This window comes from Cervus canadensis, chromosome 1 (genome assembly GCF_019320065.1).
Source record: "Cervus canadensis isolate Bull #8, Minnesota chromosome 1, ASM1932006v1, whole genome shotgun sequence".
Lineage (NCBI taxonomy): Eukaryota > Metazoa > Chordata > Mammalia > Artiodactyla > Cervidae > Cervus > Cervus canadensis.
In genome coordinates, this window is record NC_057386.1 from 32833867 (window position 1) to 32902595 (window position 68729).

The 68729-nt window shown below is 52.1% G+C and overlaps 3 protein-coding genes and 1 pseudogene across 3 annotated transcripts in view; 1 reads left to right on the forward strand and 3 right to left on the reverse strand.

Annotated features, from left to right (window-relative positions):
- The first annotated feature begins 6860 nt into the window (after positions 1–6860).
- Positions 6861–18174, forward strand: ALOX12B (arachidonate 12-lipoxygenase, 12R type). Its single transcript, XM_043475851.1, has 15 exons — positions 6861–7226; positions 8359–8563; positions 11177–11258; positions 11360–11446; positions 11555–11677; positions 11981–12084; positions 12428–12600; positions 12834–12977; positions 14136–14339; positions 14562–14648; positions 14880–15049; positions 15495–15616; positions 17256–17356; positions 17565–17735; positions 17927–18174. Exons 1-15 carry the CDS (start codon positions 7080–7082, stop codon positions 18104–18106), a joined length of 2100 nt encoding a protein of 699 aa, XP_043331786.1. The 5' UTR covers positions 6861–7079; the 3' UTR covers positions 18107–18174.
- A 7375-nt stretch (positions 18175–25549) lies between these two features.
- On the reverse strand, positions 25550–27308 carry LOC122446114 (annotated as a pseudogene).
- A 3503-nt stretch (positions 27309–30811) lies between these two features.
- LOC122446170 (polyunsaturated fatty acid lipoxygenase ALOX15B-like) lies at positions 30812–40749 on the reverse strand. Its single transcript, XM_043476096.1, has 14 exons — positions 40473–40749; positions 40161–40386; positions 39788–39869; positions 37065–37187; positions 36679–36782; positions 35261–35433; positions 34881–35027; positions 34582–34785; positions 33475–33561; positions 33153–33322; positions 32855–32976; positions 32657–32757; positions 32408–32578; positions 30812–32006 (listed from the first exon to the last, which is right to left on the reverse strand). Exons 1-14 carry the CDS (start codon positions 40617–40619, stop codon positions 31827–31829), a joined length of 2037 nt encoding a protein of 678 aa, XP_043332031.1. The 5' UTR covers positions 40620–40749; the 3' UTR covers positions 30812–31826.
- Positions 40750–58032: 17283 nt separating this feature from the next.
- Positions 58033–68729, reverse strand: part of GUCY2D (guanylate cyclase 2D, retinal) — a 15458-nt gene continuing 4761 nt past the window's right edge. The window contains exons 7-19 of the mRNA XM_043474878.1: positions 67780–67860; positions 66088–66294; positions 65836–65992; positions 65134–65283; positions 64322–64470; positions 63649–63812; positions 63361–63553; positions 62928–63102; positions 62533–62631; positions 62334–62428; positions 62111–62196; positions 61864–61975; positions 58033–61333 (exon numbers count right to left, since the gene is read on the reverse strand). Coding sequence (XP_043330813.1) covers positions 61882–61975; positions 62111–62196; positions 62334–62428; positions 62533–62631; positions 62928–63102; positions 63361–63553; positions 63649–63812; positions 64322–64470; positions 65134–65283; positions 65836–65992; positions 66088–66294; positions 67780–67860 — 1650 coding nt within the window. The 3' untranslated portion in view covers positions 58033–61333; positions 61864–61881. The remainder of the gene's footprint in view (positions 61334–61863; positions 61976–62110; positions 62197–62333; positions 62429–62532; positions 62632–62927; positions 63103–63360; positions 63554–63648; positions 63813–64321; positions 64471–65133; positions 65284–65835; positions 65993–66087; positions 66295–67779; positions 67861–68729) is intronic.

Here is a 68729-nt window from a genome sequence, read left to right on the forward strand (position 1 = left end):
TTTGGGATTGGAATGAAAACTGACCTTTTCCAGTCCTGTGGCCACTGCTGAGTTTTCCAAATTTGCTGGCATATTGAGTGCAGCACTTTCACAGCATCATCTTTCAGGATTTGAAATAGCTCAACTGGAATTCCATCACTTCCACTAGCTTTGTTCGTAGTGATGCTTCCTAAGGCCCACTTGACTTCACATTCCAGGATGTCTGGCTCTAGGTGAGTGATCATACCATCATGATTATCTGGGTCTTGAAGATCTTTTTTGTACAGTTCTTCTATGTATTCTTGCCACCTCTTCTTAATATCTTCTGCTTCTGTTAGGTCCCTACCATTTCTGTCCTTTATCGAACCCATCTTTGCATGAAATGTTCCCTTGGTATCTCTAATTTTCTTGAAGAGATTTCTAGTCTTTCCCATTCTATTGTTTTCCTCTATTTCTTTGCATTGATAGCTGGGGAAGGCTTTCTTCTCTCTCCTTGCTATTCTTTGGAACTCTGCATTCAAATGGAATATCTTTCCTTTTCTCCTTTGCTTTTTGCTTCCCTTCTTTTCACAGCTATTTGTAAGGCCTCCTCAGACAACTATTTTGCTTTTTTGCATTTCTTTTTCTTGGGGATGGCCTCTGTTCTAGAAGCCAGTAATGTGATGGTCCTTCCATCAGCTTCTGTCTCTGAGGAACTAGAGCAGAGCCCCTTGCTGACCTGAGCTGGGGATGGAGCTGAGTGAGAAACTTTTGCTGAGTTAGGCCATTGAGATTTGGGGACTGTTGTTGCAGCATAGTCTAGCCCACCCTGACTGAAACTGATAGTAATCTGGGGAGGCTAATATTCTCCCTTCCAGCCCTGTAGCCCTTAAAAATAGAGATTTGTGCAGCCCTTAAGTCAGTCATCCAGATCTTTCTTCACAGCCATCCAACTTTCCCATATTCTTGCTTCCCTAGACTTCACGTCTAGCCCCCCTCACCTCTTCTGCCTCCTGAGTCAAATTCTGTACCTGACCAAATCCTGGTCACAGTCTCTCTCTGGCCAGAGTCACAGTGTCTTTGGGGAGTGCATGTGGGGCAGCATTTGGCTCTGCCAAAGACTGAATTTTTACTTCCTGTACCTGTGATGCTGGGAGAAGAAGATCCCCATGGCCTTGTTCGTGAAGAGGTGTGTTTGGGGATGTCTCACCAGATTTTATTCACCTTTGAATAAAATCAAAGAATGAGAAATACCCAATGTCGCCACCTTGTGGCCAGAAGGACTGTGGCAAAGACTGGGTGTGCCCACCTCTTAAAACTGGGCTTTGACTTAGAACAGTAGGATCTATCAGGGCACAGTCAGATAATTTTTTTTTTTTTTTTATGTGGCTGTGCCAGGTCTTAGTTGCAGCATGGGGAATCGTAGATCTACGTGGCAGCTTGTGGGATCTAGTTCCCTAACCAGGGATCGAATCCAAGCCCCACATTAGGAACACAGAGTCTTAGTCCCTGGACCACCATGAAAGTCACAGGCAGCTTGTCTTTCCACGAGGACGGATGCTACTTGACCTACACCAAAATTAGCATTAGAAGACATGCCTCATCTGAAAAATGCCCTGAGCTGGAGAGGGTGGGACCAGGGAGGGTCATTGGAATCTGGTTCCCCAGAAAGCCAGCTTGGAGTGAGATTTATTGCGGAGACACACCTGACTACATGTAGGATTTTGTGTGGGCTTTGAACACCTCTGAGGACAGGATGTAGGGAGGGGGCCCATGTAAAGCTCCTGTTTCGTCAGACAGGCGGCGGCCCCCCAGCTTGCACTCTGGACCCTTTGTGCTTTTCCATGAGTCTGAAGGGCAGCTGGTATGTTATTAGGGGAAGCATCCAGCCCTCTTTCACCAGCTGGGTTTGAGCAAGTCCCTCAGCCTCAGTGGCCCAGATGTGTCAGATAAATGGGAGGGATGGGAAGACCAGGAAAGTCCCTTCCAGCATGAATGTTCTAGGATTTGCTTTCCTCATGGCTCCTGTCTCCCTAGACACTCTGTGGGGGATGTGGCTGTGAATTCCCCTGGCATGACCCCTATTTCAACTGGCTTATGGGGCAGACAAATAGCACATAAACAAATAAATCCTTTTAGATGGTTGCGAAAGCAGTCAGGAGATGAAACCAGGTGGTGGGTTAGCATGCCTGCGTCAAGGGGCATTAGGTGTGGTGGTCAGGGAACTGCAAGGGTCCTGAAGGGTGTGCGTTCAAGGCCAGGGTGGCTGGAATAGGTGACGCCAGGGAGGGGACAGAAGCTGGGTCATGCATGATCCTACAGTCTGCAGTTAAGTCTTTGGATTTGATTCTAAGGGCAAAACGGTTTTAAGTTCTGGCTTAAAGTAGGGATGTGACCTGACTTGATTTTTTCCCCTCTGTCTTGGGGGGGTGGGGCTCCCAGGGTTGCTCCTCTGCCTTGCAGGGCTCAGGGTGGGGTAAGGCGGTAGGGGGTGCCCCAGCAGAGAGGGCTCGGCTTCCTGTGTGGGTGGCTCATTGTGAGCCAACTCAGTGAGCTTGCATCCTTCCCAGGGGCCTCTTCTGCTCCCTGGGTCCAGCCCTGGTCAAGGAGAACCAGTTCTTCAGCCCAATGAGCACCTACCCAGAGTCATGCATCCTCATTTTGGTTGTAACTAGGGAGTGCCCCATCTATCTCCTTATGCCTAATCCCTTCCATGTCCCTGGCCATGTCTGTATCCCCACCATCCCCATCTTCATCTCTCTTTCCCTTAAGAACTGAATTCCCACTCTAGACTTGAGCCCTGATCAAACCCAGAGCCACCACTCCTGCTTTTTTGGGGACTGAGGAATTGGCTGGGGGAGACCTATTGGTAGTGGATTGTGATTTGGAGAATGGTGGTAGGTCCCTCAGGTTTGTGTGACGCCCAAACTCTTCTACACCATCAGTTCCCTCCCCGTTCCCCCCATGTCCCTTCCCAGGCTACCCTCCTGGCTGCCTGGGTGCCCCTGCCTCCTTCCATGCCCCACAGAGTGATATTACTGTACTGCTGGATTAGAAAGTTAAGGCTGGGCTGCTTACCCCTGCTCCTTTAGGACTTGGCATCCCAAGCCCCTGAACCTCAATTCCCTGTCCTTGGCCCTACCCCTCAAGGAGCCTTAGCAGCCCCCTGGGGGCACAGTCTCAAGGGAAGAGGAGTAGCTAGAAGGCAGGTGACTGGGAAAATTTGCTTAGAGTTCCCATCTTAAGATGCATATTTGAACCATCAGGTTCCTAGCATCATCTAAGAGTCATCATGGTGGGTGAGTAGAGCCCAGGAGGGCGGGCCTGACAGGTACTGTGCCCAGGCAAATGAGATAGCCCTGCCAGTCACAGAGCACCGGCACATGACCTTCATCCCCAGCCTCTTCCTCGTCCTGCCTCCATCCCCTTAACCCATCCCCCTGCCTCACATCACTTTCTACCCCTCACCTCATCTTTTCTGAATCTTCACACTAATTCCAACCCCATTCTTGATTCAGTTCCCACACCTGATCTTGTCCTTATCACTAACCCATAGTTTGAGTGTCTCCCAGATACTAGCTATTGTGCCTGGAGGTTGGGAGAAAACCAAATTATAGACATTCTACTCTAGTGGGAAAGACAGATATTCATCTAAGATGTTAACTACAGTGCTCTAGGAGCCATTAAGAGTTAAATTTGGTCTTTCTTTTTAATTTATTTATTTTTAATTGGAGGATAATTGCTTTACAGTGTTGTGTTGGTTTCTGCCACACATCAATATAAATCAGCAATAGGTATATACATGTCCCCTCCCTCTTGAACCTCCCTAAACTTGGCCTTTCTTGATGAAGCAATTATCAAGCTACAATCTAAAGGAAGAGGAAGCATTAACCAGGCCTAAGAGGGAACAGTGTGTGCAAAGTCCCTGTGGTTGGGAAGAGCTGCTTTCACATTATATCTTTACTCAAAAGCCCCCTTCTCAAAGATCTCTTGCTTAGCTGTTGTTGTTTAATGTGCTGGAGATGGGAATACCAGACCACCTGACCTGTCTCTTGAGAAATCTGTATGCAGGTCAGGAAGCAACAGTTAGAACTGGACATGGAACAACAGACTGGCCCCAAATAGGAAAAGGAGTACGTAAAGGCTGTATATTGTCATCCTGCTTATTTAACTTACATGCAGAGTACATCATGAGAAACGCTGGGCTGGATGAAGCACAAACTGGGATCAAGATTTCTGGGAGAAATATCAATAACCTCAGATATGCATATGACACCACCCTTATGGCAGAAAGTGAAGAAGAACTAAAGAGCTTTTTGATGAAAGTGAAAGAGAAGAGTGAAAAAGTTGGCTTAAAGCTCAACATTCAGAATACTAAGATCATGGCATCTGGTCCCATCACTTCATGGCAAATAGATGGGGAAACAGTGGAAACAGTGGCAGACTTTATTTTTCTGGGCTCCAAAATCACTGCAGATGGTGAGTGCAGCCATGAAATTAAAAAATGCTTACTCCTTGGAAGGAAAGTTATGACCAACCTAGATAGCATATTAAAAAGCAGAGACATTACTTTGCCAACAAAGGTCCGTCTAGTCAAGGCTATGGTTTTTCCAGTGGTCATGTATGGATGTGAGAGTTGGACTATAAAGAAAGCTGAGCACTGAAGAATTGATGCTTTTGAATTGTGATGTTGGAGAAGACTCTTGAGAGTCCCTTGGAATGCAAGGAGATCCAACCAGTCCATCCTAAAGGAGATCAGTCCTGGGTGTTTATTGGAAGGACTGATGTTGAAGCTGAAACTCCAGTACTTTGGCTACCTGATGGGAAGAACTGACTCATTGGAAAAGACCCTGATGCTGGGGAAGATTGAAGGCAGGAGGAGAAGGGGGCGACAGAGGATAAGATGGTTGGATGGCATCACCAACTCGATGGACATGAGTTTGAGTAAACTCTGGGAGTTGGTGACAGACAAGGAGGCCTGGTGTGCTGCAGTCCATGGGGTGGCAAAGAGTCGGACATGACCAAGCGATTGAACTGATTGTGCTGGAGTGGGTTGCCATTTCCTTCTCCAGGGGATCTTCCCAACAAGGGATTGAACCTACATCTCCTGCATTGGCAGGTGGATTCTTTACCGCTGAGCCACCAGGGAAGCCCCTGACGTCTGGCTACTCTATATCTAAAGTGTAGTCTTTTACACTTTATTATCCTTCCCTACTTTATAGTTTCTCTTCAGCTCTTATCACTCTTTAGCATAGTACTTGATTCACCTGGCTATTAGGTAAAATTGTCTGTTTCCTTTACTAGAATGTAAGCTCCAGGAAGGAAAGCAGGGATTTGTTTTGTGAAGCCCTAAAACTATATTGGAGGGGACTTTCCTGGTGGTTCAGTGGTTGAGAATCAGGGGACATAGTTTCAAAAGATTCCTGGTGTGAGGAGATCCCCACATGCCACAGGGCAAGTAAGCCTGAGTGCCACAGCTCCTGAGCCTGTGTGCTGCAAGTACTGAAGCCCAGAGTCCTAGAGCCCATGCTCTGCAACAAGAGAAGTCACTGAAATGAGAAGCCTGTGTACTGAAACAAAGAGTAACAGCCACTCACTGAACTAGAGAAAGCAACAAAGACCCAGAACAGCCAAAAATAAATATATAAATGCATTGTAGGGAACACAGGAGGGGGCTCCATAGTGTCTGCTGGTGAGTGAATGAGAGGCACCTGGTCCCAGACAGAAGAGAGAAAAGGGGAATGTGGTGGGGGATGAGACCCATGAAGGGGGCCCCGGGGGCCACGTGAAAGGATGATGTCACTGTCCCAAAGGTGAGAAGTTGCCATCACCAGGCTTGATCTGCTTGATCTGGAGTAGGAGGCAGTGTGAGGGGTTGATGTTGAGTCTGTACTCTTACCCCAGAGCTACTCACTGGTCTGACTTTTAAAAGAATTGCTAGGTTTTTTTTTTTTTAAACTTTTTATTTTTTTCCTCATGATGCAATAGTTGTTTTTAAATTAATTATTTAGTTTATTTTGTTTGCTGTGGGTTTTGTTGCATCAAGCAGGCTTTCTCTAGTTGCAGAGAGTGAGGGCTACTCTCTAGCTCTCATTAGGACGGCTTCTCTTCTTGTGGATCATGTGCTCTAGACTCGGGCTTCAGTAGTAGCAAATTGTGGGTCCGATTGTGGTGTAAGGGTTAGCTGCCCTGTGGCATATAAGATCTTCCTGGATCAGAGGCGGATTGGATTGCATTGGCGGGTGGATTCTTAACCAACAGACCACAAGGGAAGTCTCTAGCTTAATTCTCATGCCCCAAATTTCACTCCAACAGTCTTCTATATTTGTTTTCAATCCCAATCCCTCTTTGGCTGATTGTGGCCCCATAGAAAGCCACAGATAACCCCCCTCTGATCCCTGACCCCTTCCTGGAGACTGTGTCCCCAAGCTCTAGTTTCAACACCCATCACCCTGTGTATTGTGGGTTCTGGGCCCTGGGACAGAAGGATAGGCCAGCCTTCCTACTGTGGGCACTAACTGCCCCATTTCCCAGAGTGGACAGTGGGTTTATGCTGTGTCCCCCCTCCCCTGACCTCCACCCACCGGGGGCCCCCAGAACCAGTGCTAGTAATCCGCTATCCACGGCCCTGCTCAGCAGGGTGCCCAGTGTTGTAGCCAATAGGGGTGGGCAGAAGGAAGGCTGATAAAGATCTGGGGGCCCCTCCCCTAACTTTCCTGGGGCCCTGGCTCAGGCTGGACTGGCTCCCCCACCCTGAAGTCTCCTCCATCCAAGGCCTCTTCTACCCGCCCTCTCAGGGGCAGGCCCAGCACCCTGCCTATTGTCCCTCCCTGCCAGCTCCCAGAGGGTTCGCAGCCCAGACGCCTGCTCACTGGCCCCGGAGCACAGCCCCACCCCAGCCTGCCAGACTCCTGTCCTGCACCCGATCTGGTGCCACCCGCAACCCCGTCCGGGGCAGCAGCTTTGCCAGCCTCTGGGTCCCTGCTTCACCTCTCCACCTCGGAAGGCTGATCCTTCCACTCCTGTCTGTGTCTGACTTTTCCTGCCGGGCTTGGGCCCCCCTGTGGCCCCCCTCACCGTGTCTGCGATTGAGCCCCCTTCCTGCCTCCTGAAGAGCAACCATGGCCACCTACAAAGTCAGGGTGGCCACGGGCACCGACTTCTTGTCAGGAACCATGGACTCCATCTCTCTGATCATCGTGGGGACTCAGGGAGAGAGCCATAAGCAGCTGCTGAACCACTTTGGGAGAGATTTTGCAACTGGTGCGGTGAGTGTGTGTGTGTGTGTGAGCGTGTGCCTGGGGAGAAAGGGGAGGGATGAAGGGGTACAGGGCTCTGAAAGCGGTGGGGCTCCAAGGTGGCTCAGAGGCCCCTACCCAAGACCTGGCTCCCAGCCTTCCTCCACCCCCTTCCCACCACCCGTCACCTCTCATTCCTTTGCCATCATCTCTCATTCCTCCCCCTGCTCTTTTCTCACTTCTTTTTCTCTCTCCTTCATCTCTCTCTCTGTCATCACTCACCCCACATCCCTCAACTCTCAACCCTCTCCCACTAGTTTCATCTCTCCTGCTTTCTAGTCTCTTTCCACCCCCTCTTCCCTCATCCCTTTCCTGTTTCCTCTCTCACACTCTTCCTCATGCCTCCCTCTCCCATTCTTACTCATCCTTCCTAAATTAACACATTATTGACCAGCGGATTTTTTTGCAAAATAAGATCCATGGCCAGTGATTCGTTATGTAAGTGAGTGCTGAACCATCTCTGGTAAATAATGTTCGGGTAACAAAAGACCTATTAATGTGTCTTTGGTCAATAAGTTGTTAAGCTTCAGCATCATTGGCTTAAATTTCCACTGAATTCTCTGTGTCATACAAGGCATCAGACCAGCCTGTCCAGCGGGGACTCTCCAGCTCTGTGATAAAAGGCCCCCTCTGCTGGGCCCTCAGCCTAATTTTGAGTCAGGTCCAGCCACCTGCTGCTATGTGACCTTAGCAGATCACTCTATCTTTGTAGATATTTCTGAATCTCCACATCTTCACTGCTAAGTGGGAGGAAATGGAGGGCTGGTTGGACCACCTCTGCCCACTCTTAAGGATGTAGGAGGCTTGGGGGGCTCTATTTAGACCCCTTGTACACCAGTCCCTGGGGGTCTGCATGGCTCCTGCAGCCTCAGGTGGCTGGGGAGGAGGAGGTGGGGGGAGGGGATTTCAGGAGCCAAGGATGGAGAGAGGGAGAGCCTGGAGTCCTGCCCAGGTGGGGTCAGGCAGGTGGGAGGGGTCAGAGACCCCAACAATCAGGTCATCCCGGTCTAGAGAGGTGAGCATCGCCCAGCATGAGTGGGGCCTGGGTGAGAGGGCAGGCAGGTGGAGGCTGGCCTGCTCAGCTGGCCCTGTGCCCGCCCAGGTGGACGACTACACTGTCCAGTGTCAGCAGGACCTGGGGGACCTCATCATCGTCCGCCTGTACAAGGAGCGCTACTCCTTCTTCCCCAAGAACCCTTGGTACTGCAACTACGTGCAGGTCTGTGCGCCCAATGGCCGCATCTACCACTTCCCCGCCTACCAGTGGATGGACGGCTACGAGACCCTGGCGCTCCGGGAGGCTACAGGTAAGACCTCACTGTCTCCATCCCATACGATGAAGCCCCTCGCTCTGGCCTGGCCACCCCAGCATGGCCACCCCAGGCTCCCAGCCAGCCAGCCAAGTGCCAGCCTGACTGGGGCACCCAGGAACACCTGTCACTCTCCCACACCAGCCATGGTCCATGCTGCTCTGCTGGGCCCGGCTCAAGGCTGCAGCCTGGAGGAATGAGGCAGGGGGTGCTACTCTCTGGACCCCAGGGTCTGACTGCAGACAGCATTCTCAGAGCGGACTCTCCATTATCTCTACAGTCCTCCCCTCAATGCCCACAGGAAGCCTGGCAACTCTCAGACCCAGGACTCTGATCGGATGCCCTATGTATGCCAAGCAGCAGGAGCTGCTGCTCTGAAGACTCCCTGTTACCCCCTCAGGGTGCTGTTACTGTAACAGGATGCCTTGTTACTCTGATAGGATCTCCCATGATTCTACCAGCTGCCTTGTTATTTTCTGAAGAAGCCCTGATGGTTCAGCAGCCCTCCAAGGCCGTACAACAGGAGGTCTTGTACCTTCTCAAGATGCCCTGGATTTCTAATTGAGCATTTCTTAGACTGATGGGATGTTCTGTGGCTCCAACGGGCTTCCAATCACCCCAAAAGGACACCTCATTTCTCTCAAAGGACTCACTGCCCACTCCACCCCCTATTCAGTGAGGCTCCATCACAGTCCAATCCAAGGCCCTGTTACTCATATTGACTGTCAGAGTTCTTTGAGGTGGCCAGTCAAGGCTGCCCCAGCTGTTTTCCCAGCCACTTGATTGCTGCCATGAAAAAGGGAAAGGACCTGAGGGCCCAAGTCGCTAGCATCCACCCCTGCATCTACCCTTGTGTGGCTGCTCCAAGGAGACTTCAATCTTGTCCTCTTTTGTTCCCTTCTTTCAACCAGCCATGCTCCTCTGGGCTCCTCCGGCCTCCTCCGAGGTAGATGAGAGGGGAGGCAGGGCTGAGGGAACCTCAGGGCGGGGAGCTCCTCCTCTCAGAGGTTGACCACCCCTCTCCCTTCTCTCATTTCCCCATGGCCAATTCCTTGCCCTGGGAGCAAGCGGTCAGGGCCTGAGCTGGGGAAAGGAGAGTCAGGGGCAGAGGGAGGCAGGCCTGGTTAGGTGGGGGCATAGGAGAGGGCCTCGCAGAGACGTGGAGCATCTTCCCACAGTGATAGGTCTGAGCAGCATGGAAACGCTGGGAGGCAGGCAGGAATGGGGTTGGGTGGGGCAGCTGCCATGAAATACCAGGGCAGGGAGACTTGAATGACCGGCTGGGACCTTCAAGGACGAAGGCTCCAGGGATGAAACTGAACTGGGTCTGTGGGTTACACGACTTCAGATGGCATTGTTCACCCTGAGTGCAATGTGAGCTGAGGCAGACAGAAGGAGAAGGAAGGTGGCCTGCGAAGGAAAATGATGGGGAGGCAGCGATAGGCACCTGCCAGCCTGGGACTACCAGGATGTGAGTGTCAGCTTCACCACTTGCTGGGCATCTGGACTCATTTCCAAATTCTTCTAAGTCTCAGTGTCCTCATTTGTCAACTGGGCTGACAGCAGAACCTACTTCATGGGGTTGATGTGAGAAGCCAATGTTATTTCTGAAATTTTCCTTTTAACATGTTTGGACTGAGGTTGACTGCAGGCAACTGAAACTAGGGAAAGTGAAACTACAGTTAAGGGGACTCCCTGTATGTATTTACACAAATGTATCTTCATATATGTATATATTCTTTATATACTCACACATACCGTATGTTACATGATACATCCACCAGGGTAACTGCAAATATGTCAAATGTTTCTGCAAGCCAAAACTGTGTAGTTTCAGAGTGGTTTAAATCAAGACCATACGCAGCCTCAGGTAAATTTAGATCAGGTTTTGTTGGCCAAGAAGTGTGTGCCTATTTGTGGAAAAAAATAATAATAAAAAACAAAAACTTGACTTCTGGACCTTTTGGAATTGTGGAGATCAGACTGTGGGCCTATAATAGTTATCTGCCTCATAATTTAAACTATTCTTATGCAAATTAAATTATTGACATAAGTATTTAGAAGGGCTTCCCAGGTGGTTCAGACGGTAAAGAATCCACAGGCAATGCAAAAGACCCGGGAGACTTGAGTTCGATCCCTGGGTCGGGAAGATGCCCCAGAGAAGGAAATGGCAATCCACTCCAGTATACTTGCCTGGGAAATCCCATGGAGAGAGGAGCCCGGCGGGCCCCAGTCCTTTGCAGAGTTGGATGTGACTGAGCAACTAACACAATATTTAGAAAGTGCCTGGTACCCAGTAAGTTCTAAACAACTGTTAGGTATTCATGTTCCAGGAGTTCTAGAAGAGGGACTTCCCTGCAGCAGAGCCCCCTGGAAAGGTAGAGCAAGGACAGGGAAGGGTGGTCCGTAATCCTTTTGATCCTTTCATCTGACTTTCTGGGAGAAGACACACCCTCTCTCTCCCAGGGTAAGCCTTCCCCATCCTTGGCTGTGTCCCACCTCCCCACAGCGCTGACTTTGAGGACAGTAGCTGAATTCTGATCCCCGAAGTGGGCAGGGGCATGCCGGGGCAGGGGCAGACCTTGAGACTCCTCCTTGGTCTCCCTGCAGGAAAGACAGCAGCAGATGACACACTCCCGATCCTTCTGGAACACCGAAAGGAGGAGCTCAGAGCCAAGCAGGACTTCTACCAGTGAGGGGGGTGGGGGGCAAGGGCTGCGGGAGGTCAGGGGGCCAGTGGTGGCTGTGGCCAGCGTGGCCATCAGGACCAACCGGCTCGGCTTCTGTTCGCAGCTGGAGAGTCTTTGTTCCTGGCCTGCCCAACTACGTACACATCCCCAGCTACCGCCCTCCTGCCCGGAGAAACCCCAACCGGCCGGAGTAAGGACCTGGGGCTGCCCAAGGGCCCCTCCCACGACTGACACCCGCCCCCCGCCCCCTCCCTGTGCCCTGGACCCCAGATGCCCAGCCCTGCTCTCCTCCCTACAGGTGGAATGGCTATATCCCCGGGTTCCCGATTCTCATCAACTTTAAGGCCACCAAGTTTCTGGACTTAAATCTGCGCTACTCCTTCACCAAGACGGCCGCCTTCTTTTTCCGCCTGAGCCCCATGTGAGTGTGTGTGAGGGGCGGGTGTGAGGGCTCTTGTCAAGACTGTCGCTCCACGCCCGCCTCCACCACAGCATGGACGGGAGGGCAGCGGGAGCCGGAAAGAGAGGGTTAGGGAACCTTAGAGGTGACCCTCGGAGACCTAGACATAGGAAGGCCTTGAGCTGTGCCACGGGGCGACCCTGAGACCCGCCCAGACTCAGGGACCCAAGAGACCCTGGGGGTGGGGGTGGGGCAGCCCTACCGCCGTCCCAGGGGCACTGGACCCCGTTTCTGACGGCTTCCCCCTCGAATCCCCTGTCATAGGGCACTGGGGTTCAAACTCCGCGGCCTGGTGGACAGCAAACGGTCCTGGAAGAAACTGAAGGACATTAAGAAAATTTTCCCTGGCAATAAATCTGTCGTCTTCGGTATGGGGTGGAAACGAGAACGGGGGAGCGGGACGAGATCGGGCCCCAGGTGCTCGAGCCGCGGGCGGGAGGCAGGACCCCCGCGTGGGATGTGGGGTGGGAGCCGCACAGAGAACGCGAGGCTGGAATTCGCACAGGCGAGCGCGCCCTCTGGCGGCTCCTCGGAAAACGCCGCCCTGCTCCCCTCCGGCGGCTCAACCCTAGGCCGGGAGCTTGGTTTTCCTCCCGAAATCTCCTCTGTGGTCCATGGCCTTCCTCCCTCCCTCCCGGTCCTCAGTTCTCGTCCTCTCTGACCCTGAGGGGCAGTGGGTGGCGTCGTGACGTCCCCGCGCTGTCCCCTCAGAGTACGTGGCTGAGCACTGGGCAGAGGACAGCTTCTTTGGGTACCAGTACCTCAATGGCATCAACCCAGGCCTGCTCTGCCGCTGCACGCGGATCCCAGACAAGTTCCCAGTCACAGACGATATGGTGGCCCCCTTCCTGGGCGAGGGAACGTGCCTACAAGCGGAACTGGAGGTGAAGCCCGCTCTGGAGTTGAGCCCCCCACAGCCTCCCTTCCTCCCTCTCTCCTGGCATCCCTGTCTCTCCCCACCTACTCCTCGGCAGACCCCCACCCCCCACCCCACTCCCCACCTCCAGTCCTGGCCAACCCCACGCCTGGGGAGCCAGAGCACCCTGCACTCAAGGCGTGGGTCATGGGTACCACGTGCTGGGTGCCTACCTGTCCACTCATCACGGCTCCCCTCCAGAAGGGGAACATTTACCTGGCCGACTACCGCATCTTGGAGGGCATTCCTGCTGTTGAACTTAACGGCCAGAAGCAGTACCACTGCGCCCCACTCTGCCTGCTGCACTTTGGCCGGGAAGGGAACCTCCTGCCTATTGCCATCCAGGTGCCTGGGGTGCAGGCCTGGGGGTGGGTGCTGTGTGAGTGTTGCCGCGGGTGAGCCTCTGTGTGTGCATGAAGAGATGTGTGATTGCATGGGCCGGTGTGTGTACTTGTATACTTCATCTGTGTGAGTTTATGGTCAGTCGGTCAGCCTGTGTATGTGTGTGTGTATGTGAACTTTATGTCCCTGTGTGTGTATCTATTTGTGAAGGATTGTGCCTGTGTGAACATGCACTATCCCTGTGTGGGCCTGTGTGCCTGTGTGAGTCTATGTTCCTGTGTGTGCATCTAAGAATACACCTATGTTTATATATGTCCCTGTCTGTGTGTGTGGCTAGTGGTGAGCCTGGTGTAGTGTAAGCACCAGACTGAGTCTCTGAAGGTCCCTTCCTGGGTACATCTTTGTGCTGCCACTTGTATGCCCATGCTGCATAAAGTTGGGTCCCTGTGGGTGCACTCGTGTGTAAGCCCCAGTGTGTAGAGTGTGGCTACTGTGTCTATATGCACAGAAGTGACCAGGGAGGAGTAAGCCTGTCTCTTTGACTCCATTCATCCACCTGCTTGACAAGTCAATGCCTGCTGTGGCTTATCTGTTAGAAAAACTGTGCTGATCATACGTAGCCACTGCCTTGAGAGTGTGGCCTGGCTGGAAGGGAAACTGGGATGCTTTCTTCCCAGAGGTTTCTGCCAAGATCATATCTGAATTAGTCACCCCTTGGGGTAGGAGTGGGGATCAGCCACGTTCTGATGCTCCTGGCTTGTTAGTGGAACGATGCAGGCTAGATTTCAATGAACCACTAACCCCTAGGGAGCTGGGTACCCTTGTGCACTGCACAACCTGCACAGCTGAATGTGGCGACTATGGGATTGAGGTAAGGATGGGTTTTCAGAGGAGGCAGATTTTTGAGCTGGTTCTTGTGGAATGAGTGGGAGCTTTCTGGTAGAGGAAGGGATGGGGGAAGGTACCACAGGCAGAGGGAAGAGCAGGAGCAGATGTGAGAGGGAGGGAAGGCCCTGGTATGCTCAGAGGACCAGAGGGACTGGAGTGTAGGGGTTGGAGTTTTCACCCCCTGGTCTCCCTTCTGCCTCCGTCACGTAGTGGGGGCCCTTGTGTATGTGGGTCTATGCTCTCACCTAACACTTTCTCCTTCCTCACCCCCAGCTCAGCCAGACCCCCGGGCCCGACTGCCCCATCTTCCTGCCCAGTGACTCCGAGTGGGACTGGCTGCTGGCCAAGACGTGGGTGCGCTATGCCGAGTTCTACTGCCACGAGGGCATCTCCCACTTGCTGGAGACCCACCTCATCGCTGAGGCCTTCTGCCTGGCCTTGCTGAGGCAGCTACCCATGTGCCATCCCCTCTACAAGGTATGGGTTTGGGCCAAGGGGCCTCTGTGAAACATCGCCGGCCTCAGTTAGCCCCAGAAAGCTGCCTGGTTTGCTAAGAAGTCAGAAGGATTCCAGCTAGACTTGGGGAGGCAGCTTGGGGGGCTGTTTGGGGGGTCTGATGTTGCAGAAACAGGGAGTGCTGACATTCTACAGGGGATGACTTCAGCCCTCTCTCATCATCTTCCTTGCTCCCTCCAACAGCTCCTCATCCCCCACACCCGGTACACCATCCAGATCAACAGCATCGGGCGGGCTGTCCTCCTTAATGAAGGGGGGCTCTCCGCCAGGGTAAGACTTCTTTCTCCAACCCCACAAGACATGTGTTTCCCTTCTGGCCTTTGCAGTTGGACTGAAGCTGAACTTCCCAGCTGCCTTTAGATCATGAGTGGGCACGGAGGGAGGGGACCAGTTAAGACGGGTGCTGTGCCTGCCAGGCTGCAGAGGCCGAGCTGGGTGTGCTGGTCCGGAGTGCGAGGATCCCCAGACAGTGTGCTCCAGGGTCTGCCTGGTCCCTTACAGAGCATGTCCCTGGGCCTGTCCGGCTTTGCCGAGGCGATGGTGCGGGCTCTGTCGGAGATCAACTACGACAACCTCTACCTCCCCGACGACTTCGTGAGACGCGGGGTTCAGGACCTGCCGGGGTATTATTACCGTGAGGACAGCCTGGCAGTGTGGGATGCACTGGAGAGGTGAGGTCAGGGCAGCAGTGGGTGGTACTTGAGGTGGACACACCCTGGGATGTTACAGGGGGTCTGGGGAGCTTTTAAGGACCAGGGGTGCCCTCCTGGGGCTTGGGGATAAGGTCTGGAATGTGTGTGGGGATCACACATGTGCTCACACTCTGGGTGGGGCCTCTGAGGCCTGATGGTCCCCTTCTTTGCTTTGGCCCCCATCTGGCTCTGCTTGCCAGACCCTGTCTGGGCTCTGAGCTGCCTGTGGGCCTCATCTGATCCTTACTGGGAGCACTCTGAGTGTTTCCTGACCTTGCCCAGCCGTTCCTCTTGCTACCTCTGCTCACCCACAGGCCTGGGGCTGCTCTGGGTCAGCCGATGCTGGGGCATCCTGAGGGAGGTGGGAGAACCATGGTAAGGGAAGGCACCGGGGGTTCAAACTGAGGTCCTGTCCCCCGGTCAGGTATGTGACAGAGATCATCACCTACTATTACCCGTGTGACTCTGCCGTGGAAGGTGACCTGGAATTGCAGTCCTGGGTGCAGGAGATATTCAAGGAGTGTCTACTAGGGCGTGAGAGCTCAGGTATGGGCCTGACCCCCAGCAGGGACCCAGGGCTGTGGCATGGGGTGGGCCTCCCAGGCTGAGCTGAAGCTAGTCTCACTTTGGGCTGAAGGAGGCCAAAGAGAGCCCTGGGATTCGACAGAGCTCTTCGCTGGCCGCTGGAGCAGTGGCATCTCAGAGAGGTTGGGGAAGAAAGCCTGACTAGCTGGGGGTCCCTGTCTGAGCTCAGCGGGCTGTGGGTCATCTTGGTAGATACCAGAAGAGGTCCCAGTCTCTTGCTTCAGGAAAAAAAAAAAAACACCTTTGTGGGCTGAGAAATGGGGCATGAGTTCCAACAGGACAGGCCAGTGTGTACTGGAGACGGGGGAGCTGGCGAGAAGCAGGCAGGTTTCAGGAGACGGAGGGGGTGGGGAGCGAATCCTGAAGATGTGCCACTTGGGCACCCACTCAACAAGTATTTAGTGAGCACCTACAATGTGGTGAACACTGTACTGGTTACTGGGGAGGCCAAAGGGAATGAGACGCTGAAGGCGCTGACCTTGAGTTGATCAGTCTCCAGGGGTAGCCACTCACTGTAAACGGGCAGGTGCACTATAGTAAGACTGGTGCAGTTTGTGGGGAAGCCAGGGAGGGGCTGTAGGAACCCAGCGTGGGGCGGGGGAACCTACCCCAGCTTGGGGAGGGCTGGCAGGTAGAGAGTGAGGGGTGTGTAGCAGCAAGCTAAGATCTAGCTAAGATTTGCATGATGGGAGGTCAGCCAGGTGATGACAGAGGTGGGGTTGGAGGGTCCTGACTTGGGAGCTGCATGTGGAAAGGCCTGAAAGCCAGACTGAGCAGAGTTAGTTCTGGGACTGCTGATAAGTCCCTGCAGCTGGGGTTCTGGGGCTGGGGGGTGGGGGTGGGGCAGCCTCCTGTGAGATGAGGCTGAAGCCAGGAGCAGGGGCTGGGTGCTGCAGCCTGGTTAAGGGGTCTGGAATTCCTCTGAGTTCAGAGGGAGCTATCGAGGGGTGTCTGGGGAGATGAAATGTGCACAGTAGGATGTCAGACTGCACTGGTGGTCAGGGAACAGTTTGGGAAGCTGGTGTGGTGTCCAGGAGGGAGATGACAGGGACCTGCCCTGGGAACGGGCTCTGGGGATGAAGAGGATGCCAGAGCTAGCTGGGAGACAGAAATGACAGGACTTGCTGACTGGTTTGGGTTTGTCAGTGGGGGCTGAGTGGTGGGAAGGAGGAGCCAGGGGTGACTCCTGGGTTTTGGGCTTTTGAAACTGGGTGGATGGTGTGTATCATTCTTTGAGCTGGGGTCCTGGAAGGAGGAGCAATTGAGGGAGGAAGATGACAGGTCTGGTTTGAATGTGTTGGGCTTTTGGAACCTGGGGTCACCATGGCAACCAGAGCTAGGTGCTCATGTGGGGCACAGGAAAGAGAAGCAAGCTTGGAGGAGCCCCCAAGGACATTTGGCCAAGGCCCAGTTGAACCCCACCTTGGGGGTGGGGGTGGTTTGTGGCCAAACAACGGCCAAAGAGGCAGGTTGGGGGCAGCCTGGAGTGCTGGAAGAACAAGGTGAGCTGGGCTTGGCCATACCCTCTGTGGGCCAGCCAGGACCTGGGCAGCACTGATGTGGCCTGGGCCTTACCTGCCTGCACCTGCCCTCCCACCAGGCTTCCCCACATGCTTACGAACTGTGCCTGAGCTGATCCGATATGTCACCATTGTCATCTACACCTGCTCTGCCAAGCACGCAGCTGTCAACACAGGGCAGGTACCTGGACTCACCAGCCCCTGCCCCAGGCCCAGACTTGACCTTAATCCCAGCCCCAACGTCCGAACTCTGCCTCAGCCATAATCCCCAGTCTGGCCCAGATCTGTCTCAACCAGAGTCCCCAGTTCAATCCCTGCCTCCATCGACACCCGAGGGTCTCTGACCCAGAGACCTCTGACCCAGAAGCCCCTCTCTACTCCACCTCCAGTTGGAATTCACCGCCTGGATGCCCAACTTCCCCTCATCCATGCGGAACCCACCAATACAGGCCAAGGGGCTGACCACGCTGGAGACCTTTCTTGACACGTTGCCGGATATTAAGACCACATGCATCACCCTACTGGTGCTTTGGACACTCAGTCGGGAGCCCGACGACAAGGTGTCCTGGGCCTGGGGGTGCAGGTGGGGGTCGGGAACCTCTGAGCAGAGGCAGGCGGCTGGGAAGCTGGGAGCCCAACGAGAGGGGGGTGTCAAGGGCAAGAGGCAGGGAGGGAGGCTGCTGAAGGGGAAGGGCTGAAGGGGTGGGGATGGGTGGGGCTCCGTTCCAGCCGCCTGGTTCTGTGCCCGCAGCGGCCCCTGGGCCACTTCCCGGACATCCACTTCGTGGAGGAGGCCCCGCGGAGGAGCATAGGGACCCTCCGCCAGCGCCTGGCCCAGATCTCACACAACATCCGCCAACGCAACAAGTGTCTCCCCATCCCCTACTATTACCTGGACCCCGTGTTGATTGAGAACAGCATTTCTATATAGCACGGCCCCTCTCCACTTGCCTTTCCTGCCTTGCATCCGCCTGTTTTCCAATAAAATCACTTCAAACACAAGCCCGGGGTCTGTGTCTGTGTTTATTGTGGGTGCACGCCTGGGCTGGGGTGCACTGCACTCACAAGGTGATGCTTTTCCACTAAAGCCTGGTCCAGGTACTCATATGGCAGCGCCAGGCCTGGGTTTTGCTCCCGGGTGTCCCGTGAGATCTGGGTCAGGTGGCTGTGGAAGACAGAAGTCTTCATCCTCGGGGCCTCCTCGGTGAAGTGCTCATCAGGGTAGGTGCCCAGGCACCGCTGGGGACGGCAGGAGAGAAGGCTGGAGCTCCTGACCCGCAAGCCTCGGCCCCATCTTTCAACCAAAAGCTATTCTGATCCACCTGGAGTCCCCTGGGCCCCAGACCACCAGAAAATTCACCCAAGGGCATAGACCACCACCCAAGTCCTACTCACCTACCTAAGAACCCAGACCACCCAAGACCCATTCAACTTGAAACATAACCCCCCCATCCAGTCTAGGCAAAAGAACACCCTCCATCCAGCCTACCCAGACCTCCCAAGCCATGAGCCCTTTGAAACCCAGACCACTCTAAGTTCCCCCTACTCAGAGCCCCGGCCACCCTAAACCACACCCCCCAGCAACTACATCACTCCAGGCCCCGCCCCCCAAGAAGCCCAGTCTGCTCATGCACCCTCCAAGTAATGCAGTGTCCCCAGCAGCCTTTCTTCACGCTACTCACTCTCCGGGAACCTGAGACCCCACCCCACCCCACCCCACCCTGGACCTTACAGTGTTCTTCGTTTCATCGCTGACACTCCAGAAGAGCTCAAGGGAGTGGCACTTGACGTTGACCTCAGGAGTGAGGCCACCAGGCTTGTCGGGCTCTGGCCTTTGGAAGTAGGTGGGGGGAGGCGGATGATGCTGGGAGAATTGGGCACCCAGCCACTGAAATCAAATTGATCCCCCAGACTCAGTAAGCACAGGGCTGCTAGGACTCCTGCTAGGCCCACATCCCCCATGACCTGGCTTGTCCACCCCAAAGTCCCCCCTCACCTAACCAGTATTGACAGCAATGTGTTGGGCTGAGCAGCTGAAGATGGTCATGGTGAGAAACTCGATCAGGTCAGCACAGCTGTCCAGGCTGGAAGACGCCCCTGGATGGAGACAGGCCTGAGGCAGCAGCTGAAACCCAAGGTCTGCTGTCCTGGGAAAGTGGGGTCTTAAGGGTGGTTGGCAGGTGTGAACTCTTCATCCGAGTTCATGCGGCTAAGAAATTCCTTCTGGAAGATCTTCCTGACCCAGGCCTGCAGCTCCGACTCCTTGCTCACAGCGTGGTAGTCGGGGTAGTAGATGCCAACGATGGGAGGGGGGCAGAAGTATGTGGTGACACAGCTGGGGGCCTGTGCTGCCCCGGGGTCGGGGTTGGAAGAGGCCACTGAAACCAGCTGCTCTAACAGGAGGAAACTGAGGCCAGAGAAGGAAAATGGGCAACTGCACATTTTAGGAAGCGTCCAGCCGAGCTTCAAGCCTGGAGGCTTTGGTCTCTACTAGGGCCCTGAGAGCCATAGTTGGTCTGCAGTTGTGTTTTGACTGACTACCAAGGTTTTTGGTTTCTTTTTCAAGTTGAATCTGTGGCCAACATTTAAATATTAGAAAATGACTGGTTTCTCTCAAAAAAAAAAAATCTAAAGCTCTCGTTTTAGTTATAGTTGAGTCACCACTGTCCTCATCTGAGAAACATGAGTGGCCAGCTAGCCAGTCTCTGTCCACCCTCTTTCCTGCTCACGGGACCTGTAGGCTTCGACATTTCAGTCATCTAGGCCACATCAAACCACGAAGAAGGATTGGACCCCAGGCCCCTCTCTGTTGGGACTGGGATGCTGCTGTCCATGTCCCCCGCTAGTTCCCAAAGGGCAGAGCAGGGCCTGCCCCACTCACCACAGCGTCCACCCCCAGCCATGGCAGAGCCCAAGAGCCATTGCTAAGAAGAGTTCTGACATGGGCCTCCAGCTATGCAAATTCATTGTGGGGAGTCCCTGAGGACTTCAAGGGGATGTGTGTATAAGCCAGGCTTGAGCAAGAGGCAGTGTTTGGATAGGGAGAGAGAGAGAATCAGGGTGCCTAGCCTCCCTAGGATCCATGTATGCTGAGCAGGAAAAATGGAAGGTGGGGGGAAGACTCTAGGGAAGAGATGCCACGTGAAACTTTCCTTTCATGTGACAAAAAATGAAGCCACGTGAGGCTCATGAAGTAGAGCCATCACAGAGCCCAGGCCCAAGGGAGGTGGTTATGCTCAAGAACTGCAGGGATGGGGACCCAAAAAGAAGCCAGACATCTAAAACACCTGGCCTCCAGGGTGGAGGCCAGAGGGACATCCCAAGGAGGTCTCCAGTAAAGGAGACTTACAACGGAAGCCTAGAGACAAGGCAACTGTTTTTGAGGGGAATAATTATAATAGCTAATGCTCAAAGAGCATATCATATTCACCTGTGATTTGTGCTAAGGGCTTTACATTTAATACTGATAATGACCTTTGAGGTAGGTCTCCTATCAGCTCCATTTTCAGATGAGAAAACAGTTCAGTCAGTTCAGTCGCTCAGCCATGTCCAACTCTTTGCAACCCCATGGACTGCAGCATGCCAGCTCTCCCTGTCCATCACCAACTCCTGGAGTTTACTCAAACTCATTTCCATTGAGTTAGTGACACCATCCAACCATCTCATCCTCTGTTGTCCCCTTCTGCTCCCGCCTTCAATCTTTCCCAGCATCAGGGTCTTTTCCAATGAGTCAGTTCTTCCCATCAGGTAGCCAAAGTATTGGAGTTTCAGCTTCAACATCAGTCCTTCCAATGAATATTCAGGACTGATTTCCTTTAGGATGGACTGGTTGGATCTCCTTGAAGTCCACAGGACTCTCAAGAGTCTTCTCCAACACCATAGTTCAAAAGCATCAATTCTTTGGTGTTCAGCTTTCTTTATAGTCCAACTCTCACATCCATACATAACTACTGAAAAAACCATAGCTTTGACTAGTTGGACGTTTGTTGGCAAAGTAATGTCTCTGCTTTTTAATATGCTGTCTAGGTTGGTCATAGCTTTTCTTTCGAGGAGCAAACATCTTTTAATTTCATGGCTGCAGTTACCATCTGCAGTGATTTTGGAGCCCCCCAAAAATAAAGTCCATCACTGTTTCCCCATCTATTTTCCATGAAGTGATGGGACTAGATGCCATGATCTTAGTTTTCTGAATGTTGAGTTTTAAGCCAACATTTTCACTCTTCTCTTTCACTTTCATCAAGAGGCTCTTTAGTTCTTCTTCACTTTCTGCCATAAGGGTGGTGTCATCTGCGTATCTGAGGTTATTGATATTTCTCCCAGCAATCTTGATTCCAGCTGTGCTTCATCCAGCCCAGCAATCTTGATTCCAGCTGTGCTTCATCTAGCCCAGCAATCTTGATTCCAGCTTGTGCTTCATCCAGCCCAGTGTTTCTCAGACACAAACAGGTTAACTGACTTGCCTAAGGTCACACAGCTAGGAAGGAAGTGGAGGCAGGAAAGGACTGCAAGACAGCAGTGTGTCGGAGAAGATGAGAAGAAGTCAAAGAACAAACCAAGACAGATGGAGCCAAGGGTGAGGTGTGGAGCCCTCAGGGTCCGGGGAGATTCACCTCTCTATGGCTGCCCAGATGCAGAGCTCGTTGTCTCAGTAATAGTAGTTGGCAAGATCCTGAACCTCAAGGTCAGCCAGTTGGTAGGGCAGAGGGAGTGGTAGGTGAGAGTTTCCAGCTCTTTGGCCATCAGTTCCAGGCTGCCCAGCCGTCCCACTGACATTATCTGTAATGAGCAGACAGTCCACAGCTTCTGGGAGCAAGGGACTCAGGACCAGCCTTGGCCCCTTCCTGGCTCTCTCTGCTGACCACCAGAATCCCAGGCCTGACCTGGTCAGCTGAACTTTCCTGGTGCAAAGAGCCTAGTGCAGCCATAAAGGTTGATGTGGAAATGCAGCGGAGATGAGGAATGAGCAGCTGGGAAGAACGAGTCTGAGGTTACATGAGGCAGCTCTGGACACTGAGAGGCGGGGTCGCTTACCTTGAAGATGGGGTGGCACATGGGCGGCTGCCGTAGCATGTCCAGAGCAAAGGTTTCCATCAGATAGTGGGTTCGAAGCAGATGTGTGTTCATTTCGTGCATCAGGAACTCTGCATGTCGCACTCAGGTCTTGGCCAGGAATTAGTTCTCAGGTGAGTTGCTGGGCTCAAAGATGGGGCTGTCTGGGCCAGATGTTTGGGAGAGCTGGAATTGGGGGTATAGGGGAGGCGGGTGGGTGTCAGGCAGAAACTGGGTGCAGGAAGTGTGACCTGTCACCCTGCCCATGGGGCCAGATCACATGGTCAGCTCCCTTACTAGCCGAGTGTCCCCAGGAAAGTTAATTAACCTCCTTGTGATTCAGGTTCCTTATCTGTAAAATAAAGTTGATGATCATAATCTTTCTCATTGGGTTGCTCTGAGAATTTAATGAGTTAATGCTGGTGAAGTACTGAGAACAGTCCTGGGCACGCAGTAAACTCCAGAGGAGTGTTTCCTGCATGTGATCACATCCACTACAAGAGAGGAAACACTGCTGAGAGGTAAAATGATCAAAGGCCACCTTGCTGGCACACGTAGGAAAGCCCAGTTGAGGGCTCCTGGGACCAGCACAGAGTCATGCAGCTTCCTGGTTGTGTGGGGCAGGGGCTGGGAGGGGCTGGGGAGGAGAGGATGGGGAAGAGGGCTAGACGGGGGCAGTCCTGGGAGCCTGAGGGAGGCAGCGCGGGGTAGGGGCACTCCCATGTATTTAACTGGTGTGCTGGGTTATGCTTAGTCTCTCAGCCGTGTCCAACTCTTTGTGACCCCATGGACTGTAGCCCACCAGGCTCCTCTGTCCATGGGGATTCTCCAGGCAAGGGCATGGGTTGCCATGCCCTCCTCCAGGGGATCTTCCTGATCAAGTGATCAAACCCAGGCCTCCCACATTGCAGGCAGATTCTTAGCATCTGAGCCACCAGGGAAGCCCAAGAATACCGGTGGGGTAGCCTATCCCTTCTCCAGACCCAAGAATCGAACCAGGGTCTCCTGCATTGCAGGCAGATTCTTTACCAGCTGAGCTACCAGGGAAGCCCCAATTTAACTGGAAGTGGTGGCCTGCCTGCAATGTGGGAGACTTGGGCTGAATCCCTGGGTCGGGAAGATCCCCTGGACAAGGAAATGGCAACCCACTCCACTGTTCTTGCCTGGAAAATCCCATGGATGGAGAAGCCTGGCAAGTTATAGCCCATAGGATTGCAAAGAGTTGGACATGACTGAGTGACTTCACCATCACTTTTTAATCTTATTCCTTGGAGCCAGTGGGGTATTCTAGCCCAGGGCCAAAAAAAGAGAGAGATTTCTGCCTGAATATTGGAGGTGCTTCTGCTGTGGCCAGCCCCAAACTTCAAGGACAGACAGGGAGAGAGGGAGCCTGGCTGGGGGATGGCACCTTCAGACAGGAGGCATCCTCAGGGGTGAGGGCTCCACTCTCCTGGTAGCCCAGAGTTGGAGGAGACGGCCACTCTGAGGAGCACTTTGTTCACCAGCTGCAGGGCATCCTCAGAAACCATGAGAAACAATTTTCTGAATGGTGAGGTCCCGCCAAATGCAGGGAGCCAGGAAAAGCACCAGGAGAGAGCATTCTACACGGAGCCCTGCCCGCTCCATCTTCGCCCTTGAAGAATAACACACCTCCCTCCAGGGACGAGCAGGAGACATTGACTTAAAGCGGTGGCTGAGCTAGCCGGGAAAGGAGTGGGAGAGGGTGAAGGGTGGTCGGGGCTGGGTGGAAGAGAAGGGATCTGGGTGGCTGAGAGCCAGGGCATCTGGGCTTCTGAAGACACCCAGAGGGGAGGGAAGGTTGCCTGGACCCCCTGCACTCCTCACCTCTAGCTCAGCCTGAAGACTGGTCCTGGGGCCCAGCACGGGAGCCACCATGGCATCAGTGACAGGGAAGTTCTTGGAGAGGTGGTGACAGTGTCGGATCGGGACCGGGTTGAGGCCATTCAGGAACTAGTAGGCAAAGAAGGTGTCCTCTTTCCAGGGCTGAAACACATACTCTGCAGGAGGTGGGTGTGCAGAGGGTAGCCCTGGAGACCAAGGACCCAAGTCCCCTTCCTCCAGCACTGCCACTGCTCCCAGGACCCAGATCTCCAGCTTCCAGCACCATCAATTCAGGATGCTCCCTTTCTCCTGCCCCAGCTAGATGGATGACATCACTAGCGAGTGGTTTCTCAGAAAACAAGGGATCAGAATTTGGAGTCAAATTCAAAAGGAGTTACCCACTCTTTCAGCCCCACCCATTTCTGGGGGAACCTCAGGTACTCTGATATACACTGACAGCATTTGGGATTTGAGTAGAATTTGAGAAAGTCAGAAGAGTGAGGAATGCTGGACAACAGCAGTGTCCAAGCCCATTCTGTTTTGGCTTCTGAACTATGAGGGGTTTTAATTCCCTGTTAAAATTAAAACTCACCAGGACAACGACTGATTCTCCTGCACCTTTGCCCTGGAACAGTCTGGCTAATTTGTTAAACTAGAACGATCATTGAGAAAGAGAGTTTTCATCATCTTGGGGTGTGGCAACAGTGCTAGTTTTTTTAAATGGTTATTTATTTATCGGGCTGCATTGGATCTTAGTTGTGGCACGCGGCGTCTTCAAGCTTCATTTCAGCACGCAAACTCTTAGTTTCATCATATGAGATCTAGTTCCCTGACCAAGGATGAAACCCGGGCCACCTGCATTGGGAATGTGAAGTCTTAGCCACGGGACCCCCAAGGATCACCCATGGCTTTTTTTTTTTGGTTCAGTGGTTTTTGAACTGAGGTTCCACATGTATAGTTTGGACCCATAGTGCACCCAGGAAAAGACAGATATTGGGGAGTGGAAACTCCTAAATCCTTCGACTTAGCCTGGTTTTCAAGCCTGCATGCAAGGCACAAAGCCTCCGAAAATTAGATGGCAATTTGAAAGGAAAAAGTCTTTCTGCTTCAGGTGTTTTTTCCTGATGGCTGAGGATATTCATGAGATGCATGTTTCCAAGTGTTCAGAACAACTAACTGTTGGGGACAGTTTGAAGATTTAGTTACAAAGTCAGAGGAGGGCGATGACCAGCAAGCAGACCCACAGGGCAGAGGCTGCACGCTTTCAGAAATGGCGAAGATAGAGCAGATAGCAGGAAAGTGTTTGTACTTGTATTAACAAAGAAGGAGGGTTTTTAGAAGTTACTTCCTGGTCATTCTTGCTGAAGCCCTGACGGGTGAGAATGGCTCCAAGAACAGTGGGCCTTAGTCCACCCTGAGGGAGGGGCTGCAACGGGGAAGGTGTTGGGTGGGGCAGGCAGGCTCACAGGGAGAGGATGCAGCCTTTCTGATCCACTTCTTTGGTGACTGAGTAGCGCAGGCTGAGATCAAGCTCCTTGAGGTTTTCAGCATCCAGGCAGTGGGGTATCCCAGTGGTATCCCCACCACTGGGAAAAACTCAGTCCACCTGTAACGGGCAGAGGTGGAGATGGGAGTGAGATGCTGGTGGCTGGAACACACCCCTCGGGGCTGGAAAGTATAACAGGGGATGGGCTCCTGGGCCTGGTTGTACAATGGAGAACTTTGGGACAGGAAGCTCAGGCATGATGAGGTGGGCAGAGGGCTGTCCCAAGACTTGGAGCTCCTCACATGTGTGCTGTTGTAGGGGTGGAGGGGGTCAGATCTGAGGCTCAGCTGACCTCAGCAAACAGGAGCAAGTGGTCCCCCTGTTAGCCAAAAACTAAGAAGTGGGGATCCTAGGGACAGCCAGCCTGAAGTCTCCTTGAACTGCTCATCGGTATTTCTGCTGCCTCGCCATAATCTCTGCCTGGCTCTGGGCACAGAGCAGAGGGTGGCTGTCCTGCCAGACGACTATGGTTGGGAGGGGGAAAATAAGAGGGGAACTTGGCCCCAATCCTCAGCACCCCAGCCTCTCCCCCTCCTTTCCTCAGACCTGGGGTGGGGCAACTCTGGTCTGGAGCATCAGTCAGCCTCTGGCCTCCCTGTCTCTTTTACCTCTACCCGGAGGGTGAAGAAGCCCCTCCATCCCAGGCAGACCGCGCCTCAGCAAACTGCAGCCTGCTCCCTCCCAGTCACTGACCCCAGCTCAACAGCTGAGGCCAATGGGGAGGGGGGCAAAGAACAGAGCTGGAGAAAAGAGCAGGGCGTGCTGACCATTTTCAAGCCCTTCTTCTGTGTGGCCCCGGTTGCCTGCCTCCCCAACCTTTCCCTTGCTTCCCGTGTGGCTCAGCTGACCTGGGTTCAATCCCTGTGTTGGGAAGATCCCCTGGAGAAGGGAACAGCTACCCACTCCAGTATTCTGGCCTGGGGTCACAAAGAGTCGGACATGACTGAGTGACTTGCACTTGCACTTTCTTTCCACCCTTTCCCTCCACTTCACAGTCTGGTCTCTTCCCACCAGGCCCACCCTCCTCCACTCATTACACCCACCCCCCTACCTGATACTCTTGTCAGAACCACTGGTTCCTCCCCACCACTGGTTCCTCCACCAGCTCTGTTCTCGAGTCAGTATCATTTCTCCCAACCATTACTCCTCCTTCCCAGAGGACCCTACTGTCACCCCCAGATGGTCTCCCCTCCTCCACCTTCCCCTCCTCCCACCAGTGGCCACACCAGCGCACAGGTGCCCTCTCTGGCCCACTACCCGCATTAGCCTCCCTCAGTGGGAAGGCCCCAGCCCGTCCCCTACTCACCTGTCCCTCCCGCAGCACCTGGCTGCCCTCGCCCTCCAGCCACTGGTAGCAGTGAAAGCGGAGGGGCGCGCCCCCGGGCAGCATGAGCTGGAGCCAGCGGCAGAGGGCGGGAGGGGCCCTGGCAGTGCTGGGGGCGCCTTGTGCACGCGCACCAGCAGCACCGGGCCCACGTCCTGGGGCGGAATCACCTCGAAGTCCATGGGGGTTTGAGTGCGAGGGTGTCTCGGCCAGCACCGCACTCATTGCGTCTTGACGGAAGTCCTTCCCGAAGCCGTCCAGCCTCAAGCGGGAGCTCTCGTCTGGGGTCCCATCCAGGCTGACCGACACTCTGTCCCAGGTCCCCGAGCCCAGGAGAGAGCTGGTGGCCACACTCACAGTGTACTTGCTCATGACTTGCCGTCTAGGGGTCCGAAGTGCCGCAGGGAACCAGGCAGGATTGGCTGGCTGTAGGAGGGAGAGGATGGAGGAGGGGTGGAGAGTCGTGGGAGGTGGGGCGGGCGGTTCCGCGAGGCCCCATGTGCCAGGCTGGGGCCCCGTGGCTTGTGCCCTGCCAGGATTCTCCCCTGGAGCTGCGACCCCGAAGCCCACCCAGCACCTCTCCGCCGCCCAGGCCCGGTCCGGCAGCCCGTAGTCTAACCTTAGCTCCTCTTGCTGTCTAAGGGGCTCTGCCTCCCTGCAAGGGGGTCTGCTTAAGGTTACTCCAGGTAACTCCGCCTCCTCCGTGTCCACACCTTTGCCACTGGACAGTCCAGCTAATTTGTTAAGCCAGAATGCCTAGCCCGTGGGGGGAAGGGACATAACCACTGGCCTTATAGCACAAAACCACCCCGTGTCCTTCCGCCGCCAGCCAGGCCCTCTCTCCAGTTCTGCGCCTGTGGTCAGGTGCCTATCCTCAGAGCTTTCTCAGTAGGGGCGTGATCTGTTGCATCCTCCCTGGGTAGTGATCCCAGGCCTCCAGGAAGTCGAATATGGATAGGGGAGACAGCAGGGGCGCACAAAGGTGGGGCAGAGGCTGGAAGAGGACCCGGCACTGAAAGAAAGGACGCAGGCTCTAGGCACTGCAAGGATGGGACGTCCAGCCCCTCCCTCCAGCCTGTCAAAGTACGTTTCAAAAAAATTAAAAGCACGATTCATACAAATCAGAGTGAACACAAAGCAAAGCTGAATGGCACAGTCATTCAACTCATCAAAGTGGTAATGCTGGTTCCACGAGCAGTTGAGGAGCTGCTATTTGCAGGCAATTTTATAAAGGATGTTAAATATAAAATTGCCGAGTGAGATACCAAACTAGCTACTCTCCTACACAGTGATAAACTACCTCCTTTGGGATTCTTTTATTTTACTGGACAGAAATCATTTGCCTCTCTACCAGACACAAGTTATGTGAACTTTACATAGACTAGCAAAATCAAGCAATGATACATTCTTCTAGAAAACTATCCTTGAAAGGACCGGCAGTTGTCCTGTTGATCAGTTTTGGATATTTTTTTCTTTTTAGAGATTTATTTATTTTTGGCTGCACTGAGTCTTCAGCGCGCAGGCTTTCTCTAGTTGCTGAGAGCAGGGGCTACTCTTCGCGGCTGTGCTTGGGCTTCTCATTGTGGTGGCTTCTCTTGTTGCAGAGCACAGGCTTTCGGGAGCTTGGGCTTCAGTAGTTATGGCATGTGGACTCAGTAGTTGTGGCTTGTGGGCTCTAGAGCGCAGGCTCAGTAGTTGTGGTACCTGGGCTTAGTTGCTCTGCAGCATGTGGGATTTTCCTGGACCAGGGATTGAACTTGTGTCTCCTGCACTGGCAGATGGATTCTTATCCACTGTGCCACCAGGGAAGTCCCATGGAGATATATATATATATATATTTTTTTTTTCTTAATAAGGCTGTTCCTATGGGTATATCAGGCAATCAAATAGATCTCTTTTTCTGGGATTTCCCCCAGCCCGTTCCCCGCCTTCACTCTCAACGTAAAGTCCCCATTCCCTTATGCCTCATCATGGCTCTGCTGTGCGATCCCACAACCTTAGGTTGGTTTTTTTTGTTGTTGGTTTTTGTTTGTTTTTAACATCAGAGAGATCATACTACGATAATCATTGTGCAAGTAATTTTCCACCTACATAGCAATATATCATGGATGTTTTTTCTGTGTCAGCATTTGAGGATTGAATTTGTTACCAACTACATTATTTTTCTTAGTCGGATTATTTCCTAAATTTCTAAAAGTTTTTTCCTATTATAAGCAATATTGCATAGAACATCTTATAAACATTAGATTTTGAAGTTTGAGACTTCCAAGAGTTCTCCTCCAAAGCTACACTGTCAACTGTTTCACCAGGGCCCTGTGGCTTCACACCCGTGACCCTTGACCTCTCACACCCACCCACACATTTGGTTCCTTGCCTTTACTTTTTATGTCCCACAACCCTTGTGTCTGTACTGTCTCATTATCCTCCTTCTGTGCTAATGTTTTATAGTGTTGCATCTGTTTCTACCTCTACCTACCCAGGGCTTTATCCTTCTCTATCCTTAAAACTCAACATTCAAAAAATTATTATCACTTCATGACAAATAGGTGGCGGGGGGGGGGGTGAAAACAGTGACAGATTTTATTTTCTTGGGCTCCAAAATCACTGTGGACAGTGATTGCAGCCACAAAATTAAAAGATGCTTGCTCCTTGGAAGAAAAGCTATGACAAATCTAGACAGTGTATTCAAAGATCCGTATAGTCAAAGCTATGGTTTTTCCAGTAGTCATGTACGGATGTGAGAGCTGGACTATAAAGAAGGCTGAGTGCCAAAGAATTGATGCTTTTGAGTTGTTATGCTGAAAAAAAGACTCTTGAGAGTCCCGTGGACAGCAAGGAGATCAAACCAGTCAATCCTAAAGGAAATCAACCCTGAATATTCATTGGAGGGACTGATGCTGAAGCTGAAACTCCAGTACTTTGGACACCTGATAAGAACAACTGACTCACTGGGAAAAACCCTGATGCTGGGAAAGATTGAGGGCAGGAGGAGAAGAGGGAGACAGAGGATGAGGTGGTTGGATGGCATCACTGACTCAATGGACTTGAATTTTAGCAAACTCCAGGCGATAGTGAAGGACAGGGAATCCTGGTGTGCTGCAGTCTGTGGGGTCACAGAGTCGGATATGAGTGAGTGACTGAACAACGACAATCTCTGGTGACTCACTCCACCCTATTTTGGAATACTAGACAAGGAGTGGCAGGAGGTAAGCTGGACTCCCCCTCAGCTTTTGGGACCTTCCACCCTACAATTCTTCCTCTTTTCCCTTTCCATGACTCCCACCTTCCAGAAATTCATGGTCTAGTTGAGAAGACACACAGGTAAATGAAAAAGGACACTGGAGGGTTTTAGGAATCATGTGTGTATTCCTCCATTCAACACCTCCTGAGCACCTACAATGTGGGGAGCAGTTATGAACCCTGTCCTTGAGAGCTTACAGTCTAGTGACAGAGGGAAGGACAGGGCTCAGGAGTTCTGAAACATGCCTCCATGGTAGCCTCAAGGGCAAGTGAAGGATGGAGGAGGCATGCCAGCTTCATCTTGGACGTCCCTCCTACATCACTCCTCTCACAGTCCATTGGCCAGAATCAGTCATGTGACTACAACCTAACTGAAAGGTAGGCTGGGAAACGCTGGGAAGTAGCTGAGATATTTGTTGAGCACAGATTCTCCCTCATGGAATTTGAATATTGAGCCAAGGACAAAAAGTAGGAGGAGCTTCGTCATCCTGACGACATTGCCTGAGGACAATGTGGCAGGGCCTGAGGACAATGTCTGCTGGTTCTTGTGCCCAGAGTTTCCAGTTTCGGTCCTTCCTGACTGAGTTTAACTCCTACTGTGTTTAACCCATTCTTCAGTCCCTCAAAACACTCAGTTTCTTTTTCATAAATTCCTTTATTGCTTGAGTTTGCAGGAATTGTTTTAAACAAAAGAAGCTTGACAGCTGTATCTCTGAATCATTTGGGGCTGCACTGAATCTCAATAAAGAATGAACAGTTCCAGTGCTGTGAGCTGGGCAGCCTTCCCCTTTCTGAAGCATTGTTCTATTTATTTCAGTGTCCATGTTTGTGCAATTATTCAAATATGTATTGTATCTGTCTACAGCGTTTTATAAAAATCAGTGAAACTGAAAAAACCAGAGCTCTACTGCCTACACTATGAGACAGGGAGGGAAATCATCAGGTGAATTCAAGGGGACACATTTTTGGCCTTAACGGATGTTCATTGAGTCAGAACAAGAAAAAAGAAAAACAGAATGTATATGAAATGTTAGAATTCTGTAGGCAACGTATGATGAATTATATAATATCGCCTAAGTCTCCAGAAGTGGAAATTGTTTTATAATATGCAAGGCTTTTGTCCAACTTTGGGTCATGTTTTTTTAGAAAGCGGATGTGGGCACTGCCTGCTTGTCCTGGGCAATATGTCCTCCTGCCTTGTTTCCTGTGGCTCTTTCTCAGTGGGTTGTTCATTTTAAAGCTGTGACCACAGGTCACTATCATCTTCTCTGGCAGTTTTCAGGCGGATAGTCTAGAGGAGGGCTGGCCTTGAGTCAGGTGACCACTGGTTCCAGTCAGCTGTGGTCAGTGGGACCAGGGGCAGGACTGTGTTCCCCCCATGGCACCCCTCCAGGGGGCTGCAGGTGTGCAGGAACTTTGAGGCTTAGAATTTTCAAAAGGCATAGTGGTGCAGTCCAATGAGGTTATGTTCTCTGGGGTTTTATGTTTTTGCTTTGTTTCTGTTTCGCCATGTGTGTGTTGGGGGGTGAGTTATACCAGGCTGGGGTGTCCCAGGAGAGGCATGGGGGGCCTGATTTTCTGGGGAGTCCTTTTCTCTGGGCGGCAGGTAGCCTAGAGCAATTCCCCATGGGGCCCTGTTCCCCAGGGCAGTTAGATGGAGACACTATTCTCGATGAGGGGAGGGTCCAGGTAGGGGTAGGGTAGCGCCAGGCCGCGGTTTCGCTCTTGGATGTCTCGCGAGATCTCAGCGAGGCGGCTCTGGAAGGCAGTGATGCTCCGGCGCGGGGCCTCCTCAATGAAGTGCTCATCCGGGTAGGTGCCCAGGGGCCGCTGGGAACCAAACACAAGGCGGGGGGGGGGGGTGGGGTGTGAAGGGGCTGCTATGCAGCTGCGACCCGCCTTAGCCCTCCACCCCGGGGGACCTGAAGCAGCCTCTGATTGAGCCACCTTCCCCTAAATGGTGACGATAACCGTGGGCAGCTCTGAGGATGAAGGCTCAAGTCAAAGGGCCCAGCCACCCTGGAACGTATCACGCGTTTCCCTTGCAGCGAAGGGTGACTCTGCATCATCTCATTTGGCCCTCCTTGTGAGATGTCCAGTGACCATGTGTCCCCCTGGGAAGGCTCCGTGGGGTGTGTGACAGTAGAGTGGGATCTGGGTCAGGAAGGGTAAACAGCATTGCCTCCCTTACCCCAGGGCTGGCCCAGCTGGGTTCCCAGCTCCACACTCACTCGGTCTCCAGGCTCCTTGCTCAGCAGCCAGAGGGCAGTGACCACATCACACGTGGCATTGACTGGTGGGAGAGTGGCTAAGAACCCCTCCAGCCTGGCCTGGCCTTTGGAGGTGGGCGGTGGCAGCTGCATGGTGGGTGGCAGGTTGGGCATCCAGGCACCAAAGTCATACTGACAGGCAAGAGGGCAGAGTGAGGTGAGGAGCCCATCCTCCTCCCCAATCCTGCCCCCGACATTGACCCTTCTCACCTGCCCCGCACTGACAGCCGAATGCTTGGCGGAACAGTTGAATATCACCATGGTGACGTACTGTATCAGGGCTTCCCGCGTCCCCAGGGTGGAGGGTAGACCTGCAGGGAGAGCTGGGCTGGGAATGGGGCTGTAAGGGTCCTGAGGACAATGCTGCAGAGGTCTGAGGGTAGGACCTAAGAACTGAGGTCCCCCTACCTGAGCTCTCCCGGCCTAGGAAGCCCTCGGAGAAGATCTCCCATACCCAGGCCTGGAGTTCACTGTCATTGCGGACAGACTCATCACTCGGGTAGTAGATGTCGATCATTTCGGAGACAAAGCTGCAAGGTACATGGGGTTGCTGTCCCAGCTGTCAACCCCAACCCTCTCTGAGAAGCGCCCCTGCCCAGTCCTGGTGCTGTTAATGTCCATCCCTCCTCCTGCTGGGCGCCTCCATGGGCCTTCCTTCTTCCTCCCTGCCCCCAAGGCTGAAGCTCTCTGGGGCTGAATCCCTTACCGCTCCACTGCACCCCAGATCTGCATCCCATCATCCCGGTAGTAGTAGTCTGGGATGTCTTCAACTCCTCGGGCCCGGATATCATCAGGCAGACACAGGGCAGAATAGTTCAGCTGTTCCATGTTCTTCTGTATCAGCTCAGAGAACCCTCCAATGCCAAGGCCTGTGGACTTGGAGATTGGACTCCTGGTTACCACAGCCCTTGCCCCAGAAGCAGGAGGTAATACTGTTTGGGGAGACAGGGCCACTCCCACCCCAGGATCTCAAGAGTCTTCATACTGAAGGACTAGCCCACCCCCATTCTCCCTAAAGCAGTCCTTACCCTGTCCACCACCTGCCCAGGGGCGATGAGCAGTTCTCGGCCCAGCGTGTTGATATGCAAGGTATATCGAGTGTGAGGGATCAGCAGCTGTAAGGGTCAGAGAAGAGAGCTGGGTAAAGCCTGAGCAGCTCTGATCCCATGCCTTGGTTCACAGAGGGACCCAACCCTGTAAATCACTCATGGAAAGAGATGACAGCAACAAGAGAGGCTGCCTGGGACAGAGATCAGGGCTCCAGGACCAGTGATGGGGGCTGAGTTCCACCAGCATCCTTTTCTGTGACCTTGACCATATGTGTTCCTCTCTTTGGGTATCAGATCACTGGGCAAATGAGAGGGCTCATCTGGATGAGCTCCGTGAATCCCTCCGGCTCCAGCATCCTGTGATTTTCTGACCCCTGGGTAGGCAAAGCACCATGAATTGGGCCTGGCAATGTGGAACATTCCCTAGAGCCCACCACTGAGTACCAGGCCCTGGGAGCTGCTGATTGTCAGAAAGAATCAGCCTGGATTGAAAAGGACAGGGTAGAGCCTGCATCCAGGATCTAGGAGGCTGTCTAAGGAAGAATCAGAAAGTCCCAGCAGCTGTGGACCCATCACACTGACAGAGGAGATGCTCCAGGCCCCTGGAGGGGATGAATCTGGGCCATCTGATGACTTAGCAAAGCCCGCCTTAGAGACATGGGCCTCTCTCTCATGGCTTCCCATCTCTGCATCAATCTGCAGAAAACCTGCTGGCCATGTTCTCACTTTGGCATCTGTCTACCTCAGGTCTCTCCTTCCCTAGGAGCTGGGCTCCTGTGACAGCTGTTGGATTGAGCTCTCCTAGAAGGGAATCTCTCTGGGGTACAATCTGCTGTCACATGTGGTCCTTCCTCTATCCCCAGCCCCATCATCTCACCCCAGCTTAGGACTTGCCAGAAAGCAGCCCCTTGGGGCAGTTGTGCAGGGAGTTGCTACTGAGGCAGGATGGGGGCTTAGCATCCTGGCCTGGAAGGACAGGGCCATGTGGGGACAGGCTGCACGGATGAGGCACCCCGAGGGGCAGGCCCAGGTGTGGGGACGTGCAGGCTTAGGGCACAGTCTGGGCCATCTTGCTGAGCCACTGACCTTGAAGAGGGGGTGGCAGTGGGGCAGCTGGCGCAGCGTAGCTAGGGCGAAGACCTCGGGCACCAGGTGTGCCTGTAACAGGTGTGTGAGGGCCTCGTGGATGGAGAACTCGGCATTGCGCACCCACGTCTTGGCCAGCAACCAGTCCCACTTGTCATCACTGGGCAGAAAGACAGGGCTGTTGGGCCCGGGGGTCTGGCTGAGCTGTAGGATGGGCCGGTGGGGAGAGGCAGCCTTGAGTGTCTGCCCACCTCTCAGACCACTCCCCACCCCTGCCCTGCCACCTGCTGGCTGCTGACCTGGATGGCGAGCGGCAGCAGGGGCCCACGGCCGGGGCGCTGGTATAGCAGGGTCATTGGGGCCGTGGAGAACTGAGGCCTCCCATTGATGACATTGGTGCGGACACCAGCAAGGAGGCCGTGATCCACCAGGAACAGAGACCCCTTCTGCAGGAGAGAGCAGGGGAGCCTGGGCTGCCATCTGGCTTTTTGCAGGTGGGGAGTATGGGAATGCGGAAGAGGATACGGGGCTAGGAGTAGAGTGTACACAGGAGAGGGTGTTCTTGGCACATCGTGCACCGTAGGTCCTTAACCAATGTGAATATGGTTCCTTTTCGGTAGGGGATGGGCCTGAAGGACTGAGATGGGGGTGTGCAGGGCCAGGACCCCCTGCCCCTCACCTCCAGCTCGGCCTGTAGGCTTGTTCCAGGGCCCAACACTGGGGCCACCATGGCATCGGTGACAGGGAAGTTCTTGGGGAGGTAGTGACAGCGTCGGATCAGGACGGGGTTGAGGCCATTCAGGAACTGGTAGGCGAAGAAGGCGTCCTCCTGCCAGTGCTCAAACACGTATTCTGTGGGGAGGGGCAGGGGAGATGGGACTGGTCACCCCAGCCCCCGGGGGACTGCCCCTGGGCACCATGGTGGAGCTTCTCTTGGGTCCGTCCTGTGGGCCCCTCTCTTCTCGCTCTGTACCTTTCTCAGGGTGACCTCCTCTGACCCCTTGGCTTCAGTTCACCCAAGCAGCATATCTTAGCTCCCAGCCCACCTGGCCTACCATCTCCCTGCCATCCCCACCTCTGTGACTCAAACACAGCACATCCGAGGCTGAACATGGGTTCCGGCTCCAGCCCGGGCCCCGCCCCATTGCCTGGCTTCCCAGGAATGGCACCTCCATCCACCAGATCACCTGGGGCAGAGCAGCTCCCCCCATCCTCCTCCCATCAAGTCCCGTCCATTCTCCACCCTCAGTAGCTCCTGGTCCTCCCAGCCACTCTGTGTCGTCACTGCCTTGCTGAGGTTTCCATCTTCTGCTGACCACGACCAAAGCCTCATGTCCTGTCCTGCTCCCACTGCTGTCTAGACAGCCCATCCCCTATGGCACAACTGGCCACAGCATTCCCCAACAGGCAGCTGGTTGAAACTTCCCACTGCATATAGGAAAGGTCTGAGCTCCTACCATGGCCTCCGCAGTTCTGCACAGCTGGGGGCCTAGACACCTCCCCTGCTTCGCCTCCTGTCTTCCTGCCCTGGATCAATACTCTTTGGCCACAGCAGCATCTTCTGCCCCTAGGAGGTCTCTGCTCCTTCCATTTTCAGGGCCTTCACCTGCGTCACCCCCTGAACCTGAAGCACCCTCTGCTTCCCTTACACCATGCCCAGCACTGTTGACACCTATGCAACTTTGAGGTCTCAAGTTTTGACTCAGCCTAAAGTCACCTCTGTGGGTCACTCCCTAGCTGGACCAAGCCAGCTGCCCCTTACACACTCTCACTGGAGCCGCGATGTGCAGGCTTCACAAGTGAACCTCTTGATTTACTTTTGAGCCTACTTTGCTTTTTGCCTGCTCAACTGGAAGCTCTGGGGGGACAAGAACTGTGTCCACAGCCCCTAAGACACTGTCTGGTGTGTAGTAGCCAACAAGTGTCTGATGGATTAAAAGGCATTAGAAGGTCAGAGATGCCCCCAGTACACATCTTCTTTTGCGTCTGGGGAGAAAGTAAGGCTCAGTGAGGATCACACAGTGGACTGGGGCTTGGTTTTCTGAGACTCCTGATAGGGAGAGCTGATGCCCCAGGGAAGAGGTCTGCAGCCCTCACCCACAGCTGGAGTCTTCCGGAAGTTGAACACCCGTCTCATTTCCTGCAGACTCTTCCAGAGTCCCTTGCGGTCCAGCAGCCCTTTGAGTTTCAGCTCAGCCAACCTGCCAGAAGATGTGAGGGGTGGGGTGGGGGAGGCAAGAGGCCCTGGGAGACCCTCCCCTGTTGTCTAGGCTTATCCTTCCTGGGATTCCAAACTAGCTTCTGGGGCCCAAGGCAGTCACGGCCCCAAGGCTGCCATCACCCTGTGGGAATAGGTGGTGAGTAGAGGCCTTGCCCTGGGGGAGGGGGGTCATGTGACCCATATTCCTGATGGTGGGGAGGGCAGAAGGCAGGGGTCCTAGGGCATCTGAGACCCATGGACAGGAGAGGGGGTTTGTCCTCACGCAGAGCCGCCCCGCAGGTAGAAGGTGGTGTTCTTGGCCACAGAGTATTTGATGTTGAGGTTCAGGTTTTTTACAGTCTCCTCGTTGAGGCACCGAGGCCAGCCTGGGATGTAAGTCTTCCAGCTGGAGGGAAGAGCCAGAAGGCAGTCAGCAAGAAGCCTCAGGGAACCCACTGACGAGAGATAGGGGGTGGCAGACTCTTCAAGGCCCTGGTCAGGGCCAGCCCCTTTCCACAAGCAGGAGTCTTTCTGGGCTCTGCCTTTTCCCTCCACCCTCAAGGCTGCAGGGGGAGCTGCCATGTTCCCCGGAAGACTCCTCCCCTGATCCATTCATTGGTCCAGGGTTGGGCACCTGGCCAGAGAGGGGCCAATCAGAATCCTTCCTGGGGAACTGGCCATTGGGGCTGGATCTGGGGACATCTCCCTCTCTCTGGCTATCTGGGTTATAACATGTAAACATCAGGACTGCTAGTTACAGCCATTTCCCATTATGTGGCCTGGGAATAAAGAAAGCTGTTCTGCAGAGAGAAAAGTGAAGGAGAGAGAAGCATTTGGGGGCTCCAGAGACAGGGAGGAGAGTCACCTTGTTTCTGGCCCCTGAGATTTGGCTACGCTTCCAGCCCTCACTTCTGTGAATATCTCTGTGACCTGTTGACACATTCCTTTTTTTTTTTTTTTTCTGTCTGCTAGTTGGAGTCTGTTTTTGTTTTTGCAAAACTCCTGACCAACAGAGATGCATTGCAGAGGGGACGCTGTCCTGAAGGTGGGAGTGTGTGAAGGCATCAGTTGCGTTTGGCAGGCATCCCATGGAGAGACACTTCAGCCTCTGTAGCTTAAGGGAGCCTAGAAATTTCCTCTGGTCTGCCCTAAAGCATCTCTAAATCCCTTTATCCAGCAGCAACACAGCCTGAGATCTTTGGGTGAAATGGTAAAATCATGACCCTGCAAAGCTGAGTTGACCCCAGCCAGTCGTCCTTTCATTCCTTCCCTTGTTCATTCTTTAGTTCATTCAATCATTGCCTTGGGTTCAAACAGGCACCTTCAAAGAACAATTTGCAATTAAAGTACACTGCCACCAAGTGGTGGCCAAACCCTGCTTTTCAAACTTCAATGTACAAAAATTTAATTCGCCCAGGGAATTAAAATGCAGATTCTCATTTAGGAGGTCTGGGATGGGTGGGCCCAAGACCCTGCATTTCTAACTAGCTCCCAGGTGATGCTGACTCTGTGGATCTGAGACCTTGCTCTGAGTATTGAAGGTGTAGCCACCGGGAGCAGAGGTAACCTAGGGACATTATGAACAACAGTCTATACATTTGTGCAGGGCTTAGCAGCTGACAAGCTGCATTCATAACCATTTTCTCATTTGTTCTTCCTAAAATCACAGATCAGACTGGTATTCTTAGCTTCTTTTGCAGGAGAAAATAAGGATTAAAAAGCTTAAAGAATTTGCCTAACCTTTCACATCTTCTGCCCGGCACTGAGGTTGGCCCTGCATCTCCTGACTCCTGTGTCTTTGTTTTGCCAAGAAAGGAAGAAAGCGCTTCTTCACTCCACGGACACAGCCCTCTCCATCTGTTCCCTCAGCTGGGGCCGTTGCTGGCAGATTGGGCCTCATGGTTTTCTCAGGGATATAATTCACAACACATGTGGAAGTACCAGGAGCCAAATGAGCCTGCAGCTGCTGTGCCCCCAGAGACGTGAAGCAAAAGCCTGCAGCCCGGGCTTCAGACACAGCCCAGTTGGCCAGATCATGACCTTTTGAAAACCTGCTCCTGAGTGGGGTCCCTGGCTTTCTGCCTCAGGAGACCCCAGAGGCCCCAGTCCCTTCTGCAGCCCTCCACTTTCTGCCAGGGGGCCTCTAGGACTCAGCTATCCCAGCTGACCTCCAACAATGTTGAGCCCAGAGCAGAGAAAGAGCCCCCTCCCACCCCTTGCCCACCCTGAAGGATGAGTTTCCTGGGGGTTGGGGTGGCATATTTCTGGTTCTGCCCCTACTTCCAGGACACAGAACATGTTAATGTTTGAAAAAGCCCCAGGGGAAGAAAGGTGTCAGCAAGATTAAGGCAATTGAGAGCAGGAGGTTTTCAAGGTTTAGTGGGCATGAATCACCTGGAAATCTCCTTAATACAATATTGTTGGCAACAAAGATTTACTATATCACACAAAGAATTATGCCCGGAACCTTGTAATAACCTGTGTGCCTGTGTGTGTTTAGTTGTTCAGTCGTGTCCAACTCTTTGTGACCCTGTAGACTGTAGCCCACCAGGCTCCTCTGTCCATGGGATTCTCCAGGCAAGAATACCTTTCCCTTCTTCAGGGGATCTTCCCAACCCGGGATCGACCCTAGATCTCCCGCACTGCGGGCAGATTCTTTACCATCTGAGCCATCTGGGAAGTCCTGTAATAACCTATAGTGGAATATAATCTAGAAACAACCTGAATCACTATGCTATATACCCCAAACTAATATAATATTATACATCAACCATACTTTCATGAAAAAACACCAGTATTGCCGCCCTTCCCCCCATATCTGATTCGGGAGGTCTGAGGAGGTTCTCAGTATCATTTCTAAGGAGTTCCTGGTGATGCTGTGATTGGAAAGGACAGAGGACCAGATGGAGACTTCCCACCACACCATCAGCAGCGGGAAAGGGCTGACCCTGGTCCGCACAGGCAACCTATCTCCAACCCCTCTCCACACAGAAGCCCCCTCCTCACCCGTAGGCCTCCCGCCTGGCCTGCAGCTCCTCCCTGCGCTGTTGCTGGAGCGTGGGGTGGTGATCTTCCCAGGAGATCTTCGCTGTGGGAGGAGAGGAGCAGGTGAGGAGGGCAGAGAAACCCCCCTGACCCCTGGCCTCAGCCACTCCCCCTTCCACTTGATCTACCCCTTGCCAGGTCCCTCGCCCGCAGAAGGATGGCTTCTCCCACTCTAGACTGCACCTCCCCCTCCCCTCAACCTCCTCTCCCCGCCCCCGCTCAACCCCGTGCCCCTGTCCCTCCGCCTTGGCGACTCCGGTTCATCTCTCCGGTCCTCCCTTGCCCTTTCCCCCAACAAACCAGCCCCCCCCCCCCTTTCCTGTGTGCCCCTCACCTGTCCCCTCCCGCAGCAGCAGGCTCCCCTCGCCCTCCAGCCACTGGTAGCAGGGGAAGCATAGCGGCGCGGCCCCGTGCGGCGGCGTGAGCTGGAGCCAGCGGCAGAACCAGGCGTCCCCGGCCGAGGGCGCGAGGGGCCGGGATCGCGCGAGGGGCGCCTTGTGGACGCGCACCAGCAGCACCCGGCCCACGTCCTGGGGGGGCGTCACCTCGAAGTCCTCCTCCTGTGGGGAAGAGACGTTTTAGTATCCTAGAGGGTCGTCCCTCCTGCTCCATCCTCCGCCCGCACCCCTACCTCCCGAGCACTCACGGCGCCCGCGTTAAACTCTTTGCCGAGATGGTCCAGGGGCAGTGGGGGGGTCTCTCCTCGGGTCCCCACGATGCTGACAGACATTTTGTCCCACGTGCCGGCCCCCAAGGCCTCTCCGGTGGATACCCTCACCCTGAACTTGGCCATGGTGACAGCCGGAGTCTGACTCTCTCCTGCTGGTCGGACTGCAGAGCCCAGTCACTCACCCCCAGGGATACGCACCTCCGCACCCTGGCCAGGCAACTCTGAGTTCCGGTGGGGCCTATCGCCGCCTCAAAAAGCAACCCCCGGGCTCAGGGCAGAGAGGGCGGAGCTGAGAGGCAGGGCGATAGGCAAGCAGTATGGGCTGGTCTGCCCTGAGACGTGTAGGGACTGAGGTTTGCAGGGCAGGGCCAGAGGGAATTGGGATCCAGTGGAGCTCGGGTTTGTTTGTCCACCTCTTTGTTTCTTTGCCTTCTTAGCCTTGAAAAGCTATGCAGAGAAATTCCCTGGTGATCCAGTGGTTAAGACTGGCACTTCCAATGCAGGGGACACGGGTTTGATCCCTGATCAGGAAACTAAGATCCTGTATGTGGGGCAAGAGGCCAGGGGTGGGGGGTGGGGGAATCCATTTTTCTGCTATTTTAATGGAGCTTGGGGGAGGGGGCAAAAGCCAATGTTTGTTTTATCCAGAATAACTTAGAAAATCAACCTGTTGCATTTCCCCATGCCTAAATCCCCACTAGTTCTATCCATTGTTCCCCATTCTGTTACCTTTTGTTGTTTTCTGTATATTTCTGCTGAAGCAGGAGGAACCTTGAAGCAGGCAACACTTATATTCTCTTAGCTCTGGGAAATTTGGTGGGGAATCAGAAGAAGGTTGAACTAGAACCAAATGATGTGGTCTCCTGTAAAATGTTTGCATTCATTTTATTTTCCTATATGCATCTTACTTGGTTTCCTAAACTTGCAAAATTACAAAAAGTTAAGACAGTAGAAACAAGGAGGAGGAATTTTTTTAAATAAATTTTTTCTTTTAAGGGGGAGGAAGAGAAATAGGGCAATATCAGAGGATATGGCATGAAAGGAGAGCCGCTTTCAAGATGACCAACTCTTCTTACAAATGACTCTGAGTATTGAAGAAAGGCAATGCCAAAGAATGCTCAAACTACTGCACAACTATACTCATCTCACATGCTAGTAAAGTAGTGCTCAAAATTCTCCAAGCCAGGCTTCAACAATACGTGAACCGTGAACTTCCAGATGTTCAAGCTGGTTTTAGAAAAGGCAGAGAAACCAGAGATCAAATTGCCAACATCCGTTGGATCATCAAAAACTCAAGAGAGTTCCAGAAAAGCATCTACTTCTGCTTTATTGACTATGCCAAAGCCTTTGACTGTTTGGATCACATTAAATTGTGGAAAATTCTTCAAGAGATGGGAATACCAGACCACCTGACCTGCCTCCTGAGAAATCTGTATGCAGGTCAGGAAGCAACAGTTAGAACTGCACATGGAACAACAGGCTGGCTCCAAATCAGGAAAGGAGTACGTCAAGCCTGTATGTTGTCACCCTGCTTATTGAACTAATATGCAGAGTACATCATGAGAAATGCTGGGCTGGATGAAGCACAAGCTAGAATCAAGATTGCCGGGAGAAATATCAATAACCTCAGATATGCAGATGACACCACCCTTATGGCAGAAAGTGAAGAAGAACTAAAGAGCCTCTTGGTGAAAGTGAAAGAGGAGAGTGAAAAAGTTGGCTTAAAACTCAACATTCAGAAAACTAAGATCATGGCTTCTGGTCCCATCACTTCATGGAAAATAGATGGAGAAACAGTGGAAACTAGCAAACTTTATTTTTCTGGGCTCCAAAATCACTGCAGATGGTGACTGCAGCCATGAAATTAAGACACTTGCTTCTTGGAAGAAAAGCTATGACCAACCTAGACAGCATATTAAAAAGCAGCGATATTACTTTGTCAACAAAAGTCTGCCTAGTCAAGGCTATGGTTTTTCCAGTAGTCATGTATGGATGTGAGAGTTGGACTATAAAGAAAGCTGAGAACTGAAGAATTGATGCTTTTCAACTGTGGTGTTGGAGAAGACTCTTGAGAGTCCCTTGGACTACAAGGAGATCCAACCAGTCCATCCTAAAGGAAATCAATCCTGAATATTCATTGGAAGGACTGATGTTAAAGCTGAAACTCCAATACTTTGGCCACCTGATGGGAAGAACTGACTCATTGGAAAAGACCCTGATGCTGGGAAAGATTAAGGTGGGAGGAGAAGGGGACGACAGAGGATGAGATGGTTGGATGGCATCACCGACGCCACGGACTCACAAACTCACAGATGGCATCACAAACTCATTAACATGAGTTTGAATAACCCCCTGGAGTTGGTGATGAATAGGGAGGCCTGGCGTGCTGCAGTCCATTGGGGTTGCAAAAAGTCAGACACGACTGAGCAACTCAACTGAACTGAACTGACTGGCTTCACACGCTAGAACTACTGGGGGCCTTGGAAAAAGCAAGGCTCTAGCCTCTCCCTATGGTCTGGGTATTGGATGCGGGTATTAATGTGTGCGTGTGTGTGTGTGTGTGTGTGTGTGTGTTAACAGCTTCCCAGGTGATTCTAATATGCTGTCAATCTTGAGAAGAACTGCCCCCAAGGTATGTTTGTGTTGTTGGGAATGAGGCAAGGACATTGATGCAGGAGGAGAAGTGCTAATCTCAGAATTAAAATCCTCGACAAGAGAAAGAAGCAGGATTCAGAGCACAAGTGGGGACAGGACCCCAGCCTCTCATAGATATAAAAAGCCAGAGGTTAACAGGTTCAACAACAGAAAATTCTAACCAGAACTGACTTTGGCAATTCACTTGGCTACTGTAACTGAAGTATCCAGCGGCAGTCAGTCAGTCAGTTCAGTTGCTCAGTCATGTCCAAGTCTTTGTGACCCCATGAACTGCAGCACGCCAGGCTTCCTTGTTCATTACCAAACTTCCGGAGCTTACTCAAACTCATGTCCATTGAGTCAGTAATGCCATCCAACCGTCTCTTCCACTCTCGTCCCCTTCTGCTCCTGCCTTCAATCTTTCCCAGCATCAGAGTTTTTTCCAATGAGTTGGTTCTTCTCATCAGGTGGCCAAAGTATTGGAGTTTCAGCTTCAGTATCAGTCCTTCCAATGAATATTCAGGACTGATCTCCTTTAGGATGGACTGGTTGGATCTCCTTGTAGTCCAAGGGACTCTCAAGAGTCTTCTCCAACACCACAGTTGAAAAGCATCAATTCTTCAGTTCTCAGCTTTCTTTATAGTCCAACTCTCACATCCATACATGACTACTGGAAAAACCATAGCTTTGACTAGACGGATCTTTGTTGACAAAGTAATGTCTCTTCTTTTTAATATGCTGTCTAGGTTGGTCATAGCTTTTCTTCCAAGAAGCAAGTGTCTTTAAATTTCATGGCTACTGTCACCATCCGCAATGATTTTGGAACCCAAGAAAATTAAGTCTCTCACTGTTTCCATTGTTTCCCCATCTATTTTCCATGAAGTGATGGGACCAGATGCCATGATCTTAGTTTTCTGAATGTTGAGTTTTAAGCCAACTTCTTCACTCTCCTCTTTCACTTTCACCAAGAGGCTCTTTAGTTCTTCTTCACTTTCTGCCATAGGGGTGGTGTCATCTGCATATCTGAGGTTATTGATATTTCTCCCGGCAATCTTGATTCTAGCTTGTGCTTCATCCAGCCCAGCATTTCTCATGATGTACTCTGCATATTAGTTCAATAAGTAGGGTGACAACATACAGGCTTGACGTACTCCTTTCCTGATTTGGAGCCAGCCTGTTGTTCCATGTGCAGTTCTAACTGTTGCTTCCTGACCTGCATACAGATTTCTCAGGAGGCAGGTCAGGTGGTCTGGTATTCCCATCTCTTGAAGAATTTTCCACAATTTAATGTGATCCAAACAGTCAAAGGCTTTGGCATAGTCAATAAAGCAGAAGTAGCTGCTTTTCTGGAACTCTCTTGAGTTTTTGATGATCCAACGGATGTTGGCAATTTGATCTCTGGTTCCTCTGCCTTTTCTAAATCCAGCCTGAATATCTGAAAGTTCTCGGTTCATGTATTGTTAGAGCCTGGCTTGGAGAATTTTGAGCACTACTTTACTAGCATGTGAGATGAGTATAGTTGTGCAGTAGTTTGAGCATTCTTTGGCATTGCCTTTCTTTGGGATTGGAATGAAAACTGACCTTTTCCAGTCCTATGGCCACTGCTGAGTTTTCCAAATTTGCTGGCATATTGAGTGCAGCACTTTCACAGCATCATCTTTCAGGATTTGAAATAGTTCAACTGGAATTCCATCACTTCCACTAGCTTTGTTCGTAGTGATGCTTCCTAAGGCCCACTAGACTTCACATTCCAGGATGTCTGGCTCTAGGTGAGTGATCATAGCATCGTGGTTATCTGGTTCATGAAGATCTTTTTTGTATGGTTCTTCTGTGTATTCTTGCCACCTCTTCTTAATATCTTCCGCTTAACCATATCATTTCTGTCCTTTATTGAGCCCATCTTTGCATGAAATGTTCCCTTGGTATCTCTAATTTTCTTGAAGAGTTCTCTAGTCTTTCCCATTTTATTGTTTTCCTCTATTTCTTTGCACTGATCACTGAGGAAGGCTTTCTTATCTCTCCTTGCTATTCTTTGAAACTCTGCATTCAAATTGGTACATCTTCCTTTTCCTCCTTTGCCTTTAGCTTCTCTTCGTTTCTCAGCTATTTGTAAGGCCTCCTCAGACAACCATTTTGCCTTTTTGCATTTCTTTTTCTTGGGGATGGTCTTGATCACTGCCTCTGGTACAGTGTCACGAACCTCCATCCATAGTTCTTCAGGCACTCTGTCTATTACATCTAATCACTTGGATCTATTTGTCACTTCCGCTGTATAATCGTAAGGGATTTGATTTAGGTCATACCTGAATGGTCTAGTGGTTTTCCCTACTTTCTTCAATTTAAGTCTGAATTTGGCAATAAGGAGTTCATGATCTGAGCCACAGTCAGTTCCTGGTCTGGTCTTGCTTTTGCTGACTGTATAGAGCTTCTGCATCTTTAATTGCAAAGAATATAATCAATCTGATTTCAGTATTGACCATCTGGTGATGTCCATGTGTAGAGTCTTCTCTTGTGTTGTTGGAAGAGGGTGTTTGCTATGACCAGTGCGTTCTCTTGGCAAAACTCTGTTAGCCTTTGACCTGCTTTGTTTCATACTCCAAGGCCAAATTTGCCTGTTACTCCTCATCCATCAGAGGACAGACAGAATGAAAACCACCGTCACAGAAAACTAACCAAACTGATCACATGGACCACAGCCTAGTCTAACTCAATGAAACTGAGTTATGCCATGTAGGGTCACCCAAGACAGATGGGTCACGGTGGAGAATTCTGACAAAATGTGGTCCCCTGGAGAAGGGAATGGCAAACCACTTCAGTATCCAGATACAGGTGTGTGACAAACAATGAATTACCCACCCAATATCCATTCTCCCTTCTTTCTTCCTCAGATAATGTAAATTTGGTTCAGGGCATGAGATGGCCACCACACCAACCAGAAGAGAGGCGTTTTCAGGTAGCACTTGTGTATGCGTGTATGCTCGGTTGCTAAGTCGTGTCTGACTCTTTGCGACCCCCATGGACTGTAGCCTACCAGGTTTCTCTGTCCATGAGATTTCCCAGGCAAGAATACTGGCACAGTTTGCCTTTTCCTTCTCCTGGGGATCTTCCTGACCCAAGGATTGAGTCCGCGTCTCCAGTATTGGCAGGTAAATTCTTTACCACTGAGCCACCTGGGAAGCCCTAGCACTTGCAGAAGTTGCCCAAACTCCAGCTAGTGTTTCCTCACCTCCTCCTTTTTTTTTTCATTGCTCCAAATGGGCTACACTCCACTCCCTAAACTAACCAATGTGCCCTGGAAGATGCAACTTTGTTGGGCTGAGCCTGGCAGGCGGCCAAGCTTTGTAATTGCCTACCCTGGAGATGGAGGAGCCCAGACAGCGACAGAGACCTCAGTTTAATGGACAGGGGATCTAACATGTCCCAAATAAAGGGTCCTGGAGCAACACTCCACGTGAACGGCAGGCAGCAGGCAAGACCTGGAGGTAGCCTTCACTACTTGGGGGAGAAGGAGGGTACCATTTATAGGAGGAATTGACATCAGGTTGGCTCAGTGGTTACCAGGGAAACCAGCAGTCAGGATAGGGGGCAAACTCATAGGCAGTTACTGATTAAGCCCTATAATGAAGAGCATCGGATAGTCATGTGAGTGAAGCAGATCTAGTTGAACAGAGGGTGTACAGAGAGCAACAAAATAGCCATCTTAAATGACCTGATCATGCACCGACTAAGGCGTATCCCTGGAATTGGGGATGGAGTTAATCCCACTCAAAGTACATGGCTGAGAATGAGACTGGGTGGTTTCCTAAGGGAAACATGAGGGGCTGGCACCAGGAGGAGGAGAAACCAAGGCCAGGCAATGAAGCACACCCACGACAGAGCAGGACATGCCTTCCATGGTAAAAGACAGGGTTAGGACCCATGGGTACAGTCACAGCGAGGTCACTGTGGATGGAGGATAGTGTGGGAGCTTCTTCCTGGTTATGTCACTGTCACTGAATCATGAGTAAAATCATGAGCTGACAGGGGTCAGGGAACTTTTCTGTGTTAGGTCCTGGGCTGGGTGCTGGAGGTGAACAGATAAGTGGGACAAAGTCCTTGTTCCCCAGCAGCTCCTGATTTGATGCGAAAGCCCCAGGGAACATAAATGACAGACATCGTGTGGACAGAAGCACCTGTGCCCCTTATTCTGGTAACCACAACCTCATTTTCCTATAGAGACTAGTCCCTTACCCATTCTCAGCCCATATGGACACCATGGAGCTGACTTCATCCTCTGGTTCCCGGGATGGGCATGTGATCCACATGGCCAAACAGACTTGAGCGGAGTTAGGGAATTGATAAGGGGATAAATACGTGGCTTTGTTCAAGCCAGTCAGAATCAGCCCTGGGATTTTTCTGTAGCTGATATAATTTTTTTTTAAGTACTTTCATTTCTTAGAAGTCGCTCTGGATGTAAGCAAGCCTTGAAGCTCCTGCTGATCATTTCCATAACCATTTTGGGAAAACCCACTTGAGGATGAAAGCAACATGGTGAAAAATATAGCTGAGTAATTTATAGAGCCCCCCTCATGTGAACACCTGGGTCCAGTCATGCCTGATACTCATGGTCTTTTGATTACCTGAACTAAAAGTTTTCTTTTGAAAGAAAATGGAACTCTTTCAATCAGAAGAATCATCTTTTGGAACTTCCCTGGTGGTCTAGTGGTTAAGAATCTGCATTGCAGTCCAGGGGATGTGGGTTCAATCCCTGGCCAGGGATCTAAAGTCCCACATACTGAAAAGCTATAAGCTCTCATAACACAACTACTGAGCCTACACAACTAGAGAGTCTGTGCACCCTGAGGCAGCCAAAAAATTTTTTTTAAAGAAGAATCCTCCTTAGTACAGAAGTCTCCAACTCACTGGAAAAGACCCTGATGCTGGGAAGGATTAAGGGAAGAAGGAGAAGAGGGCAACAGAGGATGAGATGATTGGATGGCATCAGTGATTCAATGGACATGAACTTGGGCAAACTCCAGGAGATGGTGAGGGATAGGGAAGCCTGGCATGCTGCAGGCCATAGGGTCACAAAGAGTCGAACACAACTTGGTGACTGAACAACTATCTCAGACATGGGAGTGGGGCATGTCTGAGAAAGCTTCCTTCATATGAGAATACTCACACTGAGTTTGGTAGAATGAGCAAGACTTAGGCAGACTTGCTAAGTGAGGGAAGTGCTCTGTAAATCCCACCTGCCACCACACCTGTGTATTTGATCCCAAAACTGACAGCATGAGATGCCTCTGTCTATTTTGTCCAATTCATCCTCTCATCTTCTACTTCCTGTCACTTATCCTACTGAATGGGTTACATAGACAATCATGCTCGTCACATATCCACCCAACAAGTTCATCTTCTGAGCTTATGTGAAGTGAGACTCAAAGCTGGGTGTTGTGTGGGAGGAGAAGAATGCTCAATAAGGTCAGAAAACAGACAAAGTGAGCATTCAGCCCCTTCCCACCTCACACCTATGGCAGACATTGCCCATCAATCCGTGTATTTTTCTTCTTGAGCCCAGATGTAGTCTCAGATGCAGCCTTGTCATCCCAGCACTCCAGACAGTCACAACCAATTGAGTGAAGCTGGCATTTAAGGTAAAGTCTAGGGTCAACCTCAAGGTAAGATATGGCTCAGGGCAACGCAGATCCAGAATAGAAGGGAGACAAGACTGAATTACTCTAGAGGCTGGGAAGATGGAGTTAATTAGGACTCTTTCATTTGAAAGTAACAGACACCTGCAAGAAAGAACTTGTCTTCAAAGGAGGATTTATTACAAGGACACAGCAGAACCACAGGGACCATCTAGAGGCAGGAGCTGAAGCTTTGTAGGGACTCAGGAAATTTCTCTCCATCTCTATTCTCTGCATTTCTGCTTTGTCTTGTTATTTCTCTGTCTCCCTTGACCAATTCTTTCTGTATTCCAGCTCACATGACAGAGATAGCCACCACACAATTCATGTTTATGTATCTTCTAAGAGAGTAGATAGACAGGTTTATAGTGTCTTGGCTCAAATTTCAAGTTCCCTGGCAAAGGATTCCCACTGACCTAGTTTAGAACAGAGATCCACCCTTAGTCCAATTACCCCTGTGCAGCAGGAGGAAGGGGTCACATAAGATGCCAGGACAGCTGTGTCCATCACAGTCACGTTGATGATTCTGATGAGCTGTGGGGGTTGTATGGATTTTTCAGAAGTATGTGAGTAGGTCTTTTCTGGGCAATATAAAACCCCAAACAACAAATATCCCTTAAGTAATTCAAGAAAAGCTTCTTGTAGGAGGTGAGTTTTAAACTAGTCATGAAAAACTGGTAAAGTTTTAATAGGCAGAGATGAACAAACAGGATAATCTAAACTCAAACCAGGGACTTCCCTGGTGGTCCTGTGGTTAAGAATTCACTTTCCAGTGCAGGGGACACAGGTTTGACCCCTGATTGGGGAACTAAGATCCCACATGCCTTGGAGCAACTAAGCCCCCAAGCTGCAACTACTGAGCCCAGCTCTGGAACCCATGCACCACAGCTAGTGCAAAGCCCGCTTGCTGAAGCAGCCAAATAAAGAAATAAATTTTAAAAATAAATAAATGAACTCAAGCCAGTTTGATACAGTGTAGGAACACATTGGTTTATGTGACTGGAAAATTCAGGAGTAATGGCTTCAGGCCTGGATGGATCCAGGTGCCCAGGACATGTGTCAGGAATTGCCATGGCTCAATATTTCATTTCTGCTTTCTTCTGTGTTGAACTGTGTTGGCTTTTTCTCAGGCAGGCTTTTCCCAAGTGGTGGCAGAAATGATGACCAGCAGCTTTGGGCTTCTATCCTGCCAGTTTAGCAACCCAGTTTAGCAAAGACCATGTCACCCTCTAGCTGCAAATGTCCTGGGACTGATCCTCACTGAACTGGCCTTGGTCACAGACTCCGAAACTAGGCCTAGAATTAGCTCCATACAAACTATATGGATTAAGGGTGGAAATGGGTATATCCCCAAAAGGAATTTCAGATGTGGGGAAAAAATAGGCAAAAACAATATGTGTATATTCTGCCTTTTCTGAGAGAAGTCACTCTCAGAAACCATCTATTGGTGGATTGCTGATCTGAGTTTTTCAAAACTCTCAGCCAGGTTTTAGAGGGCTTCCAAAACTGAGAGGCTTGTTCTGGTTATCCATTACTGGATAATAAACTATACTAAAACATAATGGCTTAAAACCCATATTATTATATCCCATGATATTGCAGGACAGACATTTGGGCAGGACTCCCCTGGGTGATCCTTTGGTTTCACTTGGCTCTTACAAAGACGTATGCTCAGTCACTTCAGTCGTGTCTGACTCTTTGCAATCTATGGATTGTAGCCCATCAGGTTCCTCTGTCCAAGGGATTCTCCAGGCAAGAATGATGGAGTGGGTTGCCATGCCCTCCTCCAGAGAATCTTCCCAACCCAGAGACTGAATCCAAATCTTCTGCATTACAGGGAGATTCTTTGCCCCTGAGCCATCAAGGAAGTCCCTCTTACAAAGGTGCTTGGTGGTATTCAGGGCCGATGGGCTGGAATACAAAGTTCAGGAAGACTTGATTTGTGTCTGACAGCTCAAGGTGAACAGCTGGAAGGCTGGATTCTGGGGAGGTAGTCCATACCTAACACCAGGGAATGGCTCTTTCCTCAGGGTTTCCTGAGGTTACTCTCAGACTCCCACCTTCACCAAAGCCATCCCAAATCCTCACCTGCCACCCCTCCCCCCACTCATCTTGCTATTGGCAAACACATGGCCATCCTTGTCCTCGACAACACCAAGGACACAGAAAGGAAGCTCTTTTTCCCCCTTTCTTCCCACTAAAGGTATGGACTCCACCCTTCCTGCTCCCACCTCCTGCCTTAGAGGAAAAGGCTCTAAGGAAAAGGATCTAAAAGCCGGAAAGACTGATGCTGAAGCTGAAACTCCAATACTTTGGCCACCTGATGCAAAGAACTGACTCATTTGAAAAGACCCTGATGCTGGGAAAGATTGAAGGTGGAAGGAGAAGGGGACGACAGAGAATGAGATGGTTGGATAGCCTCACCGACTCGAAGGACTTAAGTTTACGTAAACTCCGGGAGTCAGTGATGGACAGGTAAGCCTGGCATACTGCAGTCCATGGGGTCGCAAAGAGCTGGACACGACTGAGTGACTGAACTGAACTGAACAGCTGTCTAAAGTTACTTCCGTCTCCTCAGGGACTGGCTCCCGTCAGTGTTTGCCTTTTTACTCACAGTGTAGGATTTAAGACCTTGGGAAAATCACAGTCCTGACTGTCACTTAGTAACCGGCTGCCCTTAGACAGGTCATACCACCTTTCTGAACCTCAGTGCTATCCCCTGTGAAATGGAGTTATAATAGTGTCTGACTAATAAAGTTGTGGAGGGTATTAAACTTTCACAAGTAAAGCTTCTGACCCGTAAGAAGTACCCATAAAACATCACTCCTTCCTTGCACACACACTCTGAAGGTGGCCACATTTCTTTTTTTACTGAGAATGTAGAAACCCAGGAGGAGGGCATAGCAACCCAATTCAGTATTCTTGCCTGGAGAATCCCCATCCAGGGGTCACAAAAAGTTGGACACGACAGTGAAGAGTCAAAACCTCTAGAACCTGCAGTTACATAACCCACACTTGTACCTACTCCCAAACCCATCCTGTCCTGCACTAATCCTCTTGCAAGTGCTTCTCCTCCCCCTATCCAAAGGCATCCCTCCTCCTCTGCCTGGATCCATCTCTACCAGACACAGGGCTGGGTTCCCTAGTCACCGCCTCCAGTGTCTCCTCCACTCACTGGGGTTTTTTGTTGTTGTTTTTTTTTTATGTGGACTATGTTTTTTAAACAGTGTTTTATTGAATTTGTTACAATATTGCTTCTATGTTTTGGTTTTTTGGCCTAGAGGCACATGGGATCATAGTTCCCGGTCCAGGGACAAACCCCTGTCCCCTGCATTGGGAGATGGATTCTCTCTTTTTTTTAAAGAAATTATTTATTTTTTTATTTTAGGCTGTGCTGGGTCTTTGTTGCTGTGCATGGGCTTGCTCTAGTGGAGGCACGTGGGGGCTACTCTCTAGCTGCAGGGTGCAGGCCTCTCTTGTTGTGGAGCACAGGCTCTAGGGTGCCGGGGCTTCAGCAGTTGCTGCACGTGGCTCAGATGGTGCAGCTCTATGGGTTCTAGAGCACAGGCTCAGTAGTTGTGGTGAGTGGGCCTGGTTCCTGGATTAGGGATAGAAACCATGTCTCCTACATCAGCAGGCGGATTCTTTACCACTGGGCCAGTAGGGAAGTCCAGGGGATGGGGGTGATGGCACATTCTTAACCTCTGGACCACCAGGGAAGTCCCTCCTGTGAACCGTCGATGGGCTCACAAAGGCTCACAACACCCTCACCGACCTAGCTTCCTTTCTGGCTGCTGAAGGAACATCTTGCACAGTTGTGTCATCACAGGGTGTGTTGTCCTCCAGCGTCCTCTGGAAGGCATTGACTGCTGGAAGGACCGGTTTCTGGGACCAGCTCTGATCGGTGATCCATGATCATCCAGTCCGCCTGCCTTAGTGTACATGAGTGTTGCCCCAGGCTTGGGCACCAGGGCCCAAGGAGACCGCCAAGATGGAGCCCAGACTGGGGCCTTTTCTCCAAGAGCCAAGAAGTCCTCCATCCCTTGGGGGGCGGTGCTGAGGGTGAAGTGCACAGTACTGGCCTCTCTTCTGCCACTGAAGTTGGCCTGGAGCCCTTTGCTGCTGGCCCTTCCTGTTGCTAATGTGGTCCTCTTGGGCCTTGTTTTAACTGGGGCCATGGCCTGCCCTGGCAGAAAGTGTGGCAAGAGCGCTGAGTGCCCATTTTTCCTGGGATAGAGGCTAAACCCTGGAAAGGGGGGTGACCTCAGGGGCCAAAGTGGAAGACCTGTCAACATTATGCATGAGAACCCACGTGGCCCTAAATCAGGCAGGACGTTGACAGTAGTAACCTGGAAGTTCTGAGGGAGGCTCACGACTTAGGAGCAGATCGTCAGGACCGAGAGAGTGGCCTGAGGAGATGGTGTGCTGACTGGGCTTGCCGGTGATGAAGAAAACAATGGTGTGGCAAGGCCATAAATTCAAATGACTGTGACATTTATTTGCTTGGCTTCGTGGTTTGGGTAATGAGGTAGAGTAGAAGGGAAAGCCCTTTGTTGAGCTTGTAGTCATGAACACATTTTAATCCAATAGACCAATATTTCATCATAATGAAAAAAATTAAGAGTTTTGTGGTAGATGCGTGTGTGGGTGTTCAGTTGCTCTGTCACGTCTGATTCTTTGTGACCCCATGTAATGTAGTCTGCCAGGCTCCTCTGTCTGTGGGATTTTCCAGGCAAGAATACTGGAGTGGGTTGCCATTTCCTTCTCAAAAGGTAATTTCATTTGGCATTTTAGAAAACGCTGATTGTGTAACCCATTCATGAAATGCATCATTAACTCTGGTGTAACAGGTGTTGAGTAAAACTTTTTCTGTGGCCACAGAATTAGAATTAGAGCCCTCAGCTAAAACTGTTAAGTTCTAAGTACTCCACATTTTAAAGAGAGGAACCCGGGAATTCCCTGGTGGTCCAATGGTTAAGACCCGGCGCTTCCAATGCAGGGTGCTTTGGCTGGGGAACTAAGGTCCCGAATGCTGCACAGTGAAGCCAAAAATAATAATAATAATAATAAAGATAGAAACCAACAAATGACTCAGTTACTCTCACCTGCATCCCCATCCCAAGGACTTTCTGAGAGTTTGTAGAATTGGCCCAGCCATAATCTATACTCCCATTTCCTCCTCCCCAGGCTGCTGGGAAGCTGAACACAGGGAAGGAGGGAAAGAACCAGAGCTGGTGGGAGCATCTGGGCTGAGGGCTGCCCTTTTGCCAACAAATGCCAAATGGCAACTTTCTGGAAGAACCATTTTTGGAGACTGGAGATGTCTTCGAGGGTGAGAGCATCTCCTTGTTGGCTGAAAGGAGCTGGGCTGCAGAACACAGAATCAGAGCAGGGGCTGTGACGGAGGCAGTGGCAGGCCCCGCCCAGTCCCCTCGTGGCCTGAGACAGTGAGAAAGAAGTCAGTTCCCACATATCCTCATGGAGGAGGACAGCGGTCAGAGGGCGACTGAAGCTGGGGGCCGCCACAGGACACACAAGAGGCAATGGTAGCCAGAGAAGGGTGTGGGGGTGCTGACCACTGCTGGGCTAAAGAAAGACCTGGCTGCTGCCTTCTGAGGGGTCTTCAATGCTGAAGAATGCTAGGAAAGCAGATCTCCAAGCCCCAGAGGACGGTACCTAGGATGGATCCAAATGTCGCAGGGACCTTCAGCCTGTCCAGCTTTTTTTGTTTTCGTTTGGGTGGGGTTTTTGGCGGGGGAGGTCATGCTTCATGACTTGCTGGATCTTGGTTCCCCGACCAAGGGTTGAACCCAGGCCCTCAGCAGCACAGAGTCCAAACCACTGAACTGCCGGGGATTTCCCAAGTTTATCCAACTTTGAAGGTCCTCTTTAAGAAGGAGAATACAAAATTGGGTAGTGGGGCTTGGAAGGGACTTGTACAGGTGAGAGATTGTGAGGTTTCAATTTTATTAGCTTTGTAGTGAAATCACTTCTGCACAGGTAGACAGGATGGCACCCCCAGACAGAGTCAGCTGCAGCCGAGCCAAAGCGAGACCAGGGCAATTTTCCTGGTCAGTCGGCAACCAGTTAAGTTTCTGTTGTATTCCTCCCTTGAAGAATGAGGGGGTGGGTATGAGTGGGGGATCCCAGGATCAAATTATGTCCCTATGTCCCCACTATGGGCTTCCCAGGTGGCGCTAGTGGTAAAGAACCCACCTGTCAGCGCATAATATGTAACAGACTTGGGTTTGATCTCTGGGTTGGGAAAATCCCCTAGAGGAGGGCATAACAAACCCACTCCAGTACTCTTGCCTGGAGAATCCCATGGACAGAGGAGCCTGGCGGGCTACAGTCCATAGGATTGCACAGAGTCGGACACCACTGAAGTGACCTATCACACACACTGCATGTCCTTCCTATCCTGATCAAGGATCCAGAATTGGGAGTGAGGGAAGAAGCAGGCATGCGCTCCTCCACCCCCCTCTCCACCCCCTGTGCCGCCTCCCACGCCCAACCAGGACCCTGACAAGTGCGGTGAGGAACAGACCTTCAGAGCAGATAGGAGATGGGAGTTTTCAACCGGACTGGACTTTTGGAGGTACTAGTTGGAGAAATGTAAAATGTGTTCATGTTCCTATCCCAGTCCCACCAAATCAGAAGTCTGTAACAATCTGATTACACAGACATTGACTAGGAGTTTAAGACACGCTCTTACAGAAAAGAATCAAGGGGTCATGAAGCAGGACTGACCACCTGTGAGAGAAAAACTCCAGGGCATCGGGAGAGGCACCCAGGGGCCCCGAGCCTGAACTCCTGAGTGTGCTTCCTAATCCCGGGACTTGCTGGACCTGCGATGATTAACAAGGTTTTTTTTGCCACTGGGAGCCTCAGTTTCCATGTGTGTAGGATGAGTCGTGTGAGGATTAGAGGCTGAATATGGAGACATGCTTTTTACTTATTTGGTTTTTTTTTAACACAGGTGTTTTTTTTTTCCATTTATTTTTATTAGTTGGAGGCTAATTACAATTTTGTAGTTACTTATTTGTTAATTTTATGTATTTATTTTTGGCTACATTGGGTCTTGGTTGCAGTACATGGGCTTTCTCGAGTTGTGTCGAGCAGGGGCTACTCTCTAGTTGTGGGGCTCGGGTTTCTCATTGCAGTGGTTTCTCTTGTTGCAGAACACGGGCTCTAGGAGCATGAGGGTTTCAGTAGCTGTGGCACATGGGCTTAGTTGCCCCTTGGCATGTGGGATCTTCCTGGATCACAAATCAAACCCAGGCCCCCTGCATTGGCAGGTGGGTTCTCAACCACTACCACCAGGGAAGTCCTGATTTTTAGACATTTTTAGACAGTGAGATCTATGTTCCCTGTGACACATGGGTAAATGCCTGGATGGCATGCCCTTCTCTGGATCCAGAGACCCAGACTCAGGGGTAGGTGGTAAAGTGCAATGTCCCTGGTGGAGGTGACAAAATGGCTTTAGTTTGAATGGTAAGTCTCTAGACTGTGACAAACAAGCTCCTCTCTGTGGGAACCTTGCAGCTGTTCTTCTCCGCAATTTCTCTCTGTACTCCCTTCCCCCTCCAGGAGCAAGGGGAACCATCTGTCCCACTCTAACCTCCTTGTCAAGGTCTAGTCACTAACTCACAAGGATACTGACAGGCAAGACACGCTGAGCTTAGAGACTTCACCTCACTCTCCTTTGCATTGTCTCCTCTGGGAGGGCAGGACCTGAAAGATTCCCCCTCATTCTCAATGTTGAGTCAGCATGAGAGTTCTGACAAGGTTACCAGACTACACACTCTCTCACCCCATGTCCCAACCTCTCCCAGGTTAGGCTCCCATAAATGGATTTTCAGTAATAGTCCTGCCACAGGGAAGGGACTGGGCTGACTCCCTACTGAGCCAGCGCTTGAAGAGAAATATCGTCTCTGTCATCCGTCCCTCACTCCTTCCTCCTTCCTAAGCCAGTGCTTTTCCCCTTTGTGAAGGTGTTAGTTGCTCTTTTGGATAGAGGCTCCTCTGTCCATGAAATTCTCCAGGCAAAAATACTGGAATGGATAGCCATTCCCTTCTCCATGGGATCTTCCTGACCCAGGCTGAGTCTTCTGTATTGCAGGCAGATTCTTTACCATCTGAGCTGCCAAGAATGCCCCTTTTCCTTCTCGTTAAACCAGTCTAACCCCTACTGCTTTCCATAATCCTTTTGAGACGTGTCCATCATCAGAAAACCCAATTCAATTTAGCTTAAGCAAGGAAAACAACTTGCTAGCTCATCATCCTCGAATAGCAGGATCTGGTGAGGCCCAGTGAGGAGCAGAGGTTTAAATAAGTGGCAGTGAGAAGGTCTGCCAGCTCCGATCCTATCGTTGTGGTGGCAAGACCACTCAGTGTCACATCCTCTTGCGACGCTGCCCTCAGCTTCTAGCAATGTCTCAATGCGAAGCCTTGTTTGCCCGGCCTGGATCACTTGTCCTTGAAGCAATCCCGGTGGCCAGAGGAATGGAATGATGTGGCAGGACTGGGTGGGGAGGTCTGAGTCAGTTGCACAAGGACGGAGAATGGGGCAATGATGGATGCCCAGCACACAGATGCTAGGAAGGCAGAACACCTGATGGCCATTACGAGTCATCATGTCAGAAAAACAGCCTGGGGGCAGTAGGGATGTTGGGCTCAAAGAGAATGGATGACCAATGGACTGGTTGCACATGGGTGGCTTTGGGATGGTCTATCCTATTCTAATGCCCCAGACTCTGGGAGGATTGGAGGTAGAGTATGGGTTGCTGATGAGACCTTGTCCAGAGACCAGTGGACGTCAACTTTCCCATTTGGGGGAAAAGTTTCCAAAACTGATCCTTTAGTTTTGGATTCTGGCTTCCATGACTCTCAGGTCTTGGCCATGGACAAGCTCTGTCCTTCTCTTCCTTCCTCTCTCCTGCTTCTGACCAAAGGATGAAGCCAGCTACCCATTTCCAGAGCCTCAGAGAATCTGGTCTTTTCTAGAAGCCTGAAAGTCCTGTGGCTTCCCTGCTTTGTCCCCTCTGAGCAGACCCCCTGAGCAGAGGGGGTCCTGTGGGGTTAAAGTCCTGAGATCACCTTCCCCTGCCTGGGCCATCTCTAGGGTTCACCCCATATCTGAAATCCTCCCTGGCAATGCAATGCCAGGTTCGAACATTCCAGGGATGGGAGTGTTCAGACCACCTGGGCCAAAAGGACCACATACCAAGAAATGGAAGAAAGCACACCTTTATTCCAGCCCCCACCCTCCCAGGACCCAACACCATGGCATGTGGCCTGGTGTCCACAGCACACAGTCCAGAAGATCCTGGTGAACATGGCCACAAAACACAGTTCCAGAGCCCCCAGAGGGGGTCCCTGGGGTCCACTGCAGGTGGGGGTGGGGAGCAGAGTCCAGTCCCTGAGAAGCAGCACAGACAAAAGGTGCCAGGTGAGCCCCAGGACGTGATGTGTCCCAGCTACAGGGTGGGGACAGCAGCAGCAGCACCTGCGGGAGATCCCGGCTTCGGCCATCTTTGGTCCTGGCTACAGCGCCATCCTGAAGGCAAGGCCAGTGGCAGAGGTAGTGTAAACATGGCTAAAGGTGAGGGGAGCCTACTGGCCAAGCCGGGTACTCTCTGAGCTGGGGTCCCGGGAACAACAGGGGTGACCAGGTGGACAGGACTTGGGTCAGAGGGCAGTAGCGCTCTCAGAGACTGCCTGGGCCCAGGAAAAAGGTTCCATGAAAATGGAGGAGAAAGACAGGGAGAAACTGCCAGGCAGAGAGAGGAGACTAGGAGCAGAGAGGAGACCATGGCTTGATCTTTTCCCTCCTCCACTCCCACCAGCCCTCTGAGCTCTAGGGTGGGTGGTCCCTGAGTTCTCCAGACTGGGGAGGACAGGCCTCTCCGTTACCAGGCTCTCCCCCAGTCACTTGCATGATCTCCTTTCAGACTGAGTTCCCAGGTGACTCAGTGGTAAAGAATCCACCTGCCAATGCAGGAGACATGGGTTTGATCATTATGTCCAGGGATCCTCCACATGTTTGATCCTCCATGGGAAGATCCCCTGGAGGAGGAAATGGCAACCTACTGCGGTATTCCCGCCTGGAAAATTCCATGGAAATAGGAGGCTGGCAGGCTATAGTCCATGGGGTTGCAAAGAGTCAGACACGACTGAGAGACTGAGCATGCACCTGAGAACAAGGCTGAGTTGACAATGGGAAGGAACTGGCTCAGCCCTGTTTGCCCCACCTCTGTCCCAAACAAGGTTCGGCCCCAGCTCATCCTCCTTCCCCTCTGGGGGTGCCCCGCCTCAGCCTATTTGCATCAATCCTCCTCCGCCTAACCCCAGGTCAACTTTTTCCTGAAGCTCCCCTGAATCACAGGCTAGTAACTGTCCTAGGCCCCACACAGGCTGGGAGGAAAAAAGTGGGGTGGGGGGGAAGGAGGGAAGAGGCAGGGGAAAGAAAGCTATGTCCACATGTCAGGTCCAGCACCAGCAATGCAGAGCTGGCCTTCAATCCCTGGAACCTAAGTACAGAGAAAATCTAAAGAAAGATGTTTCAGAATGTAGGTAATTTAAAAAATACTGTGTGTGTGCGCGTGCATCAGGGTTTAAAAAAAAAGAAATCCTTAATTCATCATCTCCGAACTTGGTTAAAAATGCTTTTTAAATTATACCATATTACTCCCTATAGCAGCACCACCTTAAGTAACCAGAACCTGTAGCTGCTGAATCTTAGGTTTCTTCTCCCTTCTTTCTCTGCCTTTAGGAAGGAGGAAAAGACCACTAAGTTTGTGGGTTTCACGGGTCAGGCAAAGCAACCCTTCAGCCCCCAGGCTCGTCCATAGTCCTAACATCAGCTACTCCAGGGTCCTGGGGTCTGATGTCTACAGGCACCTGACAGGAACATAAGTTCAGAGAATCCTGGTGTTCTGGAGTCCATGGGGAGTGGTGGGCACTGTGAGAATGGAAGAGTGAAACCCTGGAGAGAGTGGTGGGGTGGGAAAACGGTTGCTCTTTAGCTCCAGCAGGAAGTTGCAGTTACCCCTGTGTGGGGCTTTTGATTTCAGAAAAGAAGGAAATTTGGTAGACATTTTTACAATGGGGCCTGTGTTGATTTCTAAATGTTAGCTCAAGACAAAAATAAAACCATTCCAGTGGCCAGACAAGTCTCGAGACTAGTTTCTAGCCTGGTTCTTATGAAATCTTAGAAATTCTGGCTTCCCAGGTGGTGCAAATGGTAAACTATCCTTCTGAAAGTGCAGGAGACGCAAGAGACTTGGGTTTGACCTCGGGCCAGGAAGATCCCCTGGAGAAGGAAATGGCAACCTATGCCAGTATTTCTCAGCCATCCACTCTCAACAATTCTGAGATTTTAGAGCTCCTAAGATCATTTAGTTCAATGATTCAGAAACTTTAAAGTATGCATACATACTCTCAAGGAACTCTGTTCAACTCTGTTAAAATGTAGATTCTGTTTCCATACAACGGGGCCTGAAATGCTGTATTGTTAAGAAGCTCCCAGTGATGTCACTGCTGCTGGCCCCCCAGCCACACTGTGTGGTGAGGACTGAGTCCAACCTTCCACCTAGAGAGTCCATCTGATGGTACTATCCCTGCTCACAGCTATCTCCAGTTCTGCTCACACACCGCAGGGACTGGAGGCTCACTACCTAGAGAGACAGCCTGAGTGGCTGCAGCTGCTGCTAACTTCTGCCAGGGTCTGAAGCCACAGTGAAGGCCACCCAGAGTCCAACATGCCAAAGCCCAGGCTCCGGGATATCAAAGTACCACAAAAGAAACTTCAGCTAGAGACCCACCAGGATGGGATGGCTTGATGCTTGTGGCAAAGATCTAACCAGGAAGGATTTTCCATCCAACTGCCTGCTCAGTAGCGCCCAGTTAAACAGAGAATACTACTATTCCTGGGTGTTCTGGTTAGTAAAGGTTTGGTGCAGTTTGTTTACATTCCTTTCCCCAAAGCCAAGAACCAAGCTTTTTTTTCTCTGCACTTGGGCAAGGTGTGTGGTGATGCCACCAAAGGAGGCAGTTTTCAGCTGGTGGAGAATGGAGAAGGGAAGGATCCTTGAGGCTAAATAGAAGCCCTGGAATCCTTAGGCCACGTGACAACCCCTGTGCTGGTGGAATAGGCGGGCTCCACCTCCTCTGGGCTTGGGATATCCAATCCCAGATCCTCCTTCCTGGGGCCTTCCTGATGGGCCCAGGATCACTGGGGCTGCAGGCCACCTGCCCCGTGCCCCATATCCCAAGGCCAACCACTCAGAAGCCCAGTTGTCGGAGCTGGGGTGTGCAGAAACCACCTAGGCCACTCTTCATTTCACCACCAAAAGAGAACCCAGGCCCAGAGAGTGCATGAGGCCTTCTCAAAGTCACACAACTGGTTTGCAACCAGCTCTTGTAAAGGCTCAGAATCCTTTGAGGCAGAGCTGGATAGAAGTCACTGGTATTAGCCAGATTTTTGGTCACCTACAGCAGCAACGTTCAGGAAAAGGACCTTCCGGAATAATCCTGAGGGAAAGAGGAGGGTCTCAGAGGGAAATCGTCGTGGACAGGAGTCATGAGGATTCTCCTCCGTAGGGGAGAATCATGGATCAGTTTCCTGGAGGGCAGAGGGCCGGGTATCTGCTGGAACAGAGCTCTGGAGGCAACAGTCAACTGGTCCTCTGGTGAATCCTAGGATCACTGAGTTCCAGAGGCCCAGAGGAAGGGCTTGTTAATGCAGTAGGGGGAGAAGGGGTCAGAGTGAAAGTTCCAGAAGGTCATGTTTAAAGGTATTCCCAAGTCTGGATTCCTGGAGCACTCCAGAGCTCCAAAACTAGAATCCCTGTGGCTGGTGCTTCCCTCCCAGGGGAAATGTCTGGGTTTAGCAAGCAGCCTGGGCCCACCAAGTCAGAGAAGGACTGCTGGCTTGAGTGGGAAGTTCTGCATGCAGGCAGGGCTAGGTCTTCAGGCAGGGGAAGGGTTGTCTGTCCTCTGGGAAGCATGTGTAGTCCCCGGGGTCTGAGGTGCCTAGGAGCCGGGGAAGGGGGGTGCAGTACCTTGTTCCAGACCCAGCCTCACTTCCCAGAAAACTGGCCTGGCCTCGCCTTCTCCAGCTTCTGGCGCCGATCAGGGGGGATCTCATGCAGGCTGATGCCGTGGTTGCTGGCCCTGTGGGGAAGGGAGAATAGGCGGTAGGAGGACAAAACCCACCCACCCTGCTTTGCCGGTGCGGTGCTGAGCAGGAGTCGGGAGAGGGGACCGAGGGGGTAACTCGGTCTTCACCCACAGATGCTGGATCCTCACCCGGGTTGCAGGTCCGGTGGTTTGGGGATGGGTTTGTTGAAGCCGCGTCTGCCCACCAGCCAGTACGTTTCCTCTGCGCCCTTGCCCTGGGGAGACACGGGGGACGGGAGGGCTCAGGCGGGCTGGGGTGAGGGCCGGGGGCTGGGGTGAGGGCCGGGGGCTGGGGTGAGGGCCGGTGGCGGTCCGGCTCAAAGTGGAAGCGTGTCTTCCGGCCCGGCCTCACCTTCAGCTCCGTGCGGCCCCGCACCTCAGTCAGGAAGCCCTCGTTTAGGGCGGAGAGGATCTGCACGGTGCTCTTGTTCACGTGGATGCGGTAAGCTGGGAGAGCGGGGGACACGGTGAGCGCGGGGGACACTGTGACCTTGGGGGACACCCTCCCGCGCCCCCGCCCCACCCCGCCCCTTCCACCCCGTCACACTCACGCAGCCCGGTGGACTCCATGCGCGAGGCAGTGTTGACCGTGTCCCCAAACAGGCAGTACCGGGGCATGGTGAGGCCCACCACGCCCGCCACGCACGGGCCTGCGGAGAGGCGCAGGGTTGGCGGGCCTGCGGGCCCCGGGCGGCACCTAGTAGGGCTCAGTAGTCTTTCGCACTCCCAGAATCGCCACTGGCTCCCCAAAGACACCCTCTCAAGCATGCCCTCCCAATTACCATGGAGCCCCTGGTGTGAAAAGGTGGCTTCAAAACAAGTTTCCCCCCTCCCCCCGCCCCCTCCAAGAGTTTGCTCTTATCCAGGAAAGCGGAGCCCTGCCCGCACTAGGGAGAGGGGCTGGAGTGCCCGGGGGGCAGGGGGCCCCGTGCGGGGACAGAATTACCCGAGTGCAGGCCAATGCGGATGCGCACGGGCACTTCCGGCATGTGGCGCATGCGGAAGGTGCCCACGGCGCTGAGGATGTCCAGAGCCATGTTGGCGATCTCTGCCGCGTGCCGGTGCCCGTTCCTCTGGGGCAGCCCGGAGGCGACCATGTAGGCGTCCCCAATTGTCTCCACCTGAGGCCAGAATTCAGTACTGAGCCTCCCCTGCCAATGCCACTGTCCCTGGTCAGGAGGCCTAAACTGGGGTGAGTGCAGAGATCCTGGGGGCCTTCCAGATGGGGGACTGAGTGGGGGACTGGAAGCAGAGAAAAGGAACAGGAGGGCTGGGAAAGAGGACTGTGCTGGTGGACTTGGATAGTGGGTCTGGGGCCTGAGCAAGAAGGGCTGGGGGCTGGGGAAACTGAAGGAGGGCTTGTCCCCTCTACACCCCACCTTGTAGACATCATGGGAACCGATGATGGCATCGAAGAGCGTGTAGAGGTCGTTGAGTAGGTCTACCACTTCGATGGGCTCACTCATGGCTGAGATGGTGGTGAAACCCACAATGTCACTGAAGTACAGTGTCACCTCTTCGAAATACTCGGGCTCCACAGGTGTCCCCATCTTCAGCGCCTCCGCCACAGACCTGAGGATGGCAGGTGGTGAGGTTGCCTGGAGGCCACCCAAGGCTGGCTGGACTCCAGCTGTCCTCCCCACTCATCTCTCCCCATCAACACCCACGGAGGCAGCATCTGTGTGAGCAGCCGGTCTGTCTTCTGCTTTTCCAGCTCCAGCTCCTCTGTGCGCTCCCGGATCAGGTCCTCCAGGTTACTGGAGTACTGTTCCAGCATCCGCAGCATCGAGTCAATGATGTTCATCTTCCGGCCCTTGTTGATGCTCTTGAACTAGTAGTAGGAGGAAGCTGGTGGGGCCGCTGGGGACCTGGGCTGCCATGCCCCTCTCATGCAGCCATATTATACCTGATCCTCTGGCCATACCCCCTTTCATCTCATCCTCATCAAGCCCACACCTCACCCCGTGCTGGGCACTGTGTTTTCACACATTATTTGGAGGTCAGCTTTTCTGTTAATAATTGACAAGGTGCTGAAACCAGCCCTGTCTTTGGACTCCCAAGCCAAGGGTCTTTTTCCCACACCAGACCAAATACATACTTAATAAATGTTATTTTAATTGAATTAAATTTTTCTCCCATCCAGAGCTCCATTTCCAACTCCAAAGGTCTCCACAGCCCCCATTCTAACTGTCACCACCAAACCCTTAGTCCTCAGGCAACGCCTTAGGAAGTAGCCTGGAAGGTCAGAGATCCTGCCAGCCTGCCTTTCAGCAGCCCCCAGCCCCACCCCAGGTTTCTGGCAAGTGCCCAGCCCAGCCTTTGCCCAGCCCAGTCCCTGACCAGTTCAAAGGTGCGGTCCATGGAGGGCCGAAGTTCTGGCTGCTCTGCCCAGCACTGTTTCATCAGCTGGATGCACTCCATGGGCGCCTGGTCTATGGACACGGAGGGCCGACACAGTGGAGGGGGCCTCTGTACCCTCTTCACCACTTCTGGAAGCATGAAGGGACCAAGAGAGGAGATGGACCAGAAGAGAAGCCACCTCTGACTCTGGCCTGATTGTTGAAGCTTGAAACGAGGGGACTGGAAATGGTCGGGGGTTCCTTTAAATCAGAGCTTCAGTAGATGAGGAAATGTAGCATGGGAGGTGACTCTGGAGCAATAAGAGGGCTCTGAACCTTGGGAGGGGGGGCAGGGGGCTGTAAGAGGTGTCAGGCAAAGAGGCTGCCTTGTTTATTGCACATAAGAAAAGCAGAGGTTAGACTGATCAAGTAGTTCTGTTTACTGTCTGGTGGGCTCCAGTCCATGGGGTCGCAAAGAATCAGACACGATTTAGTGATTAAACCACCACCACCACCATAGATGATAATATGGACTTGAACTAGATCCAACTGCTCTCTTTCTACACTTCCCCTCTCCTGCTCTCTCCCTGGGGCCCCGAAGAACCAGACAGGAATGTGTTACTAGCCTTGGGGGAGCAGGAGGGGTCCAGGATTAGAACAGAGGAAACCCATGGGGCGCTGAAAGGTCGCCCCTCCCATCCTGATGCTTGGCTCTCCACTGTCCTGATCCTTCAGGCGCACATAAGTAACTGTCAGTACCCAGCGAGGCTGGGTCTCTCTCTAGTCGCAACGCCAGGCGAGGGGCGGCCGTACCCTCGGGAGTGAGCTCCAGCATGGCGTAGGGGGCGCTGCGGCACACGACCTCCTGCATGATGATGCCCAGACTGAAGACGTCGCCGGCCAGCGTTCCCCGGCGCTCCAGGACTGGGTCTCGAAGTAGCTCCGGGGCTGTCCATAGCTGGTCTGAGGTCGGGGAAGGGGGCGTGGGCACGCGGAGAGCCACGGAGGCTCTGGGAACAGACCCCCCACCCTCACCAGAAAGCCCAAACTCGCCCCCCACTCAACCTCTCAGCCTGTGTCTGACCTTACTGCCCGCAGTTATCCCCAAGAGAAACTACCAGAAACCCAGAATAGGTTTCGGAAACAGCCCTGCCCTTTAGACAAAGCGGTGCCCAGAGAAGATTTGGTCCCTTGGAAACAAGCCCCACCATTAGGTAAAGCCCCATTTGAAGCAGGACCCCAAGCAGAGGCAGGAGCTCCGCCCTCGGGCACAAGTCCCACCCCCTTAACAAGTCCCCGCCTCCCTAACAAGTCCCGCCCCCAAACAAGCCCCGCCTCCCCACCCACAGAGTTCCCTCTCTTCGTCTCAGAGATCTAGACCTTTTCGGTCTCAGGAGTCGCTTCCAGTGGATGTGAGATGGAGAGAGTTCGAGGGAAGGAGAAAAGAAGAGGCGCTTGAAATAATGGGGACGCGGGGGATGCTCGTCCGCGCAGGAGGCAGCCGGGGACGCCTACCCTCCGCGCTCGGTGACTCCGGTAACACCCTCTGCGCCTCCAGCAGTCGCCCATGACCATGGTCGGTGACTTTAAGCACGAACCTCCCGTCCACCACGCAGTTCCGTGACTTCAGCCGCCCGTGGGCCACCCCTCGATGGTGCAGATACCTTATTCCCTGGAAAGGGTGGCATAAAGGGCAGACTCAGCCCACGCGGGTCCCCTTCTGGCTCCTCCCCGCTGCATCCCACCCACTCTCCCCCACACGCACACCTTGATGAGGTCTAGGAGGAGGGAGGACTTGAACATCCAGTCCAGCTTTATGTCTCTCTGGGCGAGGAGGTCTTGTAGGGAGCCACGGGCACAGTGCTCCGAGACCACGGCCAGCACGCCTTCCCCGGGGGCCGCGGGGCCGCCAGCTCCTCCCGCCAGGAAGAGCCCCAGGTAGAGGGCCACATTTTCATGCCGGAGTTCCCGGATCTGTAGGGTTGGGGGTTGGGGGTTGGAGAGGGAGCAGTTTACAGGCACTTTCTGTCCTGGGAGCCAGGTGGGTGGAGCGGAAGATGTTATTCAGGTCTGGCTTTGATCGGAAGATAAGATAGAATGGTGAGTGGAAAGGTCTATAGGGCATCTAAGGGGCTTCCTTCTACAGTAACTTCTCCCTCTGGAAAAGACAACATAGTCAAAGGCCACCGTTCAGACACTGAACGTGATTTTGGTTTTGTTTTTTTGGCCCCACCGCGAGGCCTGCGGGGATCTTAGTTCTCCCGGGCCTTACCAGCGCCCCCTGCGGTGGAAGCGCGGAGTCTTAACCACTGGACCTCTAGGAAGTCCCTGAACATGGTTTAACTTAAAAAATATGAATGAAAAGACAACCTTGCCCTGGTAATCAGGACCCAAGCAGATTCTGATTTATTAACCATAAAACTCTGAACTTGCTTGGTCTTAAAGGAAAACACCTGATGAAAGAGAAGCTCCTGGTACCACCCCCACTTCTGATACAACAGCCCCTTGGGGGAGAATCAGGCAGACACTGTACTGCTTTCAAAAGTCCCCAAAATAGCTTATCCTAGGGACTCAGCCCGGGGCCGCTCTGCTTGGTAACATCATTGCACCAGATATTTCTGAGACCCCCATCATGTTGTTCCCCAAGTTAGGGAAGGACTAAGCAGTCCAGCTGTGTCCAAGAGGAGCCATCAACAAGGTCACACCCACCCAGGAGGACAGAGGCCCTCACCGTCTGGCTGAAAAAATGCAGGCTAGTGAGTGACCGGTGCCCTTGCTAGCTTTTCTTTGGCCTCACAAGGGGCTTCTTTTCATCTTAAATGCCTGTTATTAAATGGTGACCTACTCTGTTGACTACTGGTAGTTCACTTAAGTCATTCTGCAGCTGTGACCCAGAGCTTCTGGGAGGCATCTGTGAAGGAGGCCAGGCCAGGGCTGTACGGTTTTAGGAGTAAGGGGGGCATTAAGGTTGGAAGTACCAGAATAAGTCAGTTTATAGCCTCCTTGCCAGTTTTCTACTTCCCTCAGTATGCATCAACTGGGCCATGCTGCACAAGCAGTCTTACAGAACTGGAAGGCCATTTATTTTCTGTCATTCACTCAACAAACATTCGCTGGGTGTCTCTAATGTTCCAGACACTGTGCTGGGTGCTGGAAACACAATGGAGGGAATAGAGAAAAAGCTCTCACTCAGCTTACAGTTCAGGGAGGGAGGAAGATAAGAAATAAGCAAGCCCACACAGGTGAACAGACGATGACAAATTATGATAAAAACATCTCAAAAGAAAGAGCTAGTGTTGTAAGAGCATGATGGGAAACCTGCTGTAGAGAGTAGGGGACACTTCATTGAGAGCTCTTGGTCTCCCCCACAGTGGGGCGTACTTGGACTCAGCTGCAAAGAGAAGGCAAGGAGGGAAGAAATGACAGCCACCCCACACCCCATCATAGACCCACTCCCACCTTGGAGAAGGCCATCTTGGTTGCTGGGCGGATAGCTATGTGCCGATCTCCTGGGAATTTCTTCAGCCAAACCCAGTCTCCCTGGAGCAGAGACAGGAGTAATTTAGAATTTGGTTTCTTAAAACGCTATGAGGGCTTTCCTGGTGGCTCAGTGGTAAAGAATCTGCCTGCCAATGCAGGAGGCATGGGTTTGATCCCTGATCTTGGAAAATCCCACATGCCATGGATCAGCTAAGCCCACGTGCCACAACTACTGAGCCTGGGCTCTAGAGTCTGGGAACTGCAACTACTGAAGCCCATGTGTCCTACAGCCCATGCTCCACAACAAGAGAAGCCACAGCAATGAGAAGCCCGAGTACCACAACTAAAGGAGCATCAGGAGCAAGGAGCTTGATGTTTGCTCTAAATCTCCTTCCCTCTTGATTAGCCAAGTTCTCTTGGCTGTCCCTGAATCTGATCTCATTGTCTCCCACCCATCCCACCACATTCAGATTTGCAGACTTCATAGTTAAGGTCCTAATGCCCTTTTGTGACTTTCTTTTTCCCCCTGTAAGTCTTGCTGTTCCAGAGACTGATCTGAATGGGATAGAAATGCTGGGTGGGGTCAAGACGTGGGTCTGGCTTGAGTCAGAGACAGCCTTTTTTTCTTAAGTCTTTATTGAATTTGTTACAACCTTGCTTCTTTTTTTTGGGGGGGGGGTTGTTTTTGGAGGTTTTGTTGTTGTTTGTTTTTTGAGCTCTTAGCATTGGAAGGTGAATTCTTAACCACTGGACCACCAGGGAAGTCCCAGGCCTCCAGTCTTTAGGCCACTGTGATAGGCCTTTGAAAAGTCATCACTTGGATGATGGCTAAGGGGAAATCCCCCAGCAGGAAGGCTTCCCAGATGCTCCCCTTTGAGGAGGAATCCCCAAACCCTCTCGGGGTTCCCATCCTGGGCTCCTATCCCCAT

What these genes read in the sequence shown, in the direction of transcription:
- ALOX12B (XM_043475851.1), top strand. Translation starts at nt 7,080, where the DNA reads ATGGCCACCTACAAAGTCAGGGTGGCCACGGGCACCGACTTCTTGTCA. An exon ending in ACTAGGGCGTGAGAGCTCAG is followed by an intron (nt 15,617 to 17,255) that starts GTATGGGCCTGA and finishes CCCTCCCACCAG; the next exon opens with GCTTCCCCACATGCTTACGA. An exon ending in CAGCTGTCAACACAGGGCAG is followed by an intron (nt 17,357 to 17,564) that starts GTACCTGGACTC and finishes CTCCACCTCCAG; the next exon opens with TTGGAATTCACCGCCTGGAT.
- LOC122446170 (XM_043476096.1), bottom strand. Translation starts at nt 40,619, where the DNA reads ATGGCCAAGTTCAGGGTGAGGGTATCCACCGGAGAGGCCTTGGGGGCC. An exon ending in GCTGCTGCGGGAGGGGACAG is followed by an intron (nt 39,870 to 40,160) that starts GTGAGGGGCACA and finishes CTCCTCCCACAG; the next exon opens with CGAAGATCTCCTGGGAAGAT. An exon ending in CCGGAAGACTCCAGCTGTGG is followed by an intron (nt 35,434 to 36,678) that starts GTGAGGGCTGCA and finishes CCCTCCCCACAG; the next exon opens with AATACGTGTTTGAGCACTGG.